Here is a 72,089-nt window from a genome sequence, read left to right as displayed (position 1 = left end):
AAGTTCTCCCATTATACAAGGGCAGCAAAGTAAAACAACTCAGATGGTCATGGATTTGGGAGGATGGGGGCTGATGAGGGCCGTAAACTATTGTACATCGGGAAGGACACCAGACACGAGCATTGCATGGGCTTCCTCACATGTAAGAAAGTGGTCTGCGCAGTCATCTGCAGTACACCAATACCAACCAGGCTGGTGTCCATCCGCTTCTCTTTTAGAGGAGTCTAGTACACAGAGTTGTGATATGATGTGAACATTCAACATCGAAGAAGATCTTGTACGAGTCATTGAAACGCTGTAGACAAGAGACCAAGCACATGTGGAATGGGGTAAAGACTGACAAGAGTAGTCATGGCCATTAGCAACAGCAAATGAGACATCTACATAATCAAAGCACAGCTCGACGAGGTAATCAGCTTTTAGTAGTAAGTACAAAGACAGCAGGTCCCCAATAGATATCCACATTAGGATCGCAACAACAACAGGGACTGGCTGGGCTGGACATGGTCTGGTGCAGCAACAACATCAGGTTTACTACAAAGTACAATCTGTAAAAATCCTTCCTGATCCTGATTTATGGATGTGAAACGTAGACCCTGGTGTCGATACAGAGAGTCGAATCCAGGCATTTGAGACTAAGGTAGGCTGCTCCGGATCTCGTACAGGATCCATAAAAACAATGACTACATGAAGCATATAGTAGCAGCTTACTTGAACGAATGTGAATGAATGACGTCAATTTAAGTGTTTGATTGCGTTTCAATGAGGTCAAAAAGACAGTTGACATCAGGAGAGCGTTAGAGCGTAAGGAATGTTGGAACGGAAAGAACGTTTTGTGAATGAAGTGAAAAAAGAAGTTAATTCAGGAAAGAAGTGCTGCACGCGCTGAGGAGTGTGAACGTCTACCTATTTGTTGGAACGAAAGAAAATTAATTCCCTTAATTGCTTTGATAGCGTCACCGAGCCAGAATATCAAAGCTAAATATTGATAGATATCGCACTCGCTGTGATTGGACGAATACGGAGTCTTATATTCGTGTGAAGATGCCTTTCCACTTGAATTTATTTAAATGAACACTGATCTTACTTTCTTTACTTGGAAGAAAGAGATTGGATGATATTGAACTGAATCAGGCAAACCTTTCTGTCTAATTAACAACATTGTGAGTGAAAGAGAGACAATTACCTGGTGCCTTGAGTGACATTTCCAGGCTGAATAGGAGTTCATGTTCGTGGGGGATTGTTTTCATGAGAGTGATACTCATTTCTGGTGCCTGGGTTCGTAAAGGTGCTTAACTAATTATTTGTAAAAAGAAAGAGCGCGTAATGTCACAAGCCTGATTGGTGAGATTGTGACAGTCAAGAGAAAGCTGATTGAATTCAGTAAAAAAAAACTAGTCAAGGTAAAGACCACGTGACAGGGTAACGCTAACTTCACTAGTTAGCTGTTGCTGCCGTTAGGTTTCGCTGGTTGGTTTTTGCAGGAACATGAAAAAAAGTAACATCTACAATCAGCTCTGTATTGATGTGATGGTTTACAATACTCACACGGATGAATGAAATATTTTCAATCTCTTTTTTTGGCAGACGTTCATGTGTTCGCTCGCTTTTGTGTGTGTGTGTGTGTGATCGTAAGAGGGTTTATTTATCATTTTCCTGTATCTGCAATGCATGTGCGTGTGCAGTGTGGGGTTTTTAGTCTCTGTTTTGAGAGCAGCAAGAGAAATGCCTGGGAAACTCTACACCTGCCGGCCACAGCATTCATGCGCCTCCAGGGACTCGGCATAATAGGCCTTCAGAAACCTGCAGTCTGTCACTTTTATTGCTCTCCTATCTCTCTCACTACCGCTGGTTTTCATTTCCTTCTTGCCTCTCTACCTGCCCCAATCTCTAATGTTTGTCTGCCTGTCTTCCTGTCTCCATGCATACGTGTCTTCCTTCTCGTTTGTCTTCCTGACTTCCTGTCTCTTGACCGTTGGCTTTTTCGTCCTCCTGTTTTTTAGCTGCTGCAGATTCCTTAATGTCTCCAGCATTAAATATGCAATAAATTTTTAATGCAATTAAATTACAATCTCCAAAACACTGCAATACAGTTTGCAATACAATACACATCTCCAATGCATTACAATCCCCAAGTCTCCAAGCGGCATTTGCGTTATAAAAGAGTAAAAGCTAAAGTAGAACAATATCAGTGCCTCTGCATATATAAATATTTAATTTCTACTTATTTTGACACCTCAGGTTTTTTAATGTGAACATTTAGCTTTTTTTTTACTTTAGGAAAAACATATTGCTTGGAGGCGAACCAATTTCTCCATATCGCCCTACGCTGGTTACCTACACTAAGGATTCTATACAACGGGTGGCTAGTGGTGTGTGTGCGCGCGCGAACTTCATATATCTATTTGTATTTTTATATGACTATTTAACATTAAATGTAAAAATTGAATCGTAAGAGCAAAAAACATTTGCATATGACGGCAAAGAGATTCGGATTTGACAGAAAGAGTGAAACAAAACTTCGATCATTGAGAAGAGACGGTATACGCGTACTACCATGGTGTGGGGTTAATAATATTTATAAGAAAGTAAAAATAGCTTAATTAAATTGTTAAAATCAACTGGACAAATCGAAAAGTGCCTTTGTGTTTTAAAAAAAAATCCCCACGATGTTTGTAGGTCCGGAAGTCTGGACTTTGGTGAAGAACTGACAACCTTTACCAATTTACCTGTAACATGTGTTTCCATACTAGCGAGCATAGGCGATGCAAAATAGTTGGTAGGAGGAGCAAGGGTTGTTATGTAACATTGATCAAGAAGTGAAAAAAAAACCCCTCACACATTAGTCTTCAAGCAGCCATTTCCTCTCGTTGACCTGTAATAGGAGAGAACATTTAGCGCGAACGACATCGGCCATTTTAGTGCTAATCGACATCACCATTTGAAACTTCTCACGCTCTTATTTTCTCCATTAAATTGCATTTTTCTTGATGCTATATTGACCACTATGGTCTAGGTATTTTAGTTTAAAATTACAGCCTTCCTGTGTTAAAGAAAACTCTTTTTCACATTAGCAACTTGCTGCTGTATCCTTCTGAGTTTGACTTTGATCTCTGGCTTTTAAATTTCTTTGATGGCTAAACCACAACCATCTTGAAACAAAATGTCTCTTTTTGATCTTCCCCTGGGTGCACTGGCTATTACAGTCAAGCCTCTAACATGTGCTAACCTAAAATAATATCCTATTTTTTCTTTTCTTAGAAGGAAAACTTCGAAAATCTTCGCATTGATTTTACTTTGTCCTGATCTTGTATACAGAGGACGTAGTTACTCTCTGCCCATGTTTCCTTTGTACATTCAAAACATCGTCGTATAGTCGCCTTTAAATCAGAGTTTGAAGCAATGTTGATGGTTTAGAAGGCAGAAACACTCTACCGTGACTTCCTGCCTCAGAACATCCTCGTTCTTGATGGTCTTCAAGCTCTCCAAAACTCTTTGGTTTTACATTTGTTTGCTGGAATCCTTCCACAAGACGTCTGTATTACCACGCAGCCACGCAGAACGACCGTAGACCATTGTCAATTTCTGTCAGAATTACTTCAAGCAGTCTTCACCGAGTCCTTTAGGGTCCACGTGCCACTTCTCTGGGATTGAATGAGGGGTGGGGGAGGAGAAAGCTCCGTTCTCCGCAAAGTCTAATCAGCCCGTACTTGCACCCAGGGACGATCATCCAAAATTCATTCTTTTCTTGACTGATGCCGACGGATACTGAAAAGGTGATTGCCGAGTCTCCTGAGCACCGCTCTGGGAGAAGTCGTTCCGTGGCCAGACCTTTGACACGTTGAGAGGTTAGAGAAGCTCTGCAACATCCGGGGGTCTAGCAAAGGACATAACTCGTAGTCACAAAACAGGTTTTGGAGTTCCAAAAGCTTTCTCAAACTAAGAGATATCTCGTCTGAGAAAAGTTGACACCACAGGGAGAAGGAGGAGACGACGGATAAAAAAAGCAGGGGATGCGTGGTGGTAGGGGTTGGGTGGGAGCGGATCAGAATCCCAAAGAATCTTCTTCGTGCAGGTTTAAATGAAATTTTTTTTTCTAAGGATGGGAGGGAATAGTGGGTGGGGTGGGGGAGAAGGAATAGGCAATCTCGGAAGAATTTATTCCAGCCATAGAATAGCCTGGACGTGGGAACTGAAGCACTGAAGAAACGCTGTCTTCTATAGAGGCAGACAAACCTTTTTTTTTTTCGCTTTTTTTTCCTTCCCCAACCACCCGATGGTGGTCGGCCCTTAGGGTGCATGAAAACCCGCCAGCTACCAGGCCCTGCAGTGACGTGGGCAATCATACTGAGAAGAATTCTTGCAAACGAGCCTGTTGGAACCCTCATACCCATGTCTGTCACCCCCGAATGGACTTTTTTCCGCGAGAGCTGAGGTCCTCGTGTGACCCCGCACGGGAGACAACCGCTGGTGTTATTAACTCGTGGCGTATTGTTTCATCTGTTCCAGCAAGCCGTTAATTAACACTCCTTGTTGCAAACGTTTGCATCTCGTTGACTGCGTAAGCCGCCTACATCTGGGAAGCAATGAAGAAATGTTGCCTTTCCTTTTCAATTTGTTCCGACTTTCTGATAGAGTGACTTCCCCTGAATATTCTATTATGCGTATGTTGCACTTCTGCGTTGGTCAAAGAACACCAAGTTAATTAAGCGTCCATAAATTACATTCTATAAGCAAACACACACACAAAGGCGCCTGTAATCCAAACTATACTTTTACCTAAATTTGACAATGTGCATCAGCCATTACTTCAACAGTCCTTCAAACAGCATGTCACATATGTCAAGATTCAAAAGGTATAGATAAAGTTAGAAAAACACTGATTAAAATGCTGCTTTGTTAGGGAAAGGTCGTAATGATAGCTAAATATTAATACAGTCTTCGAGGAAAACATCGCTTTACTGCTAAAACTAAAAATCAGTAATGGATTTAATAGTCTGAAGGAACGGACTCCATTAGAAAAGGAAACTGTGCCCGTTACATTTTAAAACAAATGATGCTCGTATTGCATTACATAGAAAGAGGGAGAGGGATTAGAGAAAGGAAGACGAGATAAAAAGGAGTCAATTAAAGATCTAATTTGGTTGAAAGTTTTCTACTAATAACGGAATAAAGTAGTGCAAGATGGTGGTAGCCTATTTGGAATAACCACTACGCCTACACACATCCCCAAGTACAGAAAACGGTCAAAACACAAACGTCTGGATGCGTTAAGGTTCAGCCAAAATAGAAAAAGGACTCTAGGTATAATTAGGCTATCTGTGTACAAACGTGACGTCACGAATTTGAACCATTTTAGTACACACTAATGTTCACCAATACGAATAATGAAGTTCAGTAGAGGATGCAATGTGAGTGATGAAATAGGATAACGAAAGGAAAACTGAATTAGGAGGACGAAAAAGGAAACAGAGAGAGAGAACACTTTCACTGCAAGCAAAAATTCGCTTTTGACTAGCCATCATGTTCTGTATCTCAATTCGTGCTTTTTAGCAAAATCATCACAAAGAGATTTACCGGATTTTGCCGTCTCCTCTACAGGATGCACTCCTAGCCCCATCAAATCCTCCCGAAAAGCAGTGTCGTCTTAGCTGCTTTAAATCCGAGGGCTTGGAACATTTCCAGAAGCATCCGATCCGCACAGCGAAGACGGAGGAAAGCAGAACATAAAAAGGGAAATAAGGAATAAATAAAGGAAGAAACTGAAGATAACAACGACCAAAATGAGCGAATGTATAATGAGTCACGCTTTATCCGTCTTTTATTTTATTTATTTTCTTTCTTTATTGGATCAGTCAGTCTACTTTAAAAGTTTAAATATAAATGAGGTTTTTTTATAGATCTTTTTCTGATGTTCACTCCTGACAGTGTTGTAGATATTTGTAGAATTTATCAGTTACATTCTCGAGAATTTCTGTAACTCAATCATGAATTTTTTCTTTTTTTTTTTTTTTAATGTCGGTAAAAGTGAGGTGGTGGTGGTAGAAAGAACGGAAACCCCAGTAGAGGTCAGGTCGTAATGTGTGAAGTGAACCGATTTGGGCATGCAGCGCGCTGATGGCTGGGCATGCGCACTTATCTTTCATCAGCTGTTCCCGATTGGCGGGTGCGCCACCGGAAGACGACAAAGCGAAGACGTATCGTGTGTTATCATTTTGTGCTGTGTCACGTGACACGAGGGTACTTAAGGGATTTTGTTGCAAGGAAATGAAGGTAATAACTGCTGCTCCCCTCTCCTTTTATGCCACTGGGTTACACGCGTGTGTGTGTACGTGCGTGCGTTCGTGTGTGAGTGCGTGTTTTTGGTAAATAAATTCCGAGGCAGATCAATATGGCGCTCTATAATTGCTTTCTCTCCTCAAAAAATTATTTTTATGATCTTTTCTCCATTCACTTCCGTTCACTTATATAAATCCTCGTGGATGCATGCGCGCTTGCGTGTGTGTAAACCAGACTATGTATGCGTTTCAAATAAAAGGTAATTCTGAGGTTGATCAGCTTACTTTTATCTGTTTGTTTTATTTTCTGTGCATTTCTTTCTCATCCCTTTCTCGAGTGAACGTGCATGCCTTTTTTTGTGATCTCGTGATTGTGTGTGTGTGTGTGTGAATGTGAGTTTGAGTGTGAATGTATGATTGAGTGTGTTGTATTCTGTGTGTGTGATTGTGTGTGTGAGGGAGAGGGAGTGTGTTACATATAAATTCGAGCAACCATATAAAATAAAGTAAAATATAAATTTCTCTAATGTTTTATCTTAAATGTATTTTTTTATTTTTCTCATTGAATCTTGAACTATTGTCTAACCTGTTACAGATGAGAACAGTCTTTAAAGTGTAACATCAGTATACAGAAATAACAGCATTCATAATGCAACAAAAGAATAAGAAAGATCAAAAACTGAAGAAATTCTTTTTAAACTTTTTTTTCGAATTTTTCTTTTTTAGTGAAAATCTCTCCCCTCTCAGGCGGAATTCAAACTAATTGTGACTTTAGCCTGCGAGGAGGATTACTTCCAGAGTTTAATTCTGCATTCTGCTTCCTTTGTCCAGCATTGAAAACCCGAGACAAGGGCCATAATATCTCCAGAAAATCGAAACTTGTGTGCTGCGGGCTGTGTTTGAAATCCTTTGCAACATTTTTTTCTTCCGCCCTCCTGTAGTCTTTTGGCGTTTCCTTCATCTCTGCCTCGGCGTTCCGCAGCTTCCTTCACAAGCTCAAGTTTCTAAAATTTTGTTTCTTGAAAGGCCTTGTTTCGAAATGTACTGTTATGATTAGCATACAGACGTTCCTTTGAGTACATATGTCAATGTTGACACAGTCCTCTTCCTTTTTTACTTCTTATTATTTCCTTTTATTTACTTAGCAGATCGGGGAAAAAATAATTGGTGGAAATTCCAAGTAAAACTTGTTTAGAGTTTTTTTTTTTTAATTTTCGAAAAGCATTTATCCTTCAATGCTCAACCTTTGGTGGAAATGCAAATATACGGAGAATATTAATGTACAATAATCCTTCAAAAAAAAAAAAGGAGTGGAACTATTTCTTTACACTGGGAACAAAAACCTTTGTAGAACAGATGTTGGGATATAATACTTTATGCAATATTAACCCTACAGGAGAATAGAGTGCACTGTAACAGAGGCAAATCAAGTAGCACCAAAAAAAGTTAGTGAAACAATATCACACAACCCACCAGGGAATGAAAACAGTAGCAACAATAAAAAGTAAGATCTCATTGCTTTACATAGCCCTTAACATTCATCATTTATCTTGTGGGGCATAACATGATGTAACTGCCTATATATCTTTTATGGTCGCATAAATAATATATATATATATATTCACAAGATTCTCACAGCATATGAGTTGACATTTAACTCATGCAGAAATGTCTAACGTCCTCTGAATCTCACCGTTTAATAAAATACACATACAAGCACATAATTAAATATCTTATTCCTAACGTCCGTCATACACAAATGTTGATCGAGAAACGAGTTAGCGACATGAAGTAAGTGATTTATAACTAGGGGTAACTTTAGGGGTAATTCAGTCCACAACGTGGTGAAAGGTGGGTATGGCAAGATAATGAATTGAGACGATATTTACACACATTTCTAAATACAGGCAGAAAAAGATGACTGAAATAGGAAAACGCAGAGTCAAAGGTCAAGGAGACTATAACATTATTTGATACTAGACGACACATAATCACTATCAAACTGGACTAAGTCTAGAAAGCCTTTTGGTTCGATTTTCTCGTTACGTGGACTTTCAGGCTGCTTTTGACGGCAAGAAATTGCATGAAAGACGACTGTCTCCTGGCCTGCAGTAGTCAAAGTCGCTAATTGTGCTCGCCGTTGCTCGCGGCTGTCGATCAAAGACCTTTCTGCGAATCAGGGTCCTGGTTGCATGACTATTTACATCCCTTTAACCTCTTTAAAGCGGGCCTTAAGTTCGGAGGATGATCCGTCTTTATGAGCAAAGTTATGCCTAAAAAGGACGGCACAGGGTCTTCATGCATCCGGGGTCCAGGCTCCATGCCAAGATCTAACGGTACAAGTAGTCGTCCTTTGCAGGTCCTCCAACAGAACTCCTTTCCTTTTATTCTGCAGTGAGGCAGCGTGCCTAGAGGGTCGTTTTTCTTCCCTTCCTTGCCTGAAAGGCTGGAGGAACGAAGAGAGGATTTGTCTGTAGCAAGATGAGGGTGGATAGGATGGGTGGAGAAAGGGCGGTGGTCGTCTTTGCCAGATATTCGATGCCACCTTGAAACCTGCTTGAGAAAAGTGGTCTGTTGTTTGCCGCATGTGCAAAGAAGAGCCTTCGGTGGTTCTGTTAAGCCCCAATAAAGATAATGTCATGCAGAAAAATGCACGCAATGACCAGTCTTGGTCATAGTTCAAAGCTAAGGAGGGGAAAACTAACCATTCTGTTAGTGCCACCGAAATTCGAACATCGGGTGGATTCCGTTAAACGTGTCAGTTAAGTTACTCGTAAAAACCAACTTTTTGCAATGTTATTCCAAAAAGAAAGCATGAACCTGGATTAAGATTTTTTTACAAATGTTTGAACTGTCGTGATCTTCATTACCTAAATGCAAAGTTGAGATCGAAGGATGGTTAAGGTCAAACGCGTTTTTAATTACTTTTGTATAGAAAACCTTGAGCAAATAATTCGAGCTACTTCCTTCTTTTATGTGAAAACACCCGACAATGATGAATGATCAGAGTAAATTGATTCTCTGACCTGATTGAAGTTGTTTGGTCTTGCTGTTATCCATACAAATATTAACGGGGTGTGCGCATGTTATTTTTGCAAACAAGAGGGTATTTGGACTACACACGCTAGTACTTGAAAGGCGACAAAGCACACAAACTGAGTCTAAAAACACTAATTTCATGATATAGCTTTTTAACAAAATTAGGACATCAAAATAATACTTTTTCTTGTTATTCAATGCACACAGAAAAAAAACATCCACTAATAAACAAAACTTGCCTTTTTCGTTGTTTTTTATCTGTAGAATATGTTCAGGAATAAAGAAAAGAACAAGGAAGTGAAGTGTTCAATCAATCTCTCCTCGGTAAGGTTTCTATAGTTCCCTACATGTCTAAGACAGCTTTTTTTTCCCAGGAAACCTAGTCCCTCTGATACAAAAGCAGGCCAACCAATCGACGCATGCCACTGCCAAGAAAAGAGAACCAATCAGAATTAGCCAACGTAGCTGGAGCATTTATCCTTTTGTTATCGAAACGGATGTTGTAGCGAAGCATTTAATTTCGTATTTTCAAGAAGATGGCTCGGCCAGAGGAAGAGCTGGCTTTCGAATAATGCACGAGAAAGGGGGGAGTGCTTGGTTGGTTGGATGAGGACACGTTTCGCGTTCAACAGCACCACCATCTTGCTGCCACAACGAGTAGGGAGTTTCCCCCCCTTTTCAGCGCTGTCCCCAAAAGAGATGGCGGGTTCGAAAAACTTCCTTCCCGTGCGACTCATCTGTGAGCAGTGCATGCTGTCTCCCTGGCATGACCACTGGAAGAAAACAGAGAGCGTGCGTGCAGGAGCTGTACTGAAATCATAATCCGCTATGCTCAAACTAATCTTGCATTAGCTGCAGCCGTCCTTTTCTCGCCTCCTTGCGGTCGGGAACTTCCCCGGTTTGTCGAACGTGGCTTCCCACAATGAGAGTTGTTTCCCCTGATTCAAAGCTGCACGCATTTGCGCCTGCTGTGGCTGCTCTTGTTCAGACCCTGGAGGTGGATTTTTTTTTTTTTTTTTTTTTTCTTTTTCTTTTTTTTTTTCTTTTCTTTTTTTTTTTTTCTTTTTTTTTCTTTTCTTTTCTTTTTTTTTTTTTGTGTGTGTGTAGGGTGGGTGGCGTCATTCTTGTATAGTTTTGATTCTTCTTTCCTTCCTTTCCTACAAAACTGGACAGCGGATTGTGTAAGTTGTTTATCCAGTGTTACGAGCTACATGCATGTAAACGATGCAGGAACGAAAGAACACACGCAATCACCCAAAAAGATTCCACCTCCACCCCTATATAAACCAACGTTTGCATTTTCGACATCTTCTTGGGTGAGTGTATACAGAAATCGTTAGCCTTTTACTGGTTTCTAGCTGTCATGACATAAATATAAATGCCGTTGTGGTTCTGTATATTTTTTGGAGGGTCAGGGTGGGTGTGTAGGTGGGAAATAACCACCATGTAAAGGAGAGTGAAGTAAAGAGAAATCAGGAGTTGACTAATATGGCTTCCTGCTGTTTTTCAGGCGTTGGGCAAATTGAACGATCTGAAAAGAGAAGTCCTTGCAAGGAACTGTCAACTTTTTTGATGTAAGATTTCTCCAGTTAGGGAAAATTGCGGGTCTTCTGTCAGTCTGACGACTTGCCTGCCTCGCTGCCTGACTGTGAATCTGTCCGATTGTCTGTCGACCTTTCTGTTAGTATCTTTTCCTTCAGTTTTTTTTTTTTATTTCTTTCTTTCTGTGCAGGCTGCTTTCATGCTTTTTCTGTCTTTTTCTCACCCATCCTATTTGTCAACTCCATAAGCTTATTTATGTTTAGGATCTTCTCTTGCCTGTACAGTAATGCATCTCTAATGGAACTTTGTATGTAATGAACAAACGGCATAATAAACGGGGCATTACAGCATGAGCTCTTTGTTTGAGCTAACAGTTACTTCCGAAGTCTGTTTGTTTCGAAAATTGAATGTAGCAGGTTTTCAAATCGTAAAAAATCTATTTTGTCTCATACATATTGAAGGACTGCAAAGTGCTTTTCGTTGCACATTTTGAAAATTCTACAACGATTTCTTGTAATCCACCAAAGAAATGGAATTGACCAGACTGTCTTTAAACATTTGAACAAAAATTCCAATAAAAGGAGGCAGTTTTTCCATGTTTTCAAAAACAACAATAAAAAGCTCACAAGAAATGCTATTGCCACCTAACTTTATCAGCAGCAGAATCCTCTGCATTCAGATTCTAGCAAAAGAAAGAATGAAACTAGGTACAGATGCTGTCAAGAAACAGCAAGGGTCGGGTGTGCAGATGTCTTTTAATGGTACCTATTGTTACTAAGCATCAGATCACTTTTTTTTACATTTACATGTGCACTTTCACAGCTTAGGGTGTCACACCCCTTTTCACTAAATGGCATTTTCTGTCGAAGAGTTGCACCTGGAAATGGCCGTCAATTATCAGAGTCTGCAAAAAATGAGAGAAGTTCTCATAGCTGTCTCAGTTTATTAATTGGACGAATCTTACCGACATTTCGTAAGAGTAGAACAGAACATGTGTAGCAATTCTTTTTCAGTTGTCTCTCTCAGGAATATGAAAAAACGCCAGTTCACCATCCCTCGCATTAAATGTGACATTATCAATTTATTAGACAACATACATCTTGAGTGCAAGATAATAAAAATCAATAATTAATTGAATTTAGTTTTAGTTTTCTCTTGTAGAAACGGATGGTAGAAGCATTTATTATTTATTATTTTTAAAAAGGTGTGTAAATGAAGAAGAAGAAGTAATGGAGACATGGCAGGGTTTTCTCTTTTGAGAAAAAAATGTGTCGCAAAGAAATATTTACTTCAGACTCACTATACGATGTCAAGTCCTCTATTCTCCTCCAAACTATGCCACCCACCTCCCACACAGACACACTTTTGCACCTTGGTCTCATGAATAAGTTGCAGGATGGACGGATGAGGAGTGGAGGAGGTAAGAGAGCGGGGTAAAAAACCTGCAGACTCTGACTTTTGATTTGATCAACTGGCTTTCTCCTACATCCGGTCTTGCGCGCTGTTGGCGCCGTGGTCTGTTGCGCAGCCTCTTCCAAGTTGTCTTCCGGTGACAGGGCTGAGATTTCCAAGCTGAGTGCATTCGGAAATGAAACCGCAAACACGGGCTGAGGCAGTCAACTTGAATACCGCGCATCCTATTTCTGACTACCCGCTCCCCGCTACCCAGACCCGAGGCTGAGACTGGAGGAGCTCGCTCCTTTCATCAAACGCGACACCTGCAAACAGGTTCCGACCTGCGGCATGATGAGTGTCTTCGTTACCATTCCTGAAAAAAAAACCCACATCAGGTCAGCCATTAGTTAATCCTTGTGAAGAACCTCAGCATTTAAAGGGAACGACAAGCGAAATGGCAACCTGCTTAAATGAAATATTCTAACCTTCTAAACCGTTTCGGCTAGAACTTAAAGTTTTTAAACGAACCCCGTTTATCTACAATCGTATCTTTAAAACTCTGTTCAACTCTTTCGCCAAGAAAAACAAACACCTGATTGAAGACGTAGACAGCATTATTTGACAAGAAAGGCATTCTTAGTTTTGCCGTTCTTCCTCGCTATATTAGAGTTCAAAATTGAATTATGTACGATGTTTCTTTTTTACCTTAGCACCTAAGAGAATAAGCGTGAAAGGTTTCGACGACGACAACAAAACATGGTGGCCTTTGTTGTACCACCTAGGAGCTGTGGCTTAGACGGGACTGTCAGCAAATGATTGTCCAAAGAGTTGATTGGAAAAGACTCAGTACTTAATCATTTAATTTGTCTCTTCTTTTTTTGTGTGTGGTTTTTTTTTTCTTTGCCAATATTTTTCTTGAAGCACCCCAATGTCCCAAGTTGTGGACTTTCATCTCCATTTATCAGAGCTTGACCCTGGTGTTCTGCACTCACTGGCCTGCTGGTAACTATTACTTTATTCGCAGCAGGACCCGTCAGCTGTATTTTTCTTTTTTGTTGTATTAATCACGAGTGATTTTTCTGCTAAAAAACCAATTATTCTAACGTTTCCCAATCCATAATTAACATAACTGTTTCTTCCTAAAGCTTGTATTATTCCAGCTTGTCCGAATCTGAATTGGATGAAGCTTGCTGAGTCTTTCTTTCCACCAGATTCCTGTGCCACCAAGTCATCGGCCAATTTTAAGAGAGCTGAGGGAATGATTTAATTTTGGTGGCAGGTTGGAAATGAGAGACAAATTTACAGGCACCTAGCGGCGCACCCTGTTTGAAATTCTGTGGGAATTCGGACTTGTTGATTTAAGGCTAATTCTGCAGTCTGAGTACATCCCTATTCGCTTAACATTCTGGAGCCTGCTGAAGCGAAGCTGTTGTCCTGCAATAATCAGAAAAGCACACAGCACATTAGCTAAATCGCTCCTTTGCCCACGCATCGGTCACCCGCGAATAGAAGTAAAATATTACTTTGATGGCGCGGAGAATAAAAATCCAGCACTTGCCGCCATTCGAAGGTTGCCATCTTGTCGGACGAACTTGTAAATAAGTCATGTGTAGGGACGTTTCTTCCCCTTCTTTAGGCCTTCTTCGGTTCATTTCTATAGTAGGAACATAAAATTCAGTTAGCTGCTTGAGATTTGATGCTTTTCCTGTCTCAAGCTGAAGGACGCTGGTGTATGCATCAGACCTGGTGATGATAGAAACGTCCTACTGGTATAAATAGGTATAAGTGCCCTCTTGGACTGAGAAGGTAGAGATGCCAAGCATATCTTGCTGGAAGAAGTGTCAAACCTTTGACCATGAGACATTATTTTGAGGGGCAAGATATTTAAAAATAAAAAGACTACAACAGAGTTCAGATGGATGTGATTGCGATTTTTGTATTTGGTTGATCACATATTGCGAAGGATTTATTATTGTCACGTTCGCCAAAGACAAAAATTCTTTTAAAAATTTTTAATAGCATGCAAAAATGTATATATATATACTTCATGATAAACTTTGAAACTTTGAGGCATGTCTTAATCTCGGTGGAAATTAATTCAGGACCTAGCCATCTTACTCATTTGGCAAGAAACATTTATTATCTTTCTCTTAAACTTAAAAAATAAGTTACGTGGTTAAAAATTTCAACAGCTTGATGGATCTAGATAGACAACTGATATTGTTGAAGGGAGTGAGGTGGTATTAAGTTTCGAAACTGGGTTTCATCGGATGCTTCCTGATTTTCCAAAAAAGGTTTTACTGTCTCTCAGAATCAAGTGGCAGCCAACGCCATCAATCTTATTTCCCTGATAAAAGATCACAGTCCTAGGATGTAACTAAAGACCAGACTGTAAGAGGTGCTTCCTCTAATGCCAGCAGTAAATCTGAGGTCGCCTCTTGCCTTTAGTTAAGATATATCGGGTGAGAACGAATGTCGTGGGGTATGTTTGTAGGTTGCAATAAAAGTATCCGCCAGATGAGACAACCTTTGAGATTTTTCTCTATAGATGGTTAAGAAAATCCTTCAATTCGATATGTGTCTATTTACCTCTCCACCACATAAAAAAAACATTTACTTCTTAATTTATTTTATTTTATTTTTTTTTTCTTTTTACTTTTTTCTTCTAGTCTTGGTTACATTTTGACTTCGTACAAAAAACACGAAAATTAAAGCAGAAAAAAAATACGAGCGAACAAATCAAAACGAAACAATTTCTTTTTGGGGTATACATCCGCCCCAAGAGGCACGTTTTACTCTAAGCTAAGAAAAATATTTAGTTAAACCTAAAAAAACAAACCTGTTACATGCTTAGGATTTTTTTCACTCATTTAGGCATAAAAAGGAAACAAGGACAATATCTGATTTGTTCCGTCGTGGCTGCCTCATACCCTAAGTAGAAGCTTGTTTCTTTTTATAATGTATTTTCTGGGAGAGCTTCTCCGTAAACAACATAAAAACCAACATACAAAATGCTGGCAACGTAAGTCAGAAAATGTATTTATCTCTCACTTTTTTCTTTCCTTTCTTTCTTTCCTTTTTTTTTCCCACCCACCTTCTCGACCTGCGTATCACTTTAACATTCTCTGAATACAAACTTCCCAGTTCATTTCCAGTTTGTTGATGGACGCAGTGATATGGAGTCTGAGATTGAGGCAGGAGGGAGGAAAGGGAGCTGATGGTGGGAATTGAGGTCGTCGACCTGGACAGCAGCGAGCAAGAACGACGACCTTTGACATCGAAAAGAAGAAAAGGGTTTGAGCGCGCCGCTGCCTCTGCGGACGAGTGTAGTCGGTGGTTTTCAGCGCACGCGCCACTGACCGCCGGGAAGCTCTTGTGAGTTGTGTGCCCTTCGTTCCGTGCCAAATTAAAATGGTACCCGCTTCGTATTAGAAGCCGCGCAGTTAATCGACTAGCTCCTCGCGCCCGTGCTGTACAGCCTCTCTGCTGCCCCTAGCTTCGCCGCCCGTGTCACGGGATGGAAAATTATTCATTGATCGCCGGGGTCGATTGGCCCGACATCAAAGCTCTACCTCCGGGCTGTCTTGCCAGCATCAATACAAAGACCCATTGCAGGGCTACGTTAGACTTCTTTCACTCAGATTTGAACAAATTTGATAGAAGATTTTACATGAGTCACAGAACTCTGGGTTTATAATGTCAGGAAGGAGACATCATTACAAGCAGAAATATGTGCGTGCGTGTATGTGTGTGTGTGCTTTTGAATCCATTCAGGTATTTTTTTTTCTTAATCGTTAAAGTCTTTTGTAAGAAAATGTTTCCAGTTTTGTCCTGGTTCTTGATTATCTGTCTCTCTTTCAAACACACACATAAGATACACATCCCCACATACGCACAAAGAAGATGAAAAGACACATCCACCATTTACAATTTTTATGACCCATTTTTTTCTCAACATCAGCAATCGTACTGATCATGTGCTGAATTTAATTAGAAGCTCTTAGAGGATTACCCATGAGTCTGCAAGGATGATGGTCTGCTGAGGGCAGTAGAGCGTGGCTGGGTGAGCAGAACCTTTTTTGAAAATCGTTGAATAAAAACAAGAGTTTCATTGATTTTCGTCGGCTTAAAATGGTCGCAGATTTCGGAACATATAATTCCAGGCACGAAAATCAAACACGCTGCATGCAAATTAAATTTAGAAAAAAAAGTGACATTGTTTACTAAATTTGTCACTTGTTTGCAAGAGATTTTGAACCGGGGACTGGATTTTGACCCCTTCTCAACCCACACACACACTTTCTCTCTCCTCTCCTATTCTTTCCTTGTACCCCTATTTAAACCTCTGACTAGAAGAAGAAGAAAGTACTAATCCTCTCTCTCTCTCTCTCTCTTCTCTCTCTCTCTCTCTCTCTCTCACACACACACACACATTCACACATATGCACACTATTTGTACAAGGCATCTGAGCATGTATTCACCGTATTTTAAATAGATAATAGTTTATTTGCTTTCATTGGCATTATGAAGGTCCTCTGTTCCCTTAAGGTACACGAAACCAGAAAAGTAATCCCTGTGGCGAGTCCATTTCACAAGAAGTATAGCCATTTATGCAATAGCAAGGACTCTTCTCAAACCACACGGGCTGTTACCTGAACCGATCTCTGTGTTCCTAACACATTTGCCGTTCATCACCTTCCATGGAAACAAAAACTGTAGAAGAAAGTAGAATATTTTCTGCAAGGAGCACCTGAGCGAGCGAATCACCACACCACAGTCAGGTTCGTGGAGGGTTCATAGTCGGGTGGAAGAATTAAAAACAGGACGAGGATCTGTTACCCACCGACCTTGCAGCTCTCCTTGTCTTTTTTAAAAGATTTTTTCTCTATGATCTCTCTTCTTCCTTCCCGAAGTTCTTGCTCAAAGACGTCAGTGGAGACGAAATGTCAATGCAATTGAGGAAACGGAGATGTCTAGTTTATGTATTCACGTCCAATGGGCTTCATTGTGCAGAGCCCTACAGTAGGCACATGCTCGTTAACTCCACACATCGGCCCCTGGTACATGGCTTAGTCTACATCTCGCTCACCCCCCATACAATGCACTTTATCTTTTTAGACTTTTGCAGCGATAAATTAAGTAGAAAAAAGCGTAATTAAGATAGTTTAGGCATTTCTGAACACAATTATCTCCCTTGTATGTGAAAGGAAGTGGGTTTGACGGGAAGTTTCTGCATTTACCCATACTATCTTTTCTTTTCCATTAGAAAAAAAAATTGCGAGATAATACATGGCTCGAGAGATGTATAACATGTTCCCTCCTGATTCCGATGTAGACATGGAGTTTGAAGTGGAAGACGATGACTAAGACGAATATATCGATAAAAGACAAAAGTACAATTTTAGAGGGAGGTGACAATGAATTAACTGACAAACTCAGAAGACCAGTACATCTTCTACAGGTGGTTACAAATCCCCTATTTTAAATAGAAACACTATGCCCAGGAAAGAGGTTATTCAGTCTATGATAAAAACATGCCTTACTTATTGATGTCTTTAAATTTTAAGTGTAAAAAATCCAGAGAATGCAAGTTGCATGTTGTCATCAAATCAACTATTACTCAAAGATCATTTGTTGTATATATATATATTCACATATCTTGAGATTTATCTATTTTTGAAGGAAATAGTGGAAAAAGGGCAAAACCAAAGAACGGTAATTCTAAATTTTAGAAAAAAAGGAAAAGAAAAGGAAAGGAAGGGAAATATAAAATGGATCAATTTTGTCTCCCGTTCCCATTTGTAAAGCGGCATATCAGGCTCAATATGCAGATGCCCAGCGCAGAAAAACGCTGCTTCTGTGAAAGTGAGCGTGCATGTCCCCCACTCTCCCGAACAGGTCGCCTCCACTCCCCCCAACATGTCGCCTCTCTCTCCCCCAAAAATGTTGCCTCCCTTCCCCCCATGTCGCCTCCCCTGTTGTCTCCCTCTCCCCGCAACATGTCGCCTCCCTCTCCCCCCAACATGTCGCCCCCACTCATTCCTGTCGGATGCTCGACCTTAAGATTCGTGAAGTCTGGGGATGAGCGGCGCCACTCGCGCGGTCACGTGGGCGAGAGTCAGTAGCTGTCGTATCTTATCTCAGCCAATATGTGTGTAATAGAGAGAGGGAGGAGGGAAGCATCACATCTTCGGTTTGCAGCGAGGAGACTCATGGCCCCTGAAATCATCTCAGAACGGAAGTTTTACGTGTGCAGCCAATCATTGTCACGTGTGTGGTGCGCCATGCTGAATTTCATTTACAGTCGGCAGCCACCAAGCAAGTGATAACTGATGGCGATAGAAAAGATAAAAGATGTTGATGACAGAAAGATGACTGTAAACTAAGAGGGAGATCGAATTCCGGGCTTGTCTAATCAGAAGGAATCAGAAACTATCAACAATTCTGCTTTTATCATAAGGGTGCATAACTTTTACTAAACAATTTAAGTCTTAGTTGAGATAAAGATGGCTAAATATGAGATTAAATTAAGCAAAACAATTTGTAATTTTGTCACCTTGTCTTTCATATAATTATTTTTTTGCATTATTTAAAAAAATATATCTCTAAAGGAAGTGTCATTTTCCGGTCTAATCTTATTAGAGGAGACATTTACAAAAATTTCATTGAATTTTAGTTGTCATGTTTGTGTCCCTTTTAGCCAAGATTTAATGGCTGAGTAGAACAGTTTTATTTTGTTTCTTCCTTAAAATTATTTTTTCTTTGACTCTTCCTTCTTTGTTTTCCTCCATCATTTGTTGTCACACAATCGCTACTTTTTATTTAGTTTGTCTGTACTCTCTTACATCCCCTTCTTTGCTCAAACATTTTTTCTGCTTTAAATGTACAAACATCTGTGAAAAACGTATATTTAGAAAGAAATAAAACAAACCAACAACAAAAGTGAAGAGGAAAGAAATAAAACTGAATGAGTAGAAAACAAAGCAGGACAAAGAGAGCGAAGAAACCAAAGAAACCAAGGAAACAATTACTAAGGACGGAGGTAAGTAATGAATTAATGAACGAATAAAATAAATTTACTTACATGCTTAAGATAACATCGCACGCCCATTTGACATATTCAAATCAATACCTGCTTCAGAACTGTGAGAAGCTTTACAACATTCAATTTTTATCGAAAACATGCATTTCTAGTATTTTTTTGGAGGAAAGGACACGAGGATGCCACAAGAGATGCTCAAGAGCGTGCTCGTTTGAGATTATACCCTCCTGCCGGCTCGCTCAATATCTGGCCATCAACAAACAACTATAGCACTTTTGTGTCCTCCCAATGCCAGGCCGCCAGATTAGGCTTTCTCTCATAAACAGACGCAAGGCCGAAGGAGCAATCATATTTGCTTTTCAAGCTTGCTGCTGGTGTCCACAATCATAAGCCATGCTGCTCTGACTTGCAGGGGCTTTGCCTCCACCGGTCCTTTCATCATTCGTTAGTCACTGGCTGTTCTCATTAAAACAGAAGAGATTTTGAGAGGAATGCACGAGGAGGGGATGAGAAGCTGATCTCTGGCAACGCAAAACATCCGAGAGATAAAACCTTGCTTACAATATTGCAAGTCAGGGAGAGTGGTTTTCGGTTACTGGAGAGAATAAGACATCACAGTTCCATGTTTTTTTCTTGTTTTCCTGTTTTGCTTGTCTTCTGGCAAGTTGATGGGTCTGTCAATCTTCTTCAGTATATATATATATACACAAATATTTGAATACAAACCTACAGACCATGCAGAGAGACAGTCAAGCAGACAAACAAGATACTCTCACAAACATGCATATACGAAAACATACTCTCCTCCACTTGTATAAGCAGAGATGGAGAGAAAGGCGTGAGAGTGTGTATATGTGACAGACAGACAAAGAGGTAGACAATATATCTGCTATATAGACAGGACACAGCGGAGACAAACATAATGAGAGTGAATGATAGAATGGAAGAGTGAGTGAGAAAGAGGAGGGGCGGGGAGAGAAGAGGAGTTGAGACGAATGCCCCGCACTCCACTGGCCACAGCCTGCCGTGGCAGACTAACTCTAACCACTCTACTCCTCATCATAACCCTTTGCTCCCCTGAGCCAGCGACAGCCCATCTCAATTTCCAAATGACATTGTCACAAATCTGATCTGGACCGAAATCTACAGCTCCCTACTTGGAGGGATTGCCCGAGCCATGAATCTGAAGAATGGTTCCATCCACTCGGAAATAATGTCCCCTGGACACGGAGTCCTCGCTTTTTCAATTAGAGGAGCAGACATGTTTGTGGTCCATCTACCGGCATCGACCGCATATTTCTGCCGACACTTGGACTCGGCGAAACAATTTCTTCCTCGTGCTGTTCAGATGGTCAACGATGAAGCTGGAGCGCCCAGGGGACGGAGAATAAAAATCTCCAAGACGAGGATGTGTGGATGGGGTGACTACAGCACGTGTCTTTCTACCCGCTTGCTTGTGTCTCTGTATTTAAGAGTCGGGAATGTATGTGCGGGAGGAAGAGGCAAAGGATGTGCGTGCATCCGAGCGTGTCTGAGTGACTCAGCCGGTAGGCTGGAAAAGGGTGGGCGAGTGAGTGAGAAAGAAAGAAAAGAAATCAAACAAAATAAAGAATAAACAAGTCAAAAATAATGAACCGACGAACAAATAAATCTACAAGCACAATGGAAGAACATATCTAGAGAAAGTACATTGTGTGTGTAAAACATTTATTAAAAAAAAAAAACAAGAGTTGAAATATATTGACAGCTATCTACTTTAAACACATTCTAAATAGTGGAGGAAACAGGCAAAGAACGTTTTAATTATTTACGCAAGTTTAAGGAAAAAAATTAACAATGGGCCGATAGTATTTTGGACACAGCCGTCTTCTTGACTTTAAAAAAAAAGCATGTAAAATGGACTTAGTATTTTTGACAAGGCTGGTTTCTTGACTTTAAAGTTTCCAAGACGAGTTATGGTTTCTTTTTTTTTTCTTTAATCTCTAGAAAGGAAAAAAAACAGTTTATGCATTGACAAGACTTATTAATTATTCATAGCTGCCTTCCGTTCACCGTATTTTTTCATCTGCCTCTGACTTTTTAACTGATTCCTTGCGAAATGAAAGCAGCCAGAGAGGAACCTTTTCATGAGAATAATTCTTAGTAATGAAAACTGATTGCTGGAAGACATGACAGATTCGTGGCAATCACTCCATGAAAATTTTCTTCTACTCCTACTTCTTTTTTTTTAATCAATCTCTCTTCCTTTTCCATCTGAATTTGTTCCTTTGCCTCTTTTCTTTTTGCTGTAGTATATTTTGCACTCTCTCTCTCTCTCTGTTAGTCTGTTTCCTTTTATCTCTTTGTATTTACCATCTTTTTTTCTGTTTCCAATCTCTATTTTCCTCTCTGTTTGTGTGCGTGTCTGCCTGTTTTTCTGACCTTACTGCCAGCCCTTCTCTTTTTATTTTATTTTCTTTCTTCTTTCACTCCTCTTTCATTACATGTGGATACTTCACCTCTTACATTTATTTTTACATCTTTGAGTTACTTTTGTTTATCCACCTATTGGCGTGTCTGAAGCTTGTGATGTTTTGTTTTTGTGGGGTTTTTTTTTGTTTTGTTTTGTTGTTTGTTTGTTTGTTTTTTTGTCACTTGCAGAAATACCAGAAAAAAATCGTCTGGCATTTGAGAAAATTAATTTAAAAAATGTTCCTGACTTACTGACTTCTCATGAAACTCCCAAAGTGATCTGCATGATCTTAGGACCATTTTCTTTCAGCCAGTGAAAAACTATTCTGTTCGAAGAGTTGCTTTACTAACCACCACACAAAGCAGAACAAAGTGCACAGAGGCTAATCATCTCGTTAATACAGAATGATGTCATGTGAGTATGCTGTTCATTTCTTTAGCGGAAAAATTCAGTCCCATTATCAATCCCAATTTTCAATGAGAAAGATGGGCGCCCACAAATATTCTCACAAAATATTTTTTCTTTAAAAAACGTTAACATCCTTAGGAATAAAGAAAAAAAAGTGTTTTTTTTTTTTTTTTTGATGTGTGGTCTTTAGCGACAGGTATGCTGTAAGAAATTCATACTAATGTCCCTCTTTCTTGCCAAACGTTTGAGAATTTTATTTAACGTTTCTTTCTTTCACAAAATAAATCGCAAGTACAATTTCTCCGACATTTTGTTTTTATCAGATGAAAGGAAAAGATAATGGCAAGGGAGATAACTGCAAGTCTGGTATATCCCGATGGTTAGTGTTTTTCAATGTGAAGGTTTCCTGTTCAAGGCCTTACTCGGACCTGTGGCAAAATTATTTCTCTTTACCACCCAGCAGCTGCTTTTCAGGAATGGGTACGTGCATGATTTATAAAGGGAGGTAAAAAGGAAGGAAAATAAGAGTTGAGCTCTAACATGTCCTTTTCTAGACGTGATGAACGACATCCGTTTACCTTCAGGGCATAGTATCATTCGCTTTTTACGGATCATTTTGCCAAGTGAAAAAAAGGCACAAATTGCATTGTCAGACAGAAAGTACAACAACAACATAAAGATTGTTCCTGTAACAGCTGCTGTAAGCAAAACAAAATTTCTTCTCTAACAGCCGGAAAAACGAGGGCAGATTGCATGACCCAGTTATTTTCTTTGCCTCGTTGACCCACTCTCTTCTTCTCAACCCAAAGTCGCAGTACCGAGGTCCTTGGTCTTTGTCCAGCACCAAGGATATGAAAGTTCTTGAATGAATCTTTGTAACAGTTGGTACTGCTATCACTGAAATCCTTTTAGCGGCAATGGAGAATTTGCTGTTCCTTGTCAACTAATAATAGAAACTTGCATTGAGCAGTTCACTTAAAACTTGAAGGTTCAGCTCTGTGATGTTCCACTGTTGGAACCAGAAACAGCACTGAAAATGTGTAATGCCAATTTTTTTATTAACAAACAATGTTTCAGAGAGTGCTTAAAACCATTTCTTCAGCTGACGTCAACGGAAAGGAAAATATAATCTCTCTTCTGCACTTAGAAAACAAAAGAAAACTATTTCTATTAAAATATTCGCGTTTTGGCTACGATTTTGAAAGACAAGAAACAACAAAGCCACATTCATGCTAAATCTCGTCACAGCACTTCCCAGCCAACAGGACGACAGAAGAGAGTGGGTGAGAGCTATGGGAGGGCACACGAACTTAGTGATCTTCATCTTTAATTGCAAAATTTGCATGCCAAACGTATTCCATTGTCGTTTTCCTTCAATCTGAGATCGTGAGTAGAATTCATTATCAGTTATTCTGACATTTGCAAATGACAAAGGAATCAACTTTTTAGCTCAAAAAAATCGTTCTTTAAAAAATTGAGCATGACATTTTATTAGTTAAAAATAATTAACACGCTTCAATAAGTGTGGCTGGCTAATGGAATTAAGGGAAAAAAATATCATGCTAATAATAGCATATTTAACACATTTAAGTGGCTTAATTTCATTTTTTTATATATAACAACATGCAACGTAGAAAACTTAAAATTGTAAATCCGGTGGCGTCCTTGTGCTGGAATTTCTCCACAAACCATTTTCATGATCATGTTGTAGCTTAATGTTGTCTGAGGAAACAAAAGAAACATATAGATAGACATTGACAGACAAACACAGAGAGAGAGAGATGGAAAGACGTGCACGATATAGTTTCGTTTCAGCTCTCTCTCTCTCACTCTCACACACACACAATCTCTCTCTCATACACAGAGAGACCAGTACCATCCATAAAAATGTGCGTGAAAAGATCGAAGAAGGAGAAGCAGTAAACAAAAGGAGAAATGATGGAAAATACTGGAAGACAAGAACATAAAAATGGATACTATGAGAAGAAAAGAAAGAGAAGAATGAAAGAGTAAGATACGGAAAAGAAAGATGAAGAGAGCGAAAGAGTGTGTGAGAGAGAGAGAGAGATGAAGGAAGAAGAAGAGAAGTTTGTTGCGCAGGTGTCACTACGTCTGCTGTTATCGTTAACGGAAATTGGAGAATGGCAGAGGATCAATCAATACACGTGACCGGAAGAAAAACGACGCATGCGGAGACGACGAACTTTCATGACTGGGGTAAGCGGAGGGGTACTAATCGAATCATACGCGTCCTAATGTAGTTTGTTGCTGTTTTATCCCTCCTCTACGAAAATGTGTACCTTCATAACAGCTCAGGGAAATCACACGCGATTTTCTTTTCGCGGTAATAAGCTATCCACACCTGAGCAGGTTCATCTGATCCAGCTGTTGATTTAATCGCAGAACTTGAAACTCCAGACCTGCATGCTGCCTCATTTCCTCCGAGGTGATAGGTGATCTTGGAGCTTTTCTCTTAACGTAATAAGAAAGATTCAATAGAAAAAACTTTTATGGGACCTCTGACTTCGTAGCATCTAAATTGTAAACCTTCGTTTTTCGTGTGTTGGGATAAGAGTGTGTTGGTTCCGGAACGTTCCTCAATGGCCAAGGCAAAGGAAAATAAAATGTTTTCCGCACTAGGAAACGAACCATTTTCTTTTTACCTCACAGAGAAGGACGTTACCTGCTGTGTGTATAGTTAATTGAAAATGTCTTTGTTCTTCTTGTTAGACTCTGTATTTCACGAGTGTATATATATACTCGACTGTTAGCTTACAGACCTTCTGTTGACAATAAATTAATTAATCACTCATTCATTCAATCTTTGTTACCTAAAACTACTTCTTCTCCTTCTCATCCCTGTGTGTTCCAGATGTAGCAGTCGCTGGGGAGACAAATTGCGACGAGGCAAAGGTGAACGCCCGCCAGCGTATTTTAGTTTTATTCACTTAGCCTTACTGAAAGTGAAGAGACTATAGCTTTGTTTCGATTGAAATGTAAGACCATATATGACCTACGATGAGCTTTCAGTGTGTTAAATGTTAGTAAGTCTACCCCTGAGCGATGTTGCCGCAGTCCAGCCGAGGGTTGCAATATGCGACTTACAAGCGTGTCAGACAGTCTTTGCTGGCGATACTCTTACATGGCTGGAGCCGCATTATTGCGCCACTCTCAGTCAAGCAATATTGGATAGAGAAGGCTGAAGATGTAGCCTTATGGTTACTGGCTATTACTTGATGTTAAAAACCTCGGCATTCTATCAAATCAGGACTTTGCACTTGAGACTATCAACTTTTTCTAAACTTCTTTACCTTCTTTTTCTCTCTTTCTCTTCTCTGTGACCGTTTGGGTGCTATCTTTATGTATTTTTCCTCATTTTATTTTGTTTATTATTTTATCTATGTTGTTGGTGTAGATGTAAATAATATTTCTTTATCTAAACCTGACGAGTTTCATGGCACAATATAACGGGATGGGGGGGGGGCTGATGGTTAATTATCCAGAAATCGAGATATACAACGTTTAAAAAAATTGAAGGCTACAAAATCTTTATGTAGAATATTTGTTTGTCTTCCTTTTGATAGTGACTTGATGTATTACCACAGCAGTTGGAGAATGACAAGAAAACAAGACCTTAATCTCGAACCCTTATCTACAGGGGTCCACAGCAGCTTGAAACAGCGCCACCCTCAGCGCCACCATCGAGGACGCCGAGCCAGTGGCGAGACTGTAAGGCCAGCTAGCGCTGGCAGAAGCCGCCAGGGAAAGGCGTTTGGAGAAGTGGCATGTTTGGCCGTTAATGGCAGACGCCACTGGCCCAGCGGCAGTAATCAGAAAGTTCTTCAGTGTAACCGGGCCCCTTGCCGCAAAACGGCGATCACGGACCGGCGGCCATGTTCTTGGGCGCGAGCTCTAAAGGCAGTCAGGGGTGGGGTTGGAGCGCAGTATAAAGGGAAAGGGATGTTGTTGGTGGATGGTGGGCAGTGTTGAGACATGGGTGTGCCGGATGGACGACAGCTTAATACGTTTGCTGTTATGATTTCAACATTTATCAAGCCTTCTCTTACCTGCGAGCTCCACAACGAGGACAACTTACAGTAATTCGCGGAACCTGTAAATTCAGAGACTTTTCCATAAAAGGAGGTTTTTCAAATAAAAGAAATAGGTTTGGCTGCGGATTCTGCGCTGTTTTGTCTGTCTTGCCATCACCTGCTGTTGTCTGTTTCTTTCCACTTTTTTGTTATCGCTGATTTTGTTCGTCTTTCTTGCAGTTGTTGCTGCTGCTGTTTCTGCTGCCTAGGTTCTGTGATCAAGATCACTTGTGATCAATTGTTATTAAGTCACCGCTGTTAGTACGATCATAATTACTCAAGCAGCGATTTCCACTTATGTTTCTGATCCAGTTATATAAGTATTGTTACTACATATGCTGTTAACAGTTTTTCTTCTCCATCTTTCTTCCTCTCCTCGTGTGTGACGTTGGTGATGGGTATGTGGACGTCCTTGTGATGTTATCAAAGTCAGGAATCCTTTAAAAGATTTGCTCTTATCTTTGAAATTTTATGCTCTCACCCAAATTCGTCAAAAAACAAAAACTAAAGCAAGAAACAAAACAAAATTTAGCAAAAACCAAATTGTTTTTCCTCTTGCTCGTTTTTTTACTGTTTTTTGTTTTTGATAAAGTATGAGATATCATTCTTAGAAAAGAAGTAAATAAAAACAGTTCTGAAGAGCCATTGAAAAGCTGATTTTCAGCACAAATTCGTTTTTCCATTACTGTTCTTATTGATAAAGGACATCGAGTGAAAATAAATCAAGACAGTAATGCCTTGACCTAACAATCGGAGCAAGGTCCTCCATCGGAAGAAACAGCATTGTAATGCCTGAGGGTGGTAAGCTGAAAAGAAATAAAAACTATTTAAGGCTTACAGAAGCAAGATTAATTTAAAGAAGTAAACAGGATAAGTATAAGATTCAGATGAAAAATCATTAAACTACAATTAACATTGAAAAAAAAATGCTGTGAAATTTTCTGAATCATTATGCTGTCACATCTTCCCAAAAGACATTGCAAGTTCTGTTTCTTGCTTGTCGTACATGCGAATTAAATTCTGAAGTAAAAATGATGATGGGAAAAATACATTCATTACAAAAAGAGCTGGAGAGAGAGAGCAAATGAACTGGGAATCAACCGAAAATTCAATCACTTAGCAGTCATTCCCCTAATTTAAGGAATTGTAAATGAAATAAAATTATTTCCATCATGTCATAGACCAGTCCATCTGTTCACAGAAACCAGAGAGGGAGAGAAGGAAGTGATAACAAAGATAAAACGAAGGGGGAAGAGGGTAACGGGGGTGCTTATCACTGGAATTTGACACTGCTGTTAGAAGGTTCGAGTCTGTTGCGATTTACAAGACGGAACTTCATGCTCAGACCTGGGAAAGCTCCTGCCATTCTGACTTTACTTATCGGTTCCAGGCACGCCTGACATAAAAATGGTGGAAGGCACAGAAAGTGCTTGCTGACGCCCAGCACACGCTTCACGTGCAGATAGATGGCGCTGTGAGAACATTTCAGGAGCTTTTATTTTTTCTTTACAGCAGCGACAAAAGAGGAAAACGGAAGGCGTATTTTTTCCAGGAACTGGTAAATCTTTGTTATAAGCGAAAGATAGAAGGAAGAGAAAATGAAGAGATTTTCTTCAGGAACTGCCAAATCACTGTTCGTGACAAAGAAAGGTCTTTCGACGGGAATAATGTTTTTTTTTTGCTGCAGTCATAGATGCTCGTGACTCTAACAGAAAATGGTGTCCCCATCCGTGTTTCCATCGATCTCAACATTTCAACATTTGAGGGAGATAGTCTGGAAATTTTTGTCTGCGAGCACAGCTGTTGAAATGAAATTAGTTATTTACTTACTTATTTATGCAGTTGCTTCAGGTATCACAAAATCGAACAGCTATGACTGTTTTGATTCAGGGGCGAATAATCATTTTACCTTACAAGCAGTTGGTCTCCCCTGAGGACCATCGGTGGAGAGCAGCTGTCTCTATCGCTTACGGCCGTGTCTAAAGGCTACGTTCCATGACGACGGATTGTTGTCATGGTGATAACTAACTATCCCATCTGCCACCAGAAACTTGTATTTATTGTTAAATTTATTTACCTTTTATTATTTTTAGACACCAGTGTCTGACATCTTTCCTGTTGGAGAGGTAGTCTTCTTCCTCTCATCACACCAAGGATGATAACCACTCCCTACCACCACTTCTACCAACACTTCCGCTCCACTGTGATGGGCAAGGAGAGCAGTATAGAAGGAGAGAAAACTTTGTTATCACTGGAGGCAAACTTTCCTTTCCACATACAAAAAAACATTGAAGGAACCAATGGCCAAGCTACAGAAGCCCCTGCTGTGCGTGGGAACCCATACAGCGGCAATCTTGCAGGACTGCCAGAGAGGTGAAAACAAAGAAGACAAAAAAGAGAGATTCCCTTCGCCACTCACTTTCAAACACACGAACACCTGTTTTTGAAACAGCTTGTAATGTGAGAGCTCAAGAGATAAAGAAAGCATAAGAGAAAATTAGACGTGAAAGAAAGAAAGAAAGATAGACAAACAATGAGAGAGGGAGAAGAAATTAATCATGAACTCCAAGCACAGAATATGAACTGCTTCCTTCTCCATTTTTTTCTTTCCATGTTATTTTGTCTGCATCGTGCAACTCATTGCACATCTTACTGCGCAGTTCAATGCATGTTAGTGCTGCGTATTGGTTAGCTTACAGAAACTCACGTACTCAGTGTTATTTTAACCGGTAATAATTATAAATGTATCGTTTCAAAGTATGCCATTGTCTAAAAAGCCGCCTTTATTCCTATTTACGCTAATAACATAAATTCACCTGTCAATTAGGTATGTTTATCCATTTGTGTGCTGACAGTCGGGACAAAATTTATTAAGCACACACACCTTTAACTGCAAAGAGCATGAGCATAGTTCCCTCATCATTCTATTGAAGTATGTTGGCTGGTTGTCTGGGAAATGCCACCACCTTGTGAGGTCACATAATAAGAAAGAGAATAATAATAAAACTGAAGGACTCGAAGAAAATCTATAGCTCCCAGGTCTCGAAACAATACACATTATGGCGTGGTCTAGAAGGAAATTTGAATCCAGGGGCTTAAGATACAAACCGTTAACGGCAGATCATCAAAAAGTATCATGTCAAGATGTTATTGCTTCATCCAGTTATAGTGTAGAAGTCTGTAGAATAGTCTGTAGAATAGTTTGTAGAATATCTTAGATATTTAAATTAATTTATATGTACCTACTCCTCCTTGTAAGAGGAGTCCTCTTCACCGGCGCGGCGTAAAAGTCAAACAACTAAACATCTCCTTCTACTTAAACCATTTGTTAGTCTGTATACTACGGATGGAATGGAAAAGCGATTCGTTTGCATCCACTTCTTTAAATTAAGGTCATAGTTTTCATTGTCTGATATTGTGTAGTAATAATTCTGAAGCTCTTTCCCCTCCTTTCATTCTGAGGGACACACACACACACATGCAAACGGTCATACACAGACGAACACACTCCAATGAGTATTAACAGACGCACACACGAACACTCACACAAATATAAACATACAGAGAGAGAGAGAACTTACAGTTAACGGTATTACACGAGCAGGAATGCAAGCAGACGATCTCTTATCTGTGTGTGTGTGTGTGTGAGAGAGAGAGAGCATGTGCAGCATAGCTTCTACCAATTTGACTAATGAGCTTCTAGCGATGATAATGATGATTAATACGGCAGCACACCGACTCTTCTTTTCTCCTTGCCATCGACATCTTATATTCTCATTTTTACGACTCTAAATTCCCTCCATTTAGACGGATCTGTCCTATGGACACAGAATCTTTGCAACTGCGGGTAGTTTCCTTTTAAAAGATGAGCATTTCTGTCATTGCGACCGGATGCTTTTTGTGGTGAGCGCTGCTTGCGGTGCATGATTGGCTTTAAGTGCGCTCCCTTGGGTTGGCGCATGCGCACATCTACGCTGGCATAACGGCGCCCTCCCCATGGAGTTCGAGCTGTCTGTGTACAGAAGATTAAAGCTCCACGATATTCTTTTCATCTGGATGCTGTTAGTTTGCTGCTATTGAGACTAGTTTTCAGCTGGACAACAAGAAAAGTTCATTTCTGGCGTAGTTTTTTGGGTTTTGGTTTTTTTTTTCCACTTTTCGCATCACTTGGCTATGCAAACACAAGCAAGCATGGATATGCATGGGAAAACACACACGTGAAATGCAATGACAGGAACAAATGTTGACAAATAAAGCCTCATATGATTAATAAAAGAAACGTTTCCTGAGTAGAGATCGCATATACATATGTAACGATGTGCACGTGTGCAAGCATACAAGCAAAGAAGTGCAAATTGGATTTTTTCTATCTTCTTATATGTGTTTGCTTTTGGACGGGTGCTCTAGTGGGTGTCCTGTGCGATAACGAACAAATCAGCCATTTAATGCGAGCCTCGTTTCAATCTGTCTTTAGAGCTTTTATACCTCCATGGGATAGAGAATGGTGAATCGAGAGGAGGGCTTTGGTCAAATCCCGATGACAGCAATTAAGTGTGTGGGGGAGGGGCTGTAAAATAAAAGTTTACAAAAATATCTCAGAAAAAGATGGAAAACTCTCTTTCTTAGGTTCTCATCACATGTAAACTGAATACAGACGAAGTAGACCGCAGCTTGTATTGAAGGTCCAAGCAACAGACTCCAGTAAGGTATGAAGGAGGTAGAAAGTGTGTAGTTTTACTGCCGGGCCTCACATTATGTCCGACCGCTGATAGCAATTTCACCGCTTGATCGTCACAAAATGTTCTCAAGCCATTATTTTTAACTACACCTATCTTCTTCTCCTTCCCAACTGTTGTCATGGAGACTACTTTAGATGCGTTTGGATCGTCGTAAATGGTTTTTATCAGAGACCTCATAGACGGTAAATGAAAAGTGTATTCCCGAGAAGAAAAAAGTAATCAAAGCACACAGCAGAGATGGGAATTAAAAGTCCAATCATAACTAAATTGTAAACGTCTTTGGAAATAATTAAAAATAATATCAAAGCATTTCCTGGAGGTAAGTGCAAAGTCTTAAAATACTAACACACGAGGCAGGAAGTTATTTAAGCGAATATAAATTAACACATTATCCAGAGCATGGAGCTAATTGCAACCTATTTTCTGGCAATGTCCTCGCCATGCTACTTGTAATGATCTCCCTTTGCGACCGGATGCAGCACGTCCTCCCATCGTACTTTGCGTTCCACTATTGTGACAGTTTTGCGGATGCTGTGGATACTGTTCAGCACAATGAGCTACTCTGTTGGTGGGATATCGAATTTTATAAATGATTATGATTTCCGAAAACAACAGAACACGCATATCGTAAAATAAAGACAGAAAAATAGACGAACGATAAAAAGGAAGACAACAACTGTATACGCTAAAAGGTAGAAGACATGAAGATAGCAAATAAAAATTACAAGACAAGAAAGAAGATTTTACATATTATCGAACACGAAGACAGGTAAGCCTGCGGCAGGTGTTCGGAGGTTTCCATGGCAACAAGTGTCCAAGAAGTGGATTAGACACGTGCCTGCACCATAAGGACGACAAATCATTTCATTTCGTCCAGCTTCGTAGGAGTCTGCATCGTGCATTCTGTCTCTCGTGCACAAGGAAGAAGAGAATGCTAATACCCTATTACCCAGAGTTTTGCACAACAGGAAATACGGCAGGAAATGACATCAATTAGGGTACAGGAACATCTCAGGTTGGTTTAAGTTAGTCTTGCCTCTGTCTGTCAGGGGGTGTCCGGTCACTTAATCCCCAGACACTTCATCCCCGACACTTCATCCCCGACACTTCATCCCCGAGACATTTAATCCCCAGACACTTCATCCCAGACACTTCATCCCCGACACTTCATCCCCGACACTTCATCCCCGAGACATTTAATCCCCGAGACTTTTAATCCCCGACACTTGTGTGACAGGTGACTAACCCGCACTACCCGTCAACATGGCGGACAGGAGTGTGAGCCCCCGACACTTCCTCCCCGACACCTCCTCCCTGACACTTCCTCTCCGACACCTCCTCCCCGACACTTCATTCCCAGACACTTAATCCTTTATAAAGCATTATGTAATGCTTCTGTCAAAGCATTGAATTAGAATACGTCATCCCCACACTGTATAGAGCAATGTGTGATGTGTGATGTGTGATTTCTAATCACTGATTCTTCTATAAAGCATTGTTTAAAGCCTCTATAAAAGTGTTGAGTTAGTAAGATATTTTTATTCTTCGTTGAACGACAGTTCTGTGAGCTTGAAATATAACCGTAAGAGAAATGCCTCTGGAGTTCATAATCAGTGGTAAAGGTAGATCGATACTAATTCATGATGGACATGAATTCTGGTTCAAGAAGAAGGCGCTAAACGGAAACATGAACTGGCGATGTACGCGCAAGGAGTGATTCCGCCGGTGCTGTACTGCTTGCTTCAGGACAAATCAAGTGCAACCTATAATAGATTGTTGGGTGCAGTTAGAGAGCTAGTGCCTAATGCAGCTCCAGAGACTATAGTAACAGATTTGAGAAAGCTGCGATGACCGCTTTTAGAGAGAAGTTTCAGTCATGTAGAGTAACGGGCTGTTACTTTCACTTAAGTCAAGCGGTATTACGCAAAGTCACTGAACTGGGTATGAGAAGTGACTATGACGAAGACGACGAGCTACGTGGAATGGTCAGATGACTCCCAGCACTGGCCTATGTACGTGAGGAAGACATCGTCGATTCCTTCGAATTGCTTGCAGAGTCAATGCCACAACATGATCGCATGCCGGAACTTCTATCCTACTTCGAGCATACGTACATACGGGGCCGCAGACTGCGCGGTAGAGGGGATAACTACGCTTCAGCTTTATTCCCTCCAGACACTTGGAACAAATACCTGGACGTCATCGGCGGTGTTGCACGAACAAACAACTCTGTGGAGGGTTGGCATCACGCCCTTCAATCTCTCTTCTCCTGTCATCACCCAACGATGTGGACATTCCTTGATGGTCTACGTAAGGATTGTCAGCTACACAAGGCGTCTGTTCTACAATCATGCGCCGGCACAGAGAAGCGTCCAAAGAAGAAATACGCTGAGTTAGCCAGGAGAATTAGCAACATTGTAGAGAAATATGAGTCAATGGATCGTCTTCTGTACCTCCGATCATTAGCTTACCTTTCATATTGATTAACAGCAATTACCTCCCGAACACTCAAGAACAATTTTCATATCATATTGTTGAAGAACATTACATTTACTTGCTTATATGAATTTTAACTAATGTTGTAGATGTTCAAATGACGTTGAAGTTAATAGCATGATTTGAATTTGAATTATTTGAATTTCAATTAATAAATTTCAATAAAATTTTTCGCTGACTTCATAATTTTTATAGTTAAGAATTTAGTTTAGGGATGAAGTGTCTGGGGATGAAGTGCTTAGGGATTAAATGTCTCGGGGATGAAGTGTCGGGGATGAAGTGTCGGGGATGAAGTGTCTGGGGATTAAGTGACTGGGAACCCTGTCAGGGGTACAAGCCACCCGCCATCCATGCGCCAGCATAATCTTATCGTCTTTAACGGACAAAAAGATCGAAAGAGGATGTAAGTATATTTAAAGCAAGCATAACACTTAAAATGCTGTGTGTGTGTGTGTGTGTGCATGCTAAAAATATTGTTAAAATACTGTAATTAAGTAGTCTTGTTCTTTCTTCAGTCTTTACTCAAAAAAAAAAAAAAATCCACAGAATTCGACTTTTGTTACAAGCTTACCAAACTCTCTCTCTGGGTTTTAAAGAACACCAGTAATGGTAACAGAGGTAAAAGCCGTAGAAACAGTTCAGATTCAAACCAGAAAACTTCCACAATGCTTATAAAAATTATGTATTTGCGACTTTTTTAACTCACAAGTTCTAACAAAAATACTGGATACAAAAACTCTTTTAAGATAACTGACATTTCTCGTCCTGTCATCACAAAGCCTTACAACTGAAAGATTTACAGTTTTTGGTGACGTACTTATCAATAAGGAAAGAATTATGTCCTCATCACAAAGAATTTCAGGAAGAAACATAACCACCACGTAAAAACCTTTTTTTCTGGTTTAACGTCTTTGTTTATTTATTGTTTTGGTCTCTCGCGTGTTGATTCAGCCTCGTTTTTGATATTTGTGTTTGTTTTGGAGAGAAATGTTTGTGCAGTTGGACGCCTCAAGGAAAACTGTCGTCTGACACGAAATATTTTGCCACGGAACCCTGCTTGACGGAAGGAGCTGCCAGCGTCTCGCTGGCGGTGATTATCTGTGAGATGGAAGTGGTGGATGGTAAAAGCAGATGTTAAGAGGACCTGACGTCATGGCCAACCTGGCAACAGGAAGACGGCACGTGGTGAGGCGCTGATAATGAAGCGGCAAAAAGATAAGAGCATGCAGGATCGATCCGCGATGCTAACATGTCTCGCATTGCGAAAACAGTTTAACCCTTAACACGCAAAGCTTCTTACAAATACTATTTCTTAGCTTTTCCCACGAGACGCAAAAACGAGATCTTAGTTCTCAAAAAAGTGACAGTTCATCGGGGGTTAAAAATAAAATTGCCTGTCAAAGGGAGGGACACGATCTCTTTTATTTTCGCGAAGCATTGAGCCTGGTTCTTTGCAGCTTTTGTTCTTCTTTTCAGTCCCTGCAATTTCGCAGATGGAATCGAGGTCGTGGAAGATTACTTGGGTTTTGCTAGAACTATACAACAGACTTAGAAGATAAAATTCCTGGATACAAAAAAAAAACAGTTCTTGGCGATCTAGATTTACATAAATTGCAAAAACAAAATAAATATTTTTTTAAGTGCTAGAACGTTTCTGATTCGTGGATTCTGGAAAAGACTTTTCTATGTATTTATTTGTTTATTTTTAATTGTTTCTGGGTGTTCACTAGCTTGTTTACTATTTATCTGTAAGTTTTGTGATAAGTTGCATTTGAGGACAAGCCCTAAATAAACTGGGGTCACCCTTAATTCTTTAGAATAAGACAATAAGGGAAGAGGCATTCTAGAAACTAAAAAGCTCTGGATCATTTTGTACTTACTGGCATAAAAAAAATGAAAAAAATTGAATTCAAACAGCTTCAGTAGTTTGTACCTGGCTTTCAAGTTATAGATGTTAAAAAGCAGTTTTCTCTTAACTGGAATGTAAACTCAGCAACTTAGTGTTTACGTCTACGGTTACGTCCCTATTTTTATTGATTAAATACTAGACATATACTTATTATTTATTTAATGTTTCAAAACATTTAATTATAATTTACAAGTTACTGTTGTAGGAGCCTTGTAGAGAGAAAAAATTAACTGCTTTAGCGGCAGTCAAAAAAAGGACTTAACCCCATATTTCTCAAGAACACTTTTACTTGTCTTTGCGCCTTGGCAGACGACGTACACTGGTTACTCCCCCTTGGACGATTATTCACAAACGACCTCCGAATTTGGAACAAATCCTGAGGGATTCCATATGACGTTTATCACCTAAAACCACCAGCGTCTGGGCATCTCTGGCGAACGCAGCCAATTTGGATGACGAAAACCGGGAGGAGGAGAAAATAACTAGACACGTTTTGTGTGCCTTTGCTTTCCTGCCAAGAAAAGGGAGATCACTTTGAATTTTTTTGCTCCATCAATTGTCGTCCCTCGGGGTGCATGGAGGAAAAGGCCAATATTTTGTCGGCTGGCAAAAGCCAATCTAAACTTTCTCCCAAGGGTACTACGTGAAACCCAGCGTCTTTTGTTGCCTCCCCTGCCAGGTCAAGGGTCAGGGGATGAGCAGCCCCTGTGTGTGAGAAAGAATACTAGAGGTCAAGTCCTTAGTGGAAGTTTCAGAAATATTTCTGTCAACGAAATTTGAGCAAGTTTGTTTGATCGTCCATCTGACATCAAAGATCCTTTTTTATCTTTACCTTATCGACCGATGCTTAAGATAGCTGCTTCCATTTCTTGTCGGCTTCATTAATCCTAGGAGATAGGAGATAGCACCTGCTACAAAAAAAAAAAAAACAAAAACAAAAACAAACTAACAGTTGAAGGAAAAAAAGCAATTTTAACACAACAGTAATTGTTGAAATTGCTTGAGACGCATAATAGGTTGTTGGTACTAGAAGCAAAGAAAAACAACAGTCTCTTCATTTATCCAGCGAGACAGACTCCCACACTAGGACTTTAATGCCAGGCAGGAACAGTTTACAAAAAAACCATCTCAGTTTTGCTGTGTGGAAATGTCTTTGCATTTTCAGGTTTGCTCACATTAAACGCACTTCTTCCTTATTAAATATTTTCACCAGATTAATTTATTGACAGTCTAGAGAAGGAAAATTATTATTTTTGAAAGAAAAGCAATATGTATATGCACTGCACAGAAAATAAACGTAGGTACCACTCAATGTCAAGCTGGGAAAGATGACAGCCGATGGGTTCGAGCTAGTCATTCATCTCTCCCTTCACTAGTACTGGGTGGATGGGGATGAGAAGACATATGGATACACTATGCGGCTATTCCCGCCAGTGCTGGGCAATAGTAGCCTGGTCCTTCACAGGACGACTAGTCTCTTCTTCATGTTTGTAAGCCTGTTCTTCCTCTGGTCACAGCCACATCGATAAGCTTTCAATGTACATTGAAGAACACTCCTTGATAGAGTGTCGTCCTGGGTCACATGACCAAAGCAGACCAGTTCACGCCATTGGACTGTTGCAAGCAAAGTTCCTGGTGTCTTATGAATGTGACAACCATAACGTCTACAAGTCATTAGTCTTATGCTCCATGAGGAGATCCGGAGCAGCTATCTTAGGGACTTGGTCTGGAAAGCTTTAATTTTCCCCTCCTTGTGAGTGAGTAAAGTTCATGTGTCACGCCCATTGGGCAGGATCGGCACCGGGAGGGACATGCAGAGATTATTCTTCGTGGTAAACCTGATGTTACAGTTGCATCACACCATGTCCAACCTAGCCATTGCCGATGCTGTTGCGATGCTGTCGTGGAGGTGCCATCTTTGGAAAAGATGGCCTACATGTAACTAAATCTGATTACCTCTTCCAGCTGTATTCCGTTCCTGGAGATGCTTGCCGTTGACAATAACCATGACTTTACTCTTGTCTGAAGTGGTTAAGACACCGACCTTTGACACCCGTAAGGGAATCTAACCTTCTCTAGTCAACCCAGCTTTTAGAAAAAGGTATCTTACTCCAAGGAGGTTTGGAGAAATGTAAAGCAGGAACACAAAAATAGAATGAGAGATAGAATCGAGAAAGAAGGAAGACACATTCCTCACAAAAATCCGGTACCGAGGAAAATGTCTCTAACACCTCGGTCACGAAAACGACCCAAAAAACAACAACAAAACAACGGTAAGCCAGATCATAGCTATGGCGTCAGGTCCTCTTGATCTTTGAGCATAGAGATCACAGCGGCATCCATACAAAGGGCGCATCACTCTCTATACAAGTTATGTCCCCTGACACACGGCCCATCCCCATGTTCTCTGACGTTGCAAATGAATAATTCACGGCGTGTCTCATCGTGGTGAGCCTAAATATCTTCGTGGGCATGGAAATAGTAAGTTTCGATAACAAGGCGACGTTCAATAATTCAGTTTCCTGTTGATTATTTTATCATCGCATTTGTCGGCCATCTATGCATGAAGGACCTCCATCGCCAAACGAAATGCGATCCACGCAGTTCATCGTCCTTTATGAAATTGTACTCCTGGCGCCATGATAATAAAATTTTTATTTAGTAAGTGAATAAGGTATTCAAGATTATTTTTATTATAAACTTCCCTTTAATATTTTCTTCTGTATGCAAAAAAAGCTGAGTTCGGTGAGAAGATAAAAACTGAGTTCTAACTTTGAGCTACAACATGTCAGAACGTTGGACAGGCAGTGTCCAGCTTTGCACATTTTCTAGTTTTCGAGTCTAATGGAAACTGAAATCTGACCCAAAAATCACCAGAGACATACAATTTGCAGGATCAAAGTAAAGAACACAGATGATGTTATTTTCTTAGCGGGCAATGAGTTTGTCACCTCCAACAGAAACAAAAGAGAAACCACAAAAAAAATCAAAATGAATTCCGTGTTCGAGAATGTGAGATGGAAATTAATTTTTCTTATTACAAACACCAACTGTACCAGGATTCAATCGAATTTTCTTTGTAGCCTACCCTAGTAACCTGCTTCCAAAAAGTACACTTTTGCTCATATCTGTCCGTCTCCTCCGTTTTCTACCCCTAATCCACGTTTCCTTTTTTACTGTCCTCCAGTTGCTGCACATAATGGTACTGCTGTCCTTTTCATAAGCTAGCTCGCTGAACCACTTACAATTGTTCCAGCCTTACCCTGTCTGATACACTTTGTGGTCTTCAATGCATAATTTCTCTGGGGGATGCATGAGACGTATACTGTGATAAAATTAAATTAAGTTATTGAGAGAATGGGGAGGAGGGTGAGAAAGAGTGGGTATGAGAAAAACTTGGCAAGCACAGGGTCTCATACAGCTTTTATTTTAGTCTCTGTTGCAGACAGGCGGGCGAGCACGAGAATGGGCATGGAGATAGCTTTCCTGAGACTAAATGAGAGAAAGAGAAAACATAATGTGTGTGTGTGAGAGAGAGAGAGAAAGAGAGAGAGTAAGAGAGAGAAATACATTTGTGACCATCTGGAGGGACGAAAGTATGAGTATGATGAGTATGACTGTGCCAGCTTTCATGACTGGCTGGTGGTAATAGATGGATGGATGCACTGACTGACGAATGGCCAGACGGGCGTGGACTTTCAAGGTAAGCTTGAAATCACAAGGGTTAAAGAATATCTATATAGGGTCTGAACTGGTGCAATGCCAAGTGTCCAACCCTTAAATCCATTGCACTTAACACTCACCTGATATCTCTTTAGTCTTTTCACACATAACACCCATGCTGAAATGCATTCCTTACTTGCCTGCCCAGCACACACACGGCACACACAAACAACAACAACAACAACAACAACAACAACAACAACAACACACATTCATTTATATCCCTCTCACCATGTCGCAATAAACATTAGTTCTACGTCCACCACTGTTGGCTGAGGCAAAGCCGAGACCTCGTCCCTGGAAAAATCCAACCACTGATGAATCATTACCACACAATACTTGTTTATTATAGCTAACATAATCTGTCCTCCGGGAACTACGTTCCCTTCACCGGAAATTAATAATTCCATCAAAACATCTTATTTTGACAATGATTATTATCGCGGTCAGAGCCAATTTTGAATAAAGCCGAAACCGATTCGTTTGTTAATGAGCCTTACAAATAGTAGGTTCTACTATGTTTGATCAACCTCTTTGTCCTTTGTAGGTACGTTGACGAAAGTAGGATGAAACGTACTTGACGACGTTCTAACGATTTTGCCAGATGATAAGAAAATATCATTTCGCCGCCCGCGGTCCTTCATCAATGGGAGTGAAATGTCAGTTATCGTTTCGTCTCCTCTTTCATTTATACCGTTTGACTGCTAGTTCAGCTCGAACAATGCAAGATAATAATTTAAAAATTGATGAAGGGAGGTGATTGCGTGTCTGTATGTGTGTGCGCGTGCGTGCGTCTATGCACGCGCTGAGGTGTCTGACGTTCTCGCGTCAGCCTGACGTTCCTACCGTGATCGAGCGACTAGCCTCTGCGGCGGGGAGTCTGTCAGAAGGGGATTATGGGAGGGTAATTTAGCCTGTCCTTGGTGCAGCCTTGCCCAGCTGCTTGTCGTGGCAGCCCCGATCTTGGAGGGCAAGGAGAGATGGTTGGGTAGTCTCCGCTAACTTAATATTTGTGTGGTCGCCGCGACCCAATGATTTGTGTCTGTGTATCTCCGACACCTGCCTGTCTCACGTGCTCTACACGATAAACCGTTATGTCGGATGCAAGACACTCTCGTGAGACGTGGAACTGTCAGCATGAAATCTCTCTATATAATTTGCCTTTCGCAATTTTCAATGACTAAAAAAAATTAACCAAGAAAAGGGCGAAAAAAGCCAGAAAAAAATGGAAGGGAATGAAGGAAGAAAAAAGAAAGAAGAAAGGAGGAAAGAGAAGACACGCAGAAAAGGAAAGAAAGAAATAAAATCAAGAAAACAACAAAAAGGAAAGATAATCAGGAACAAATTGGTTTTCATGTTTTCTGCTCAATCCCTCTATACTGCGTTGAAGCGGGGTAGAGGGTAAGGGAGGGAGGTAATTCCATTTCTGTAAGAAATAAACAAAAACACATCCTTGTATTTATTTGGTGATATTTTTCTTGTAACATTAGCTACCTGCTTATCCTGGTTGAGGTAAAGGATGAAAAGCAAACTTTCTGTTGTATGTTGTGTTGCATGCTGCATGTTGCATGTTGCGTGTTGCGTGTTGTGCGCATGTTTCCAAGATTTCCAGCCTGATACTGTGCGGCCATCTTGGGAATTTCTCGCCGGCAAGCTCTCTACGTCGGAGTAACGTTGCTGTCAAAAGCTCTTACATCTACCGTAATGGTCCACTAGGTCAGCAGCAGATTGCGCCCCTTCTCCACCCTCCCACTGGGGTTCTTAACGGCAGCTTCTGATAATGATGTCAGTGTAAGCCTGGACTTTCTCTGGGACGATTGGGAGAGACAGTGGTCTGACACGCTGATGGTCTGTAGCCAGGAGACCATGCAGTAATCTTAGGGCTAAGACAAGGGTCATTGTCGCTAGCTTTTACGGACAATGTCCTTTTTTCTAGAAAAAGACAACTTTATCGTTTGGAAAGACAACTCAAGTGAGCAGTTTAAAGAAAGACACCCCAGATTGTTGGAACATTTTACAAATTCATGCTTAGACATCCCAATTTTGGGTTTCAGGACACCCAGATAATACTTTTACCTTTGACCTTTATCGTGGAGCTCGTTAAGGCTTACGAGTGAAGTCCGACATAGAGAGGAAGACGAATTGTTGTAAACATTATTCCTATGGCAACGGCTGTCATCAAAACTGTTGATCAATGGTGAAAAAGTCAGATGGTATGCGGGTTTTCATTGTCAGCCCACTGTTAGAGTGCTTTGTCTAGAAATGTTGGCGATGCTGACCCCTACAGAGCATCGGCAGCTTTGTTCTGGGTTCGCCTTTTCGTCAAAGACATGCAATAAAGTTGTCTCCGTCAGATCCTCGTTTCATCCAAATTCTGACTGGATCAAGTGAGAACTACAGCCACTTAGCGATAGGATTACCGAGGCTGGTGTCATCTGACTCGCTCCGTTCTGGTCTGTAGTCTCTAGAACTCAGTCTGGAGACGACTGGATTTTCACTTCTTAGTACAATGTGGGGAAAAATTCTAGAACTTAAGCCAGACTAGGCCTTCCTTCAGTGATCGACTCTATTTATTGCCATTACTCACACAAACACATCGTTAGCCATCTTTTTGTTACATCTCGTGATGTGTAATTGTAATGAGTGATTTGACGGAGAGATTAAGGAACGCTAGGAATTATGGGCTACATCCTTTCTGTCTATCTTATCATCTTTTTTTTCATCTTCCTTAACTGCCTTAGATCAACAGTAATGGAACAGACATTAATAACTTTAATATTTTGCAGAACAACACTTTTTATGACATAAATAACTACATATTAAGTATACAATATAAATGTTCAAATGGACAATCAGAATAATTTCGTAAATCCCCAAAATATTGTAATACAAAGTTTTTTAAATACCATTGACATCTTTGATATAACCCACACCGGTCACAAAATCTTTAATTAAGAAACGAATTCATTCATTTATGCACTCTTCCATTCATCGAACAAAATATTTTATAGAAAAGGTCGAGTAGCAAGAGGTCATAAGAAAAGGTGATTATCAAGTGACTAGCACCATCTGTCTGAATTATTGCAGAAGCCCCTCGCCAGCCCTAAGGTCACAACAAACAGTCACGTGAACACAGAGTCGGTGTAGCACCTGCCGTGTATCATACATCAGGACTCTTGTCATTCTGGAAATTTCTCTTTGCATGCAGGGCCTGGACTCCATCCTAGTCAGTGTTCTGTGACTTCTATGAACTGGGAGCCAACAGCGGCCAGTGTTTTCGTAGGATCTCTGCGGATTCACAAGACGAACTTCTTCTTTTTGCAAAATCACAAATTATTAGTAAAACCAGGGAGGAGAGATAAAGGAAAAGGATGGGCTGGATGAATGGAGTTATCTCTTCAGAGATTTTATCTTGGTTCAGAACGGTTTTTGTTGAATGTGTTTATCTCCACGATGTTATTATTTTGTTGCAGCTTTGTCAACTGGCACTATCATGACTCCATTTTCAACAGATTTTCTTTGTTTCACGCATACAATCCCTCTCTTCCTTTTGACTAACTGTTGTTAATCTTATTTTCTCGAAACACCATACATGGGGGTGCTTGAATCAGACTTACAGAAAAGAAACAGGGTGAGACAGAGAGCCAGAGACTTGGACAGAGAAAGGGCATTGCAGGTCAAAAGTATAAAAAAGGGGGGAAACTATAACAAAAAAAAAGAAAAGAAAAAAGAAAAAGAAACTTGAGTAGGAGAGACAAGGCTGGCATCACCAGCGGATGAAGCGATGGAGACAGAAAAGCCACATTGTCAAGCGGTGCGCCCGACTTCCGGCCCTGGCTTGCTGAGACAGGGGTAACTTCATAAACATATTAAGTATTCCGCCGGGGAAATTGTCTATATGCAAATGCTGTCATGAGCGATGCATAACCAATTCCGCTCACAGGAATAAGAGAGGATTATCCGCACTCCCTACACTCCTTTGTCGTCTGCCTCAAGTCGGTCGTCGCGAGGAGGAGTATAAGTAATGTCACGTGACATTTCTCCGCCTCCCACACACACACACCACCACCACTACCTTCCAGCTTTGCTGTACTGGTGTAGAGCCCAGGATGACGGGGGACCTAGAGAAGATATGTCTAAACCAGTTAATGTGGTTACGTGTCACCGCAGCCACCAGCAGCAGCTGTCACCTCGCTTTTTAGTCCAAGTAGTCGAGATGGAGTGGTCTGGCACATCCTGTCTCAGGAGTCAGCAGGTGAAGTTCACAACATACATTTATTGCACTTTACAAAATAAAATTAAAAACAAACTGTATTAAAGGGCGGAGATATTAGAATTCGGTTCTCAAGACAACACAGCTTCTAGAGAACACACTTCCCTGTTCATTTTTTCTCATTTCCTGTGATTTATGCAAGTGACGTGCGCTTGTCTACCTGCAGACTGAACAGAATGTTGTATGCACTAGCTAAGGGATTATGCTTTGGTGGACTTGGAAACTTTCATAACAAATAAAAGAAAATAATTAACAGAGGACATCTTTTTTCATTTGTGTGAAGCCTGGTATATGACCTGTCGAGCTGTACACACTTTTATAATGACAGATATTATGAAATCTCATTTTCCTAAAGATTTTTTCCTCTTTTTCAATTCTCAGCACCTAAGATTTTTGCAATTTATTTATTTACTTATTTATTTTGGGAGAAGCTTAAGATTGTGTGTTTATTAATCACCAAGAAGAGAATGAAACTTTACTTTGCTAACAAATAATTGGTTTTGAAGGAAAATGAGGTGGATGGTAAGAACAATATGACATAATAAGGTTTCGATCCCATGTGACCTTTACAATAAGGAACAGCACAGTTCTTAATCCTACGTTTTGAGATATTTTACTTCCAGTATGTTTTCTTTTTCTTTTTTTTTATTACCACAATATGATGTTTATTAGTTGCAGATTTTACCTTTGAGATCATAGACTTTGCAGCAATTAATACGGAATGGTTGCTAATTAATTTTTCCTATGAATTTATTTTGAGAGGATAATGATACTTTAAAAGAACTTGGATATATTACTAACTCAGAATTAAAAACGGAAATTGGATGGTAAATATCTACATCTTGTAGTTGACTGTAAGTCCCCATGTTTTGTGTACAACATGCAAGTCTGAACTCAAGTTATTTTTTTCTCTGCTTTACCTTATCTCATAAATCATCTTCAATATTGGCGCTCTGGATATTGGTGATTAGGGAAAGTATTCCAGCACTTCTTACTCAGTTTTAGTATATTAATTATATATGTATATAGTAATGTTAATGTTATAATTGGTAACAAATTTATGCATCAATCAGTCAGGAGTGAAAATAAATGAAGCAAAAAAATAAAATTTACAATTTACTTTGTTTTAAGCTGCTAATGTCACGTGTCGATTGTCGTAGTCCTAGGTCAAAGTTTATCGGGTTTATATCATGACTTAAATAAAGACAAATTGTCTCCAGTTCTGCACTAGGTCATAGTATTTTAAATTGCATTTGTTAGTTAAGAAAGTTAGCAAATACCTCCAGCACAGACTGGCTCTGTGACAATAGCATCATTCATTTCTGACAGATAAATTGTTTTATTTGAACTGTTGATATGTGCTGAGTCTACCCAGGTGACCAGCTGTATATGCCCTCTCTATATGTCTACAACCGATATCATTCTCATCCATTTAACACTTATATTAGATTTTTTATTTCCACAAATCTGGTTTTAAGGAAATATTCCTACTTTCATTCACACGTTTGTGACTGTCATTCTTCTTTCCGCAGTATCTCGATATTATACATTTTATCCCCACGAAATCGTTGGTATACATGGAATTTATCCCGCAACTTTACACAATACCGTTTATTTTGGCGATGTTCCTACTTCAAGCACCCTAAGGATGGCTTTGTATTATGATAGGAAAATACTTTTTGGACACTTGTTTGTCGCTGTTTTAGGAAGAGTTGTAAGCCGGTTGCTCATACCCAACTCTTGTCATTCAAGAAGGATATTAAAAGCAGCTCTGGAAGGGAGAACAAGAAAACAATGAGGACGAAAGGCCCGGCTTGGGTTGACGCGTCCTTGTCATGAGATGAGCACAGGCATGAATCATCTTGGGCTGCAAAGTCCGGAATTGACGAATCAGACAAAGAGCCTTGTGTCCATGGAAATACGAACGGTCTCTATTAACAGCTCTCACAAGCACTGCCCCTCTCTTTCTTTCTCCTTCTCTCTCTCTTTCTTGATCACAAAGAAAATTGGAAGGACGGATTGAATGCAGGAAAAAACAGGTTGGAAGCAAAAGAAGGAAAAAAAAACAAAGAATTATACTCTAACATCCTCACTATACTTTGTATATATAGGTGGAGGTACACTTCTGATAACATAAATTTACTCTATTAATCTGTCACGGGTATGACCATCTAGAAGATGGATAAAATTGGGTGAGCGACGCGGCTCCAAGTGTCTTGTCAACATAGCTAACTGGGTGGATTGTCATCACAGTATGTTTATTGTTTGAAATGAGTATAACTGAGTGCTGGACCGAATAAAAGCATTTAAGGCAAATTAAAATTTAAATGGTTTCTCTTTTTTTTCAAATTACTGTTGTTTCAAAAACAGGTCTCAGTCCAACTTTCATGGACCAACAAGACTGGGAGTGGAATTTGAGAGCATTTTCTGACAATATGGGGAAATAGGAGAGTAATTTTCTGACAAGCTATGAAAGTGGAATACGAGTCTTTTCCAACAAGCTGGAGGAGTGGAACGTGGGGTATTTTCTCGCAAGTTAAGCTGAGGAGACAATTAATGATGCACAACACGCTCCCCTCCTTCTGGCAGCTCCTTGAGTCCAGTGCAAGTGTTGGCTTCATTTTCAAGCCCTGCCTCCTTTAGTGGGCATTGGAATCTTTACTGTCCCAATCCAAGCTGCTACGCTGAGATACGAGTTTAGACCATCTAGACAAGCAATGAAATAGAAGCCCAACGAGGCAAAGACAGAGAAACGAGAGAAGAAATGAGAGAAACAGAAAGATGAGTAAAAGGATTGTGAGAAAGGAAGAAAACTTAAAATTTTCTTTTTCTTCTGTCTTGTTCCATTAATTAGACCGTCAAGAGTTTCTCCCAACCCTTTTGAGAATGCAAGAAAGGGGGAAGAAAAAGCTTGGCTATTATGCCGTCTTGGGCATCAGCAGCTGGAGGATCAATACCACAGCGAGAAGGGAACCGTCGTCAGTCCACGCTGGTGTCCTCGCTTTCCTTATTAGACAGAACGCTTCTGTCGACGACTGCTCCCCATGCAGGCCTTACTCTTCTTTCTTTACTTCTCCCGAGCCCGACCCCTTCATCCACTTTAATTCTTTCTTCATCGTCTTCTTCATTTGTTGTTATTTTACCAACTGCCTCTTTCTTCATTCATTAATACATTTTTACTTTCGTATTTTCAGTCTTGTTTTACTGTCTGCTTTTACTGTCTTTGTGTACTACTTCTATTGAAGAGGTCGCAACAGATTTGATTTTTTTTTTTTTTTTGCATACCTATGTTCGCATATTCCCAATCTTACATTTTTCAAGTGTTGAGGATAGATAAATATCATATCGATTCCTTGAAACATTTGAAGTTCAAGCGAACAGGATGCTTGATGTAAAAAATGTTATCCATTAAATCTTGGAAGGAGCAAATTGCTTTCTTTCCCGGTCATCATAGTGAGAGAATGTGGTTAGAGAAATGTCATCGAACCCCAAGACACGTACAAAACATGATTCAAAACCAGGTGGCGCTGCAAACTTTTTTTCAGTCAGCCTAACTCTTTAATTTATGCTTGTTTTTGTAGAGGGTTGAAAACGTAGGACAACGAAGGAGATGGTATAAACGCCATCTTTCTCAAAAGCAATCATTTAGTAACTAATTAATGTTGGCTACCTCGTAAAGTTGTTTAGAGTATACCTTGCTCTGTTGAACAGCTTGTCAGGCCGGATACCAGCGTATACTCAGGTGACTTCACATAGCAACGCTGGCAAAGGGCAGCTTGGACATACGACAAGTCTTAAAGAAGAAGGAGAGGAAGAAGGTAACACAAATGCATAGATCCTCGTGGAAAAACATTAGTTGTAAATTACTTCAGAGGGTGAGCTTTTTGACAAGTAACTGAAGGGTGAAAGGAAAGAAAAGACAAACTCGTCTGTTTAAGGAAAGGATATTTAACGACAACAGACAATAGATGTGCGTGCCTGTGTGTGTGTTTCTTCTTGATGATGTAAGATTTCGATTAAGTCTCTCAGCGCCGTAGAAATAAGGATCCAAATTAAGCCAATCTCAGGCTTAAAAAACTTGCCCTCAAAGGCTCACATCTTTCATTCAGCATCAAGTAACATAGAAGCCCACTAGCTGCACCTAGTGCAGTATCCTGGAATAATTTCAATTCTTTTTAGCGAAAGTCGTCGATAAAAATCTCTTTTCTCGATGAATTTTGTTGTTGTTTTTTTGTTTTTGTTTTTGTTTTTGGTTTTTTGTTGGTTTTTTTGTTGTTTTTTTTATTGGTTTTTTTTTTCGCTTGCGCGTGTGACAACACACGTTCTCGCTTCCTTAGTTACAGGCTCATGACATGCAGACATGAAGTTTGTGACTTCCAGGTGCTCCAGACAAATTTTAGTGACTTCTATAAAATAGCAACGATTTTTTTTTTCAGCTGGTTTGAAGAGTAAACTGTCCACATGAACGATCTGACATTGTCTGTTGAACAATAACAACCGTCTCAAGGACAAATTAAAAAAAAACTTTTGGTCAGCACAGGACGAAAAGCTGGCATCTACCCTGGTCTTCAGATGGTGCTTAATGGAAGGTCTTAACCATTGCATCTCATTGCATGCCCCCGGAAAGCCATCATGCATAATTTGCCGTCTAATCAGATGGAAAGGAGAGATGGTGCTTGGGAGAGGTAACGAGCTTAGCTGTATTCACCGTTGTGAAGAAAAGAGAAAAAAAAACTAATAAAAAGATAAAGAACAAAAACAACAAAAAAAATTGTTCTCGAAATTACTCTTGGCCAAAAAAGTTTGTTCTGGCGTAGAAAGAGCGGAGACGCCTCGTTGTGGAGGTAAAATGTGTTTCTTCTTTTTTCTTTCTTTCTTTTTTTCGGACTTGAAAAAGAGTTTTCTTTTCGACTTAACAGAGCGAAATAGTTAAAATACGGGATTTTGCGATGGCCGTCAAGGGGAATAAATCGCAATGCAGGCGTACACCGAACGAGGATTAGACAGAGTTCTCTGTCCCCATCGGCGGTCTGTTCTCTATGTAAGAGTGGTTTTTGGAGAAAAAACCGAGTGCAATAGGGACAAGAGAAAGGCTTAAATGAGCTCACCATCAGAATGTGAAAACAGCTCTGTTGCAGATGCCTTGGCTACCCACTTCTCTCTGATCCGTAATACTGCTAGTCACTAAATCCATCCATCAAGCCATACATTAATACAAAAAATGTGTAACAAGACACTTTGTAGCAAGATGGATTTTATAAATATAATGAACTCTTGACATTTCTCTGTCGCAGTCTAGAGAGATCATTTGTTGGGCACTGTCGTCCATTGTCTCGAATATCACATGTGTTAGACTAGACTTCTTGCAGTCCCCCTGTATACATCATTAAGGACCTAGTGCCTGGGTGCATTTAAAGTACACACACACAAACGTACACGTGCACAAACAAATCTGAATCTTTACATGATACACGCAGACACTGACATACACATTTATGTAAAGGAAATTTAAGAGCTGAGTCACAACTCAAGCAAAACAAAGGTATATTGAAGAAAACAATTTTCCGAACTAACACAAAATCTGTCCGAAAGGTCGGAAAAATACAACGGAATTAACGGAGATTGATATTCAATTATTTGTGGTCGTAGAGTGCAAACGGTTCGCAACATTGATGAGAGAAACTTTTCAAATTTCTGCGGACTCAAATATCGATAGAAGATTTTGGTGTCTTTTTCACTAACTTTGTTAAATGTTAATTAAATTTAATTTTCCATTATATGCAGCCACTGTCTTTATCCTGTGCAAAACTGTAATTTAGTAATAGAAGAATTCTTGACTACAGATTCCGGTCTGATTAATTGAGGCGGTTGTGTGATGAGAACAAGACCCTGAAAGGGAGGCAATCAACTCTTTTTGTCACCTGCCTCGTACCCGTTATTTTTATGGTACATTGCAGACTTTAGTTTGAGTAAACTAGCTTATCTATGCCAGTCCCATGACTTCGCAGAAACAACTATTTTGTTCGTTCAAATTGTAAAAAATAAAATAAAGTGAAACGGCACTAGACCGTGTACTCTCCCTTCTCTCTCTCTTGAAAGCATCTGCACGTCTGTTGTCCACTGAATGTCAGGACGTATGCATGTATATGTGTATGTGTCACACAAGCACACACACACACAAGCATATTGAAACACGATTGTACACAGACACACGTCTCAACAGTCATGCAATCCCTCTAGCCCCTCTCCTCATCCACCCATGCACACACCCGGCACGTGTAACTGGGGTGACAGAGAAACAGCAACACTGAGTTTCTTCTTTTTCTGTTGAATGGAAACCCGCGCGAGTGCAGGTTGTTTTGTGTTTCCAATGCCCTCATCACGACTTCCTTCGGGGATAAAAAAATCTGTATGCATGTCCATCTTCCTTTAATTTTTTTCAGTAAAAGCGACACAAGAAAGGACAATTTCGTGAGCACGACATCACGAATAAATGATAAAAACTTTTTTTTCAATTTTACGTTTCCATAAACCCGGCATTATATTTGGATTTGTAGCCACTTCGCAGCCAACTGTTCTCTCTTTTCCCCCTTCTCCATTCTTCGTTCACTCTTGTCGTGTGTGCCTGTGTCTGTGAGAGAGAGAGAGAGAAGGGTGGTTTGTAAGGACGGATCTGCCAGGAAAGAGGAGTTGGTTAGCATAAAAATATAATATAAAAACAAAAGCGAAGCAGCCAATCAAACAAAAACCGTTTCGGCAAAGCACGCTTGTTTTTTTTTCCTCCTTCCTATCGGCATCACTTCGTCTGTTAACGAGAAGATAATTAGAGAAAAACAGATTATCGTCATTGCTTTCGTTCCTGTTCCCATGGCCCATGTGCTAACAGCCTCTTGGACATCTGCAAAAGTGGTTTGTCGTCAACAACATTTTAACATGGACTCCTCCATTGTTCCCTTCTAGAAATTGTGAGACTCTTTGGAATATTTCTTCTTTCGGATTCACATTGCATGATGAAACAGTGTCGATGCCAGATGTAAGATGGACCTACGATGTTTGGTTTTTTATTATATATTTTTTTATTGCTTGTCTTGTTTTCATTTCTCAGTTTTCGGAAACAGAAAGCAATGTTTGCGCTCAAAGAAATTATTTTAAAATGCATATATATCTGTATGTTATCTGTCAGCACCCGTTTCTGTGCATAGACATACTTTTGTCACACGTAAACACTTTAAAAGCGTGTGTAATCATTGATGACGAGTAAAAACGTTTTCAGAAACGCATAGTTAGAACTGTATCTATAAACATTCGTGACTGTGTAAATGCAGGTTATGATTCATCTATAAAAGCATAAATTGTGCATTATCTTACATAAACTCTATTTATCTGAAAACCATGCTTGACGAAGCCAGTTCTTTAACAATTTTTCCCAGGCCATATTCGTACCAAATATAAATAAATAAATTTTTAAAAAAGAAGAAACCGGAAGCGGTTTGCACTCACGGTCATGCGCACACATTTATCAGCTGCCTCAGCCAATCGCTGTTTGGCTCTAACTGGGCTCAAAAGACGTTTGGGAAGCGCGAGTCAGCCAAGCACACACTGGGTGGGCAGACAAAAGATCGGGGGAAAGGTGATGGGGGTTTGGAAGGGAGGGGTGTGGAAGAAAGACGACAGAAAAACGCGAGCAATGTGTTTAAGATTGCGCACAGTCGGGCTAAACCAGGCTGTAGCCTCCTCGCCGCGAAATCAGATTGCTGGGAAACACGACAAATAAAATTGTCAATGTTCGCGCTTGACAGATCGCGCGCAAACGGCCCGACAAAACGCTCCAATCTCGGTGCCAGGGACCTCAAGAAAAGCCCGCATCCCTCCCATCCTCAAATCTCCTTTTTACGCTCGGCAGAGGTTAGCAAACACGTGGATCATCGTACAGACCCGAGGACGGGTCGTCCCCCAACAGCTCGATAGTTGTACCTCTTCTGGGAATAACAAGCACGAAGCTATTAAATGTTAATGGAGGCTGAGTAATGAAGCTTTATTAATGAGAATGTTCTTACAGATGTACCGCCTCGATTTTTGCTTTGCTTTCAGTGTTTTATTTTTCTAGCACTCACAAAAGTGCGATGACAATCACAGTCAGATTGCAATGTTATTGTCATGAGAAGCTTGACTTGCTATACTCTGTTCTAAATGAGGACTGTAATACAATTGGCTGATACAAAACATTATTGAATAGCGCACTTAATAATAACAGGAACAATTTATATAGCGCTTTACCTCATCATCAAAGCTTGCCCAAAGCGCTTTACAAATAATAATAATAACAACAACAACAATGGTTTCAAAACAAAGACTTCACTGTGATCTACCTTTTGAGGTTGTGATCGTCACCTGCTCTGGTCGTTGTGTTGGCCCTAATGCTTAAGTCACATGACATCACCGTTGATGATCCCAGAGAGCAACCTCACAACCGGCGAGTGATGAGGGCCAGTCAACCCAGCGGTAGCCTCGTTATCTTCTGACATCATCCCAAGGCCTTCACATCGCCTCTGCTCCACATCTGTCTACGAACATTACTTCTTATACCAATCAATTTAACTGTCAATAGTTGTAATTATAGTCAATTGAATAGTCCGCCTGCTCCTCTTTCTTTACAGATTTATGACACTCAGCATCCTTATTGTGTATTCCCTGATTTGTCTTTCATTACTCTCCTGCAGAGTTGTTTCTCCGTCCTTCCATCCTTCGTATTCTGTCCATGTCTCAAACTTGTCTTAAACATTGAGAGCCCTGCTCATTAGTAAGTATAATTATGCGCTATTTAAATCAAATGTTGTTGTTGTTGTGTTGTTGTTGTTGTTGTTGTTGTTGTTGTTGTTGTTTAGTATTGTTCGGTCGAGAAATTAAGTGGATAGGTGTATCAAGGTGCGTTTCATCAACGTCTTTTGACCGTTTCACACACCATTGTTGTCATCAGAACGGAAATTCGAACCCCGTGTCCTAGTTACCCGTCCTTAAAAAACTCATTAATTTTTCAATCTCGATGCGAAGGATTCTGATCGATCACAGCCATTACCTCTTGCTCCGCACGATTGTATATTATTCACAATTATCGGTTGTAAGGAAAGACACTCACCCCAGGAACCTGACTCCTTGTCTCATGATATGACAGCGCTGTACATCAAGGGAGGGAAAATGGTGTCATTGGACACTTTGTCAGGTGTAAATCAAGGATGTTTTAATTTTTTTATTCATAACTGTAAGGGTCAAAATGCGGCTTTGTTGTAGGCCAATATATATTCATATTCACTCCCACCTTTGTCCTTCCAATAGTGTTTATTTTTCCCTTTCATTGTCTTTCTATTCTACAGGTTTGGATATGTTTCAAATGTATTTGGAGCATAGGTGGGAGTTGAATACTGTGTTCTTCGTCATTACAACCAACAAGGACAACAAAACTAAAAGCACTTGTCTTCTTGTTGTAAGAATGTGCAAGTCCTTAATGAGTGTAGCTATTGACCCTCGACCATGTCGGTATATATCTAAATATTTGTTGGCAAATTTCAAACAGCAGACAGAAAGGGAAGAATTGTAGATAGATGTACCCTTTATTATAACAATTGTACCTAGTTGTGCTTTTGTGTAGCTATAGCTAGATGTATCTGTTTGTAAGTATTAGGTATACTTGAATTCCACTGCTTCAGCTTTCACACGGTTTACCATTACTCAAAAAAGTAGTTGACATTCTAGCTTATATTCTCTGGCTTTGTATTTGTACCAGTTGCTTTAGAAGACAACAGTAGAAATCCTCCAGGAAACAAAACTTTACGATACTCTAGAAAAAGGAAAAAAATCTATTGTAAAATTCTCTCTATGTTCTCTTTAATGTATTTTTATATACTACCTAAATGTGATACCAACATTAGAGGTTATTCAAGTCTCTTCAAGTTTTTATTTGCACAATTTGTTTGGGAATCACTAAAGCTTCACTTCTTTTCTTTTGTTTCTATTTATTTTTGCTGAAGCCAGGGAACCAAAGAAGCAAACAGCATCGTTCCTGTTTTCGGACTTCAAAACACACAACAAGAGCGCTCTTGGCTTTTGAAAGTTTTCTTCAAAGATAAGAAACCGAACTTTAAAATAGTACAGAAGACTGCGAAGACACTTGATTTTTCTGTCAAGCCCTTCTAAATTCCTGTCCATCCACACACACACACCTTTCTTCTTTTCTAGAAAACCTAGAGAAACCTACCTGAGCAACCATTGTATTTTATCTAACCAACTGCACGGACCATATCTTTCTGTGATACTACAGAAGGACAAGGTGAATGCTCGACTGGGAGGGAGACAAACACTGGCCGCTGGAAACCTTCCTTTTGCTTGTTTGCTCTAAGATCTGAAATACTCCCAAATGGTCCTTGCTCTCCTCGCTGATAATGATGGTAATGCTGCAGTGCGCATGCGCGGAAACTAGGCCGGACCTGGAAGTTAAGATCCTTCAATAATTCTCGGCAAATATGAGACAGGCTGCCAGAGCAAACAAGATGGTGCCCGCAATGGCGGCTGCGTTACGAGATCCTTCTTCCGGAGACGCAGAGAGAATGCGGAGGAGAGGAGGAAACTGTCGAAGGCTGTCGGCGTCTCCTCCTTTTTTCCGCTTCACCTCCCCCCACCCCTTGTCCCGGGGGTTGTGGGTAGTGTGGGTCTCGACTTAAAGAACTCGCCAAAACCAACAAATCTTGCTTTGACATGAAGTGCCGCGTTTTGGAGAGCTTCCGTTACTTTGTTGGTCCTCTGGGATCAGGATTTATTCCGCCTTAAATCACCTGCACCCATAATTGTGCTTTCTCTCTTTCTCACTCCTTTACTTTCTCTTCTCTCCCTCCCTCACTCAATCAACTCATGTAAGAATGTTGAATTTGATAATGGAATTATGAATACAGAAAAGAGTTATCAATGGTGTAGAAATCTCTTAAAACCTTTTAGAAAAAACTTTTTGGTGACAGACGAGTAGAGTGTGAAGAGAGTATAAAAGTTTACTGAAAAAGTTGTTTAATTAGATTATAATACATAAGCTGAAAACTTTTATCCAAGACCAGCAAATATTCTGGAATACCCTGCATACAATTTCTTCGAAGCATGCTAATTATATTATTTCTATTGATTATCAAGATTTTAAGAATTTTCTTGAACTTTTAGGTATTAGTACAATGCAACTTTAATATTAAAATATCAATGTACATCCAAACAAATTTTTTGAAGCTACTACTGTAGGCCGATGATCAAAACCTTTTGATGTGTCTTTCTTCTTGCAAACTAGCATTAGTTTGTCTGTGTATTGTAGACAAAAAATTAACATAGTTATTAGCTAATCATCGCAGAAACAGAAGATTTCCATTTCATTTCCATCTCATCTGATTCCTGAGACCTGAAACTCTTATCAGTCTTTTAGGTCGGCAAGAACTTGTTTCCTAGAGGGTAAACATTTCCATAGCAGACTGTACCATGAGCCAATAAGTCGTTTATCAACTGAACACCAGTATAATGAAACCCTTGTAAAAAAAAAAAAAACCTGGCATTGCATCTTACTTATCCATTTCAGTTTAGAAAGTTATTTTAGTGGAAGGAAGTACTTGTATCTCTATTTTATATTTATGTACTAATAAATGTAATATTGTGTTAGTATTTACTTTTTTGAAAGTATTTATCTGTTAGAAAGCTGCTTAGTTTTTCTTCCACCCAGACTTTCTCGAATACGAAATCCTTTTCTCCTCTGTCCGCCAGTGGAAGTGGTTGTGGTCAGGGGCTGGTGTGGAGATGGATGGTGTTCTTGTTACCAAGAGCGAGCTAAGATAGGAAAATATATTTTCCCAGTCAGGCTAGACAATATTGCAAGGTATATAACAATGCAGATTGTTTTTCGTGTGCCTGTGCCTCTCATTGACAGTACTATGTTTATAATAACATGAAAGGGTTAATGTAAGCTTATAGTCCACTTCCTGCGTGAAAAGATTTGGGGAGGGTAACTGTGTAAGCCATGATGAAAATATTTTGGTAAACAGAGAAAGAGCTCGGGTTCAAAGTATGAAATTAGGTGAGAGATAGTGAGATAATTAGTGAATGAGAGTGTGAGTGAAAAGACTGATCCTGTGCCTGTAAGCTTCTCCATGGGTTGCGTGCGGTAAATATCCTCTTGAAGACGAAAATCATTTCAATCACCGGATGATATTTATTGCTGCTGCTGCGGGCGCTTCCCACTGGTAGCACATTAAACTGAATATCTTTCCGCCTGCATCAACGCTTATCTTTTTCTTTCAGAAATTTCTTCAGTAAATTCTTTCGGATTTCTTATCATTCGATTCCACCCCTTACCCCCTAACCCCCAACATCAGGTAAGAATTCAAAAGATGTCGACAATAAGATGATCAGTTAACTAGAAGTGGAGCTTTCTTCTTCTGCGATTCTTTTCTTTAAAAGTTTCACCATGAATAAGTGTGTCCATTTCTTTGGTCAGTCTTGTTGGTTCCAGTGTATCCCAGTGTTTGGCAACTCTTGGTAAGTTTGCCCATCCAGCATGTTAGACACTGTAGAAGTTTTCTTCTCTCTCAGTCGAGCCGTTGGACATACTCTCCTTGGTTCTTATGCGAAACACTTTGTCGACTTCTGTTCGTGGCGACAGGTTTTCAGCCTCTAGTTGGAGGTTTGAATAATCACATAGATGAATGTCCCCGAAGCTGTAGTAGCTTCAAAATTATCACAAAGATGTCTGCCTATCGTCGTCGCCTGTCGTCGTGAATGACTGACGACCTGCATTGTCTCGTCTATGCAAGAATCTTTTGCCAGCTGATGATTTGTTATGATGGCATTCACATAATACACTGCCTAAGGTTTAGATCATACTTTCTAGATATGTATACTTCTCGAAAAGATGGAAAGGTCAGGATGCTGTTCCCTACAGACAACATTGAATCAAAGCATTTCTTTATTTATTAAATGAAACTTGATCAGCCAATGTCATTGAAACAAAGTATTTTACCAAGAAGAATTTTATCGTCGGCTGAGATAATCCATGTTTCTAGAATTCAGAAAAGTGATATGAGAGAAAAAAGAAAGTGTGTGTCTACCATTCGTCTGAAGGCAGGCGAAGCACCGTTGTCTCACGTGCTGAACAAATGTTTTCAGGGTCCTTCAAGGAATTGCCTGCCATGGTTGCTGAAGAAACTAGTACAGCTAATTAAGGTCAACTGTTGGGGGATGGTTGGCTCTAAGTCACTGGCCAGGACATCCCACAGATGTTCAGTGGGATTCACATCAGGGAAACAGGTTTGACAGTCTATGTGGTTGACTTGGTGCTGCTAGGTTTCTGAAGTATAATTGAAAAGGCGAACAGGAAGCTCAGTAAACCTTCCCAGGGTTCTACGGTTACTGATTTGTGTTGACAATGGACAGGGCTTCCACGTGCACTGCATGTTTTCTACTGTTCAATTTCTGCCTTGTCATATGGATACGTTACAGTTGCCCGCATTTGTTGTTGGTTCAAATACATTTTTTTTTTTTTTTTTGCTTGGCTGGTGTACTGTGGACTCACGGTCGCTCCGGTCATGCGCACTAGTACACGCACACAGACACGCAAACAACGCCATACATATCTGACAGTGTAGATAGTTTATGTGATCAGAATTCTACGTAAATTCGTTTTGGATATGTATTTGAGAATGATACTGATACTAATATAATTCACAATATAAAAAGTATTGACTGGTCCGATCTGACGCAGCTGTCCTCAAAGTAAGAGGATTGCAGCTGAAAGAAGCTCACGCAATAAAAGGATAGAACAAATAAAAACAACATGTAATAAATCTGTCAAGAAACAATGATGAAATTCTTTAAAATATAAAACACAAAAATACCCAGACATAAAAAAAGGCAATATTGACAATAACATTTTTTTAGTTAGGCTTCAACCAAAATAGTTTTTAAAAAAATTAAGAGACAACAAAAATAAAATCAGTCTGAAACAATACAAAGTCCTGTATATCACCTCCCAAGCCCAGTAGTTAATCATGGACGGACAACCGTGGAGGAAGGGGGGAATGGAGGAAAGTGTGAGGGAGGGAAGGCAAACGTGAACAACCCTGGCAAGCGGAAGACCCTGGTGGCAGCTGCCTGCTCGCCGTCTGACAAACCGATTGCAGTGGTCGGCTTCAAGAGTCCGCTCCGTGGTATTGCAAGAAGTCAGAGTACTGCCTGTGACAGTCACACAGTGACAAGTGTGCTTGTCGCACGCTACCCGACGACCATGATGGAGGCTAGGGCTCTGAACAGGCGAGACCACGTCACGTGACCGGTAAAGGCCGAGAGCATCGGCAACACCAGCCCCAAGATCGCAGTCTTTTTTGTTTTGTTTTTTGTGCTTTTTTTGTTCTTTGCAGATATATGGGTAGAGCGCTGGGAGGTGGGGTAGGAGAGGAGACGGTTGACATGGAACGTGGGATTTTCTTTTGTTGTCTTCTTCCACGACAAACAAGCACAGAAGCAACTCCAGAGAGCATGGAGAGTGAGCTGGACAGAGCAAGAAGGGAACAAAGAATCAGTTTGTTTACCATATATATTATTTTCAATTTGTAAAATAGTTGATTCATGATTTGGTCCCATTTTAAACTGTTTAGATACATCCCTGTCAGAATTAAACTAATAATTAAAATGCACAAGATCTTGATTTGTTTATTTAAAAAAAAAACTGTTTAAATGTGGTGAACTATATACGATAAAAGACCTGGTTCTATTTTTAAATTATAAAATATTAATACACTTCACATGGTCGTGTGTAACTAGTTACACTTAACCCGAATAACGAGCTACTTCATTAATTAGCAAACACACGAGTAATTTCACACATTTATGTATGTAATCACGTGCACAGAGTGGAGCCTGGTGTTAAGAGGCAAATAGGAGAAACATCACAGGACAGGTTGCCTTGTGTTGACTTGTTCATAAAGAGGAAAGAAAAGCTCACCTCTAACTTTTGTAAGTGAATGACAGTTGTAACCTATGAAGAATCTTGGGACCAGTGCAACGTGGAACGTCTTCCGAAGGAATGGGTCTGAACCAGAGAGATTGTTCATCGCAATACTTGCAAAGTATTTTATTGGGAATATGAGATAGGTCACACATCCTCCAGAAAAAGAATACACAAAGAAGTTAGTAGAAAGAAGGAAGGACATGCAGGGAAAGGAAAAATAGTTCTGTAGTAACCACTCTTTGTCTGGACAATGATTTATGTCCATTTGTTTTAACCAGACTGGTGTATTTTTCAATCACTATCGTCACAGTGTTTGGGAGAGTAACATGATCGTGTGGTAGTGATTGCGGCTCGGCTTTTATTCCATTAACTAAAGCTTGTCTATCCTTCATCACTTCTTCTTGGTGTTCTCTCTCTCTCTGTTACATGCAACTCCTCCCACACACACACACACACAGACACACACAAAACAAAAACATTACCATTATATTTAAATTGAATTGTTATTATTTGTACAGAATGTTTCTTGTCTTCTAAGGGCATAGACAAAATAGCCTGCAAAATATTATTACTACTATTAAGTACTTTTACATATACACAAGCGCGCGCAAACACACATACACATATACTTGAAAAAAGTTTTCGCCGTGGAGTAGAATTTCTATCCATCCTGACAATTCCAGAAATGTCTGCACTTTGTCGGCTTCCCTCAGGAACCGAGCTCGACGGGAGGCACCACAGCAGAGGTTCCTGCCGGATGCAGCAACAAAGCCTTCATTTCTGCCACTACAACGTCTATCCGGTCATGAGGGAAAAGCATCAGTTACGCCAACCGCCACCACCACTGCCTTATGTGGGTGACAACTGATGCTTCTTCGGCCCGGCATCCGTGAGGCAGCACTACGGGTACTTCCGGGCATAGATGAAAATGTCTCCTGCTCCGAGCTCACTGTGAGGGAGATAACTCGAGTGACACGGGAGAAGTGTCTGTACCCTTCAAAACCCACGCTGGACAGTGTTACCAAGTGTCTGTATTTTGACTGTTTGATCAGAATAATTCACAGACTTTCATCAGAGGACAGGAAATATTGGGGAAAGGGCGCAGGACGGTAAGAATGTGGCAGAACAATCTTCAACCGGAAGCTGACCATGAGGTGTGTACCCAAACATCGATTCCTGGCTTACGGAGTCAATAGACGGAGAAAGAGGAGTGAGAATCAACAAGACGAACCACATACGCTCCCAAGTTTGTAAGAGTATGATACCTGTCTGTGATTACAGGACCCTTGTGTCAAGTTCCCTTCCATCCTTGTTTGCCTTCCCTTATTCGGGGTTCTTTCCCCTCGCTGGTGATTATAGCTTTGTTCGCTCTGGTGAGTAATTGCATTAAGTGATCCTTTTCCACTTCCTGCGTTTGAAGTCGCGGCCAGACAGAAAACCTTCTTTCATATCTGGGACATGTCGGCCGACAGGAAAAGCAGTTCTTCTGCTAAAATAGATCCTTCTACAGTAAACCGTGTAAACCTTTCTGATAAGGTTTGAATTGGTAATACTGATTAGTTTGGCAATAAGAACAGACCAGACGCCTTAATTCCATGTTTTCGTCTTTCGTATTTCTTTTGAAGATTTCACGCATCGACATTTAAACATAGATTGTCGAGTACATACAGAGACTAATAAATTATTCTTTGTGGTTTATGCCGAATCAGCAGATATTTTCACGGTGAATGAGCACAGCCATGAAATCAGGTGGCACATCTAGGGACAGAATTTTGCGCAGGGCGCAAGGTGCGACCTACAAAGTCCTGCTCAGGATCACATTACAGCTGAGCCATCGGGCAGACATAGAAAAATCCTCACAAACACCCAAACCGGGGTTTAAAGTGTCCTCTCAGGATTCACTATCCTATTGTCATATTGTCAACAAACAGAATAGTTCAAGACAAAAACACAAATAAACAGTAAGTTAAGATAGATTATTATAGAGTATTAAAGATCACCAATCATCCTTCTTAGCCGGAAAAAAAATGATTGAGATCAAAGTTTATTTGGCAATCAGACATAAATCAACCTCCAAACACACCTCCAAAGAGAATGCTAGAGGGTTGCTGGATAGACCGATGGATTTCGGGCAGAGATGTTAAAAGGAAAAATTTATGCTATTACCTCAGCAGCATATACTCAGAAGCAAATATATCTTCCTACACTGTGCCTCTCAGTCGAAAATTGAGATGATATTCGGCTAAGAGCATGGTCTACTCCCGTTCCTCTCCCTGCGGAATATTGCCTCAATATTTTTCCCCCCGTCTTTGTGTCAGTCGCTCCTGAGTAGTGGCGCTGAATCAAAGTTGTACCCAGCCCGCCTGTTAAAGAAGAGTTGTCCGCTTTTCCCCCGTAACGGATAGAGAACAACCCATTCGAGACTAAGCGAGTCGAAGATGTTACAGACAGAACGACAGAGAAAACAAAAATGTCGGCCCAGCAGTTTTGTCCATTTCCTTCCACAAACTGTCCCCTGCGGCGGCGTGTTTGCCGCCATTGATCGGCAGCTTGGCCACGACGAGGGAGATAACTCCCGCGAAGACATACATCAAGGGGAGAGTGGTCTGCTGTCAGTCACTGGAGTGGCCCCGCTCTACGGCGTCACGTGATATTGAGTGTGCTGATGTGTCTGCTCCCCAGCTCCACACGTGTCTCGTTTGTCATCGCTCCGCGGTGTAGTACTTGCCCTCTGCTTGCAAATCCAGAAGGAGCTTCTAATTTTTTTTTCGGAAAATCGTGATTGATTGTTATAAACAGGATTAACTTAGTTTTCTTTTAATATAGTAAAAGATTTTCTTAATATATACTATTTTTAAACATTGCTACAGCTTCTTGGTATTAAAATAAAAGTTTTGTGGTTAAAAGATTTAGGATGATAAGTATTGCCAAAAGTTGAAATCAATCCAAAAGTTGATATTTTTTAAAATAACCTCAAAAATGAGATTGATTTTCACTGATGTTTCCCAAAGATCATATATTAAGACATATCATATCTGTAAGTATTAAACCATAGTCTATAAAGAAGCTTAAATCATTATGTCACAATAAATTTCTTTGTATCAATAGTTTTTTATTATGAACTTTAAAATGTAGAAGATATTACCTTAGTAAATTCATTACTTATATTAATAAATTCACAATCACATAATTTGTATAAAGTGTCAGAATTATGTGTTTTATGTGCAATTTCTGTACTTTTTAAAATTCTCTTGTCGTCAGTTAACCAATATTCATTGTTCAGTACGCGTTTTCTCCTTTGTCTCTCCTAATAACGGTCTCTCTTTGCGTCCTTAACATTAACTTCCAGTAGACGCCATTCTGTCACATTTCTGAGATTTTACTACATCTCTGTACTTATTAAGTTTAGAATATGAAAAAAACCGTTTTATTTCAACGTTGCATAGAGTTTTATTTGTTTAACCGCAAGGAACGTCGACCTTAATTATCGACACTAGTAGGCCCAGTTCTTTAGGTTGTTACACCGACATGAACTCATAAATTTCGGGAATTATATTTAAAGAATATTGCCACTAAAGTAAAAAAAATGTAGTCATTTTAGATCACTTAACTTTGTCTCCACTCCTTTATCCAGCAAAGCCTCTGCTCCCGAGCGGATTCAGGTTTACCATGGCAGTCAAACTTTCATTTCTCTATTTATGGTTGTTGCTGGGAGTTACAACTCTCTCCGTTTGCACTCTCGACTACAATTGCGGGGTATGTCTGTATATCTGTACCGGCTGTCAAACCATTTGATAGTACAAAAAGACAGGTGTACCTCTGCATCACATCAACATTCTTGGATTTCTAGCTTGCAGATAGAAGCAATCAACCGATGTAATGAAAGAAAACACTGAACAGCACCAAAGAGATATAACAGGAGGACAAACCAGCAAGTAGATGTAACAAACTCCCTCACTACACCATATAAAACAAGGGTTCAGGGAGGACAACCACGCAGAGAGGACGGGTGCGAGTTGTGGTGCAAGGGAGCAAACCGCGTCTACTTGTCGTGTTGGTTAAGTGCTCAGCAGGCGGGGGCAATAGATCAGGGGAGGCTATTTGATACTGTCCATCAGGTTTAGCCGCGATGGTGGCGAGATTTTGCGTGTTACGAGCTGTTCACCGAGTCACATTTTCTGATTAGCACCTTTTTCTTCTTGCCCGTCGTCTGCAGACGATAAATCTGTGTCTTGCTCGCTAGCCCTGTAATCCCTCCCTGACCGCAGGGACTCGGCACTTTGAAGACGTGCCAGACAGTCTAGCGACCCGTGAGTTCCTATCATCTGTTAAAAAGTTAACAGTAAGAGCAGATCTTTGAGCAAATGTGAGCAAAAAATACTGAGAAGTCACTTTCTCTTTCTCTTTATTCCGTCGTTCTGTCTCTTAATTCTCGTTTAAATTGTATTACATGAGTCGAGAGGAGTGTTAGGGATGTTTGCGTCTAGGCGATAATAGACATCTAATATAATCAACATCGTTTGTCTGATCTCAACTTTGGTAGGAATCTGCGTATGTTTGGTAGATAAACGGTGCTCTAGAGCCTGTTTTTCTCTATAGTTTTACTTTCCTCTGTTCTAACATATTAACGGTGGCTCTGGATGATGAAAACACTACACAGAAAAAATAACTTAAATAAACAACATTTGACGGCAACGTGTGGCTGTAAATATAGCAAATACACACACCTATATTGCGTTTAGTGGAAGTGATTTTGGGCTTAGCTAATACGGCATACGATATTGTTTATTGTAGCAGTAGGAAGTCCCACTCATTTCGCATCTTTCATGTAGGAGCAGGACCTAAACCATGGACATGTGTAGGTGGACTATTGTCTGTCTGCCGAGACCAACGCTTAGCCTCTTGCGAAGTTCTCCGCTGTTACTCTCGGCGAGATAAACAATGAATGTGACTAAACCAGAAGGTTTATATACACCATCCTAGTTATAGTTAACTGGAAAAACCGTTTGCAAGCAGTCCAGTAATACAAGTTATTACATACATTGTATACTTTGACACTCACGAACTCACATATCCAGAGGCGTGAAGTCGTGGGTCAGCAAAGTCTTTTGTGTGGTCACAAGTTTGATGATGATAAAACTTAATAACAGCTAACAAATATATAATGGATCAGCCAGGTAATAAGTTTAGTTAGAGTGTAAAGCGACCTTACAGCAACAGAGAACGCATACTAGACATTGTTTAATATGTATGAGTGCGTTTGTCTCACTTCAGTACTGCATTTCTCACATAGTTTGCGTGTTTTGTCGTACGAAAGGATGTACGTATATTTTATACACTACATGGAGGTGTAATTGTACAGGAGTAATGTGTATCTCACTATATGTGTTTAGGTATAGTTATTTGTAATATTATACACATGTTTTTATTTTGCAATAGCGACCTATTTATCCGCTTATTGGGATGTATCGCCGACGTCGGTGATAGACGACACCTAACCAACCTATTACAATAATGAAAGCAATGCTGGCGTAGACGATCACGACGATAATGCCTGGTGCAAAAGTCTCCCCGCAGCCCTCAATCTCGTCGGAGTTGTCGTCGCAGTCGTTGTAGCCGTTGCACTTCAGATTGGCGGAGATGCAGATACTGTTGTTGCACTTGAAATCGTTATCAATGCAGTTTCCTGTAGGTGTGCACAATATTTAGTTTAGTTTAGCTACAGCAATCAGTAGCAGTCCATTTCGATATTGCGACCCTGACCAGACTAAATACCTCCCTTACTAAGTGCTAGGTCTCCCCGTTCTACCTTCCATCTATCAACAAGGTGAACTTGTCATGCGTAAAGCTGATGAAAGATGATAGATAACCTTTGTTTCACTTATTAGGAATTAGTGTGGCTAATGAGGAAGGTTTTATTTGTTGTTATTCATGCAGAACTTAACTTGTAGTAAAAAAATCAATCTCGTACCAAAGCTCCAGCTATCAGATAATCACAAAATGTAAATTATTAAAATATAATTTTAGGTTTAATTAATATTCATCTTTTTGCGGAAAAATAACAATAATTATGTATTTTAACATAAGATATGGTTGTTACACTTTCACGTTTATTTCACTTATCTCTCTAACTAAACTTTAAGAAATAGGTAGCAATTTTAACTAACGCGTAAGAATGTATACTACAAAAAGCAAGCATTGTTTGCACATTTTTGGTCTACCCGAAATTAAAGCGAGGCTAAAAGTGTCAGAAACCCAAGGAAAGGAGAATGTATGTGACAACAATATTCACCATTTATTGCATAAGTGAACTCTGTCAGCAGCAGCTCGAAGTAACCACTCTGTGAAGTAGTATTGTCTGTGGCAAATCTGACGTCCACACTATCATCTGTCGTCCTCACAGTCTGGGGCGATGTAAAACCGCAAACCCCATTGGTGGCTAAAAAACATAAGGTGGAAACAATCCCTTTGTACTTTTTGAAAGTGACTTATACGGTCAGACCTCGATAAGTCCACCTTCCCTAAATCAAAAGCCTCCCCATATCGAATTAATTGTTAGTTTCCGGCCAAATACCTGCGCCTTTACGCCATTTTCCCTAACTCGAAAACTCCGGAAGTCGGATGTTTTTTCGGGTCCCTTTGAATTTGACTTATCGAGGTCCGACTGTACTAGGTCAAGTAAGCATACTGACATACTTTGCTTCTATTTGTATAACAAACATTAAGAAGTATCCACGTGACACACTTTAGTAGTTATGGATTTAATAAACTATAGTAACTATCAACGTGATGTACTTAAAAAATTACCAAACTGTGCTAAAATAATATTATTTATATAACATGAAACAGGAAAGATTGTTGAACGCAATGATTAGTGATTCTGTCGTTCTACTTTGAATTTGTCTTCGAATTTTTTTTTTTTTTTAAATGTTCAAGTCAAATATATTCTAAAATCAAGTCTACCGGACCTTTCTGACTTGATGATGATGATGATGATGATGATGATGATGATGATGATGATGATGATGATGATGATGATGATGATCCTTAATTTAAGTAGGTTTTAGTGCGCTTTACTAATGCAAAATATAGTGAGTTACACAAACAGAAATAAACGCCCAAAAGAACATCATCTGTACAGACACAGACGAAAACGTTGACGAATACACAGAGACTCAATGTTCAGCGTTAAGGAATAGAAGGAAGATGTAAGGTAATGATATTTTTTAAGTCTGAAGTCTTCTTAAAGTAGGATGTTGCATTATTTTTCATGTTTGAATGTCATGAAAAATGAATAACTGGTTCGCCAAAGTGCTTACGTGTAAGTGGTCCTGTCCTGTTGCTGACAGTTAACCTGACTTGGCTACAGTCAACGGTGTCGGCAGTCTCCAGTTTCCTGAATCGCACTTGAAGGCCCCGACCTGGACTAGAGCCTGCGATGGTCATCAGGCAGTTGTAGTTAGGTGGAATGCTCGTGTAGCCCCTATCGGAGTATTTGAGCAACAGGCTTTCTGGAAATACTAGTTGCCAACCACACTGCTTGTCTAAGTAATCTGGTAAGAATATGAACAAATAAAGACACATGAGAACGAAGTCGCTCACAATGGCTGTGCTGGTTGCCCGCACATCGAAGAAAATTGTAAAGCAAATGACAAAAAAAATGCTTTTGATCACCTTTGATCACTTGAATGCTTTTGATGTGAGTTCTGTCGGAACTGACTCTGTGTTGTTATAACCTCCCCGATTACAAAATAATGTTTCCGATCATCACTGATTACATGTTATGATATCAAAACTGATTACATTTTCTTGTGTTACAAGGAGTTACAGGTTTCAAAGACTAAAATATTAAAAGAAATGAGACATGCAATTGTTTTTGCCTTTGTCTACAACGATCTGTCGTGTATAGGCACTACTTTTGATGTTAGCTTTTGTCAAAATCAATAAAACTACAAAAACAAAATTGAAATGAGGATAAAAATAAAAACGGTCACATTGAGAGCAAGATCCCCTCGGCATCCAGACATCACGTGATTAGCGCGATGACATCCATGAGTACAAATGATTAACCCTGTAGTAAAGGAACTACCACAGCATAGATAAAGGTGAGGATATAAGGTAAACATCTAGCATCGTGATAAACAGAGACAGATTATAGCATGTAAGAAGAAAGATTAGAACATATAAACATACTGTTGCCGTGTTATCAATTGTTATTTCTGTAGCTCTGTATAAAAAATTTCTGAAAATGTCATATGAAGAGCTTAAAGAACAAACATAACCTACCATGCATTTAATTACTAAGCTCATTAACATAATCTAACGCAAAAAAACGGTGGAAAATATAAAAATATACTCAGCCATACAAAGAGCCAGACAACTCTCTTGCAGTAAAGTTTCTTCAAAAACTGATAATTTTTAATCAGCTACAATATTATTTCTCGAAGATCTCTAGTGTCCAGTTACTTAGCTTACTCTTGAATTAAAAATGATCCTACTTACCTTACCTTTCAATTAAGAATTAACAGGTTCTCATACTTTATGAGCTTGTATTGATACAAAGTACACAAAGCATGTTGTTTTTACTCTGAGGCCAGGAGTATATATAATATATAGTGATACTTACATTTCTCTGGATAATGGGTTCCGACAACTGCGGTCGGCATCCACAAAGTGAAGTAAACAGTCAACAAGTTACGGGTGAGCATGTTTAAGTATGGCAGGTCCTTGTTAGAGTAAAGGATGCTCACCATTCAATCTTCAATTTGTAGTCGAACAGCGACAGTGAAAACAAGGTTTTCAAAACAAACTCACTGATACGGTCGAGCCAAAGTGCAGTCCACAATGTGAGATTGATAAAGGGTGGGCGAGTTATATGTAGGTACTGGTGTGACTTATCTTTTGTAGAGAGGATAGTTGATATCGCATTTAGTTTATTGCGAAACAGCTCTGGTTTAAATTGTAGTATTAACACTCCAGCTATTGATGCAGAATGGAGCAATAATAACCTTAGAATTTCCATGATTTCATTATCACACGAAGAAATTTGTATATAACGTACAGTTTTCATCTTTAAACACAACTTTTACATCACACCTTTTACACCACTATTTATTTTACTTATGATGGTTTACAACTGTAAATATAACATTTTTATTGCTATAAATATATATATATAAAACAGATACAACAACAGCTGTACATCTAGAAAATTTATTATTTTTCCTTTATTTCGAAAAGATTTACCTTAACAGTTAAGAAAGAAATAAAAAGCCACTTATTTCGCATCATTCATGTAGGAGCAGGACATAAACCATGGATGTGTATATGTGGACTGTTGTCTGTCTGTCGAGACCAACGCTGAGCCTGTTGCGAAGTGATCCGCTGTTAGTCTCGGCGAGATAAACAATGAATGTGACTAAACCGGAAGTTTTGTATACACTTGCCTCGTTTTAGTAGTTAATTTGAAATTTGAATAAACCGCAAGCTTTGTACACATTTGCATCGTTTTACATCGTTTTACTGAACGGGAAAAATCGTCTACAAGCAATCCAGTAATACAAGTTATTACATACATTGTATACTTTGACACTCACGAACTCACATACCCAGAGGCGTGAAGTCGTGGGTCAGCAAAGACTTTTGTGTGTGGTCACAAGTTTGATGATGATAAACTTAATAACAGCTAACAAATATAATATAATGGAACAGCCAGGTCATAAGTTTAGCTAGAGTGTAAAGTGACCTTACAGCAACTGAGAACGCATACTAGACATTGTTTGTTGAATACATGTGCGACATGCAAACATAGAGAGGAAGAGAGAGAACAGATAAACTTATATATATACTACAAGCACACCTATGTTCTTTGTTGGAACTTTCAATGGACTTATCTAGAGTCTTAAATGCGGATTTACCCACACCTTTGAGAAAGGTGACAGCAGTGAGTAAATCTTACTTCTGACTACTTTGTACAAAAGTCGATCACTGTATCCCAATACAATTTCTCTCATTAATGTTAGTTAAGTGTCTATCCCGCTATACTTAGCTTACCATAGTGAAGTATTGTAGTCATCGTACTACAGCAATGCCACAATTATTCCACAGTAGAGATTTATTTCTCCCTCTGTGGTACTCTATTTATTTCTCTACAGTAGTCTATTTATTCCACTTTCTGTTGTTGTTGTTTTTTTTCGCAGTAGGTTTATCCAACTATAGTGATGTATCGTCGACGTCGGCGATAGAAGACACCTAAAACACTAACTACGATAAGGAAAACAATGATGGCTAAGGCGATCCCGACGATAACGCCTGCTGTCAAAGTCGTCAGCCCGCAGCCCTCAATCTCGTCGGAGTCGTCGTCGCAGTCGTTGTAGCCGTTGCACTTCAGATTGGCGGAGATGCAGATATTGTTGTTGCACTTGAAATCGTTACCAGTGCAGTTTCCTGTAGATGTGCACAACATTTAGCTTAGTTTAGCTATAGCAACCAGAAGCAGTTCGTCCCGATGTTATGCCCCTGACCGGACTGATTGCCTCCCTTACTAAGTGCTAGGTCTCCCCGTTCTACCTTCCATCTATCAACAAAGTAAACTTGTCATGCGTAAAGCTGATGAAAGGTGATTACATTGGTTCTCTGCATCATTTATGTTGAGGTTAATCTTATTTCGTGTCTTGTACCTTGTGTCAAAGCACTCAAACGGAATTATGATAGAATGCTTAGAGAAGAATTAGGCAAGTTTAATTTGTTATTCATGCTGAACTTAACTTGCAGTAAAAACTTAATCTCGTACCAAAGCTCCAGCTATCAGTTAATCACAGAATGTAAATTATCAAAATATAGTTTTAGGTTAAATTAATATACATCTTTTTGAGTAAAAAAGTAGCAATAGAGATATAGTTGCTATAATTTCACGTTTATTTCACTTATCTCGAACCAAACTTTTGATATGAGCAATTTCAACTAACATGCAAAAATATATACTACAAAAAGCTAGCAATAGTTGCACATTTTTGGTCTACCAGAAATTAAAGCACTGCAAAACTGAAGAAAAGGAGAATGGATGTGACCACGATGCTCACCATTTACTAAATAGTTGAACTCTGTCAGCAGCAGCTCGAAGTAACCACTATGTAGAAATGTGTTGTCTGTGGTAAGTGTGACGTAGACTCTGTCATCTGTCGTCCTCGCAGTCGGGGGCGATATAAAACCGCAAACCCCATTGGTGGCTAAAAAAATCAGGTGAAAACAATCTCTTTTTACTTTTTGAATGTGACTCCTTTTAGGTACAATAAACATACTAACATATTTTACTTCTATTTGTATGACCAACTTTAAGAAGTATCCACGTGACACACTTTAATAGTTATGGATTAGACACAATGAAATAACTATCAACGTGATGTATTTAAAAAATTACCAAACTGTGTCAAAATAATATTTTTTTAAAGTATTAAGCAGGAGAGATGATCGAACGTAGCGCTTAGCGATTCTGTTGTTATATTTTGATTGAATTTGTCTTCACATTTTTTTTTTGTAATGTTCAAATCGAATATATTTTAAAATTCAAGTTTCCCGGAGCTTTCTGACTTGATGATGATGATGATGATGATGATGATGATGATGATGATGATGATGATGATGATGATGATTTTGCATTATTTTTCATGTTTGAATGTCATGAATAATGGAATAATGAAGAACTGGTTGGCCCAAAGTGCTTACGTGTAAGTGGTCTTGTCCTGTCGCCGACAGTTAACCTGACTTGGCTACAACCAACGGAGATGGTCGTCTCCAGAGTCCTGAATCGCACCTGAATGCCCCGGCCTGGACTGGCGCTTAGGATGGTCACCTGGCAGTTGTAGTTAGATGGTATGGTCGAGTAGCCCCAATCGGAGTATTTTAGCAACATGCTTTCTCGAAATGATATTTGCGTCCCACACTGCGTGTTTAAGGAATCTGGTAAGAATATGAACAAGTAACGACACATGAGAGCTAGCAATGGTTGTCCTAGTTGACCGCACATCGAAGAAAATTGTAAAGCAAATGACAAAAAATGTTTTTGATCACATAATTAATGTGATTTCTATCAGAACTATGTGTTGGTATATCTTATATATAAGACCTACTTTTTATGTTAGCTTTTGTCAAAAATTAATAAAATGACAACAACAACAAAAGTCACAACGAGATAACAATAAGAGAGCAAGATCCCCTCGGTAGCCAGAAATCACGTGATTAAGGCGATGATATCCGATCTTACCTTACCCTTTAAGTAAGAATTAACAGGTTCTCAAACTTTATGAGCTTGCATTGACAAAAATACACTGAGCATGGTGTTTTCATTCTGAGGCCAGGGGTATATATATATAGTGATACTTACAGCTCAGTGGATAATGGGTTCCGACAACTACGGTCGGCATCCACAAAGTGAAGCAAGCAGTCAACAAGTTACGGGTGAGCATGTTGAAGTATGGAAGGTCCTTGTTAGAGTAAAGGATGCTCACCGTTCAACCTTCAATTTGTAGTCGAACAGCGACAGTGAAAACAAGGCTTGCGAAACCAAGTCGCTGATAGGATCGAGCCAAAGTGCAGTCCACAATGTGAGATTGATAAAGGGTGGGCGACTTATGAGTGGTAGTACTTGTGATGACTTGTTTTTTTTTTTTTGTAGAGAGGATAGGCGATATCACATTTAGTTTATTGCGAAACAGCTGTGGTTTAAATTGTAGTATTAACACTTCAGATGTTGATGCAGAACCTTAGGGTTTCCATGATTTCATCATAGCACGAAATGGATTGTATATAACGTACAGGTTTTATCTTTGAACCCAACTTTTGACATCACACCTTTTACACAACTATATATTTTACTTATGATGGTTTACAACTGTAAATATAACATTTTTTATTGCTTTTAATATATATATAATAGATACAACAACAGCTGTACATCTAGAAAATTTATTACTTTTCCTTTATTTCGAAAAGATTTACCTTAAAGGTTAAGAAGCAAACAAAAAAACTTACGAAACAAAGATGATACAAAGTTGACAGTATTAAATGCAGAAGATAAAAGAGAACACACTAATCTCACATCCCTGTTATTATAGAAATGTTATCGTGATCTGGCTTTATCTGCACTCGTGGTGCACTTCAGACACCCACGCTCCGCTGTCGACAGCTTTCTATTTTAGGAAACGTTGATGGCGGAAGTTACGTTCTTATTTATCCAGTTGGCAAACACATAGTCAAACACAGAACAAAGAATTAACGGGTGGATATTTTTAGGTAAAAACATTTTGACCTAAGTTTTTCCAACTAAAATGTGTAATAAAATCAAGAAGCAGGAAAGTCCCGGCAGACTGTGAAAGTAAAACTAGACTGACGCCTGATAAGACAGCTACAGTTCAAGGTATCCTCTGAATAAACAGTGTTGATAATGCACACAACAAGATACCAAATGCTGCGTGTGCAGAGCTGGAAGAATTGTTGCTCTTTGTTTATTGAGAAAAGGCAACGGTTTCGATTTGAAATATTAGGCGTTGGCGAAGACAGATCAGGAGAGACATTACATTTTCTCTCAGATTTCACACATACACAGGAAAATTGATGGTAACTCAGTCGGTCGTTTGAAAATCTAGTTCAACCCACATACTAATACTGAAACAAAACTTGAG

The 72,089-nt window shown here is 39.8% G+C and overlaps 2 protein-coding genes across 2 annotated transcripts; both read right to left on the bottom strand.

The window, feature by feature from the left end:
* Nucleotides 1–63,638: 63,638 nt before the first annotated feature.
* LOC112577140 (membrane frizzled-related protein-like) lies at nt 63,639–71,056 on the bottom strand. Its single transcript, XM_025260112.1, has 7 exons — nt 70,793–71,056; nt 70,135–70,368; nt 69,492–69,638; nt 67,037–68,856; nt 65,730–65,963; nt 64,703–64,849; nt 63,639–64,096 (listed from the first exon to the last, which is right to left on the bottom strand). The coding sequence occupies exons 4-7, from the start codon at nt 67,161–67,163 to the stop codon at nt 63,858–63,860; spliced, it is 747 nt and encodes a 248-aa protein (XP_025115897.1). The 5' UTR covers nt 67,164–68,856; nt 69,492–69,638; nt 70,135–70,368; nt 70,793–71,056; the 3' UTR covers nt 63,639–63,857.
* LOC112577383 (membrane frizzled-related protein-like) lies at nt 68,615–70,321 on the bottom strand. The gene is made up of 3 exons (XM_025260445.1): nt 70,135–70,321; nt 69,492–69,638; nt 68,615–68,856 (listed from the first exon to the last, which is right to left on the bottom strand). The coding sequence occupies exons 1-3, from the start codon at nt 70,319–70,321 to the stop codon at nt 68,615–68,617; spliced, it is 576 nt and encodes a 191-aa protein (XP_025116230.1).
* Nucleotides 71,057–72,089: the final 1,033 nt, after the last annotated feature.

This window comes from Pomacea canaliculata, linkage group LG12 (assembly GCF_003073045.1).
Source record: "Pomacea canaliculata isolate SZHN2017 linkage group LG12, ASM307304v1, whole genome shotgun sequence".
NCBI lineage: Eukaryota > Metazoa > Mollusca > Gastropoda > Architaenioglossa > Ampullariidae > Pomacea > Pomacea canaliculata.
The sequence above is the reverse complement of the archived record's forward strand: the minus strand, read 5'-3'. Positions and strand labels throughout refer to the sequence as shown.

Excerpts from the sequence above, each read along its gene's own strand:
- LOC112577140 (XM_025260112.1), bottom strand. The coding sequence starts at position 67,163 with ATGGTGAGCATCCTTTACTCTAACAAGGACCTGCCATACTTAAACATG. Across the intron at positions 65,964-67,036 it reads AACCCATTATCCAGAGAAAT|ATTACTTAGACAAGCAGTGT; the intron begins GTAAGTATCACT and ends TATTCTTACCAG. Across the intron at positions 64,850-65,729 it reads CAGGACAGGACCACTTACAC|CCACCAATGGGGTTTGCGGT; the intron begins GTAAGCACTTTG and ends TATGTTTTTTAG.
- LOC112577383 (XM_025260445.1), bottom strand. The coding sequence starts at position 70,321 with ATGTTGCTAAAATACTCCGATTGGGGCTACTCGACCATACCATCTAAC. Across the intron at positions 69,639-70,134 it reads CAGGACAAGACCACTTACAC|CCACCAATGGGGTTTGCGGT; the intron begins GTAAGCACTTTG and ends TGATTTTTTTAG. Across the intron at positions 68,857-69,491 it reads GTTCAACTATTTAGTAAATG|GAAACTGCACTGGTAACGAT; the intron begins GTGAGCATCGTG and ends GCACATCTACAG.